Source organism: Myodes glareolus, chromosome 26, assembly GCF_982192425.1.
Source record: "Myodes glareolus chromosome 26, mMyoGla1.1, whole genome shotgun sequence".
Classification (NCBI taxonomy): Eukaryota; Metazoa; Chordata; class Mammalia; order Rodentia; family Cricetidae; genus Myodes; species Myodes glareolus.
Genome location: NC_142051.1, coordinates 13,714,912 through 13,787,000, shown reverse-complemented (window position 1 = coordinate 13,787,000; position 72,089 = coordinate 13,714,912). Strand labels below are relative to the sequence as shown.

Here is a 72,089-nt window from a genome sequence, read left to right as displayed (position 1 = left end):
CTACTTATATCAATATGACCTTCAGTCCTTGTTTATTCTTTTTTCTAACAGTTTATTAACTATTCATATAATTTTCACTCAACCTACTGAAATTGTTTTCCTCAAAATTTCTAACATTTTTCTCTTCTAATATTGGATTATAGTTATTTTTTTAAATATTATTAATTTTATGGATTTTATTACAGTGCCAGTTATAAAAATATTATTCCAGAAATGGGAGAGATATTTAAAAACATTTACATATATTTTTACTAAACATTAAAAATGACACTTTGTGGTTCCTAAAACTTTTGATTTTGAGATTTTAAAATTATTGCATAATTTCTTCCTTTCATATCCTCCCACCAAACTCAACCATATACTACACTTTTCTGTCTTTCAAATTAATGTCCTCTTTCACATAATATATGCAGATAATTCTAAACACATAAGAACAACCTGCTTAATGTGTATAATGTCATTTGTACCTATGCTTTCAAGGATGACCACTTCGTATTGAATAATCAATTGTTGAGTGCTAAAACTTTTCATAGACATTCCAAACCACCTCACCTTTGAGAAAGAGGTTTATATACCATATCAATGAGTAAGATATGTACGATTTTCCTATGTATCAATGAGTGAGATGTCCGATTTTTCTATGTATTAGCCAAGAGTTGTCAACCAAAGCTCGCTCTTGTAAGCCATACCCCAGTGATTGGTTTCTTGATAAGACAGCAGGGACCATTACTTGTTTAAACTTTAGGTATGTGTGCTAAATAAATATCTACATTTTCAAATTCCATAGGCACTCAACATATAAATAAATTAGCAACATTTTTATTAGCCTCATTTTCCGTAAGTGTAACTGATATCTATGAACAAATAGATAAAAACTGTAAACAATAACACACAACACACATGCAAAAAATAGTGAAGAAATGACTATTACCTAAAGGACACAAATTGCTTTCACAGATTCTATTAAGAGATAGAATATTTGTAAACAAATTTCTAAAATTTATTCTTATATATGTATGTATGCCTTGGTCAAACTGTGCTAGAATTTGTGTGTGTGTGTGTGTATACACAATATAAATATTACACACAATATATATATATATATATATATTACACACAAAGATATTAAGTATTAAAGTATCTAATATAAATACATATATTCATATATGTAAGTATATGGGTATAAGGTCAAAAAGTTTGAGCTATGCTATATTCAGGAGCCAAAGTGGTTAAGAGTAAAGTGCTTCCAGACGACTTGCGTTTGTTTCCCAGGACCCATGTTAGCATGACTCACCTGTAACCTGGTTCCAAAGGTATCTAACTATGGCACTCTGAACTCATGCACACATTCCCACAAAGAGACTCACACACACACACACATGAATGCATTTAAAAATGATAAATATATATATAAATAAATCTTCAAAGCATAAATATAGTGATTGTTGCAATTTTAACTAACATAGCATAACAGAACTCCCGTATATTATATATATAATGCAACAATTACTTTATATATAATATATAATAATAATCACTTTATTATTTATTGTTGTAATTTTAACATAACTAACATTTTCATATACTAAATGGTTGGTTTCATGATGGAGTTGTTATCAAGGACTGATTGGATCTTGAGGAAATATTCAGAAAATGGTTGGATATGGGGATATTTATAAATAAATAATTTACCAAAGCTGAATATGGACCAAGGATCATGGGGTCCCTTCTGCAGGTTCTTTATCTTATATTGAAAAGATTTTTAGAGGCCTCAGAAATGAGGACTTGAAAAAGAAGAGCAGAGCAGTGATGTGGAATTCCCCCCTCTATGCTGTGAATTGACCATTGGTTAATAAAGACAGTGCTCTGAGCCTATAGCAAAGCAGGGCATAAAAGAGGTAGGTGGGGAAAACCAAACTGAGTTCTGAGAGAAGAAGGAGGAGACAAGAGCCCCCATGTAGCCGCCAGAGGGGAAAGATGCAAGCTGCCAGCTGGAACCTTGCTGGTAGGCCACTAGCATTATGGTAATATATAAAATAATGGTAATGGGTGAAATTAAGATGAACGAGTTAGCCAATAAGAAGCTAGAGCTAATGGGCCACACAGTGATTTAATTAATACAGTTTCTGTGTGATTATTTTGAGGCTGAGCAGCCAGGAACAAACAAGCTGCTCTCCTATTACAGAGCAGGCTGAAAACTTGGCAGCTGCTAGGAGGAGGAGGATGGATCAGATGAAAAGAAAAAGTCGTGCCTTTTGGAAATAAAGAGGACCGGCTCGGCAATGAAAATCTCCAAGCTGCTAGGCTGGAAGTTCAAAAGGCTGGAATGAGCAGGGCTGGGTCAAGACAGCAGCAGACCAGAGCCCTGACAAAGATGAGTCAGTTCGCTAGAAAGGATCAGAGCTCAGGAAGCAGGTCTCAGGAAAACCACAACTTAAAGATGACCGTCAGCAAGCACCCCCCTCCCCAAAGGCCCTTCTGCTGGCTCAACAGGTCCTGAAAGTTTCTCTACTAGCTCAACACATGAACCCTGGACTTCTGCAAGCTAAAAATAACTTCCCCTACCCTGCACAGGAAAGAACTTAACTTAATTTAACTGGCTTCCCACCAGTCAGCTCTCACCAATCAGCTCCCTAACTAATCTTTCCTCCACCAATCAACCCAAGATTAATTCCTCCTCTTTTTATTTCCATTCAAAAATTTACACTTCCTCCCCTCCTTCTATTCCCTTCCCGCTGCCCAATCACCCTCCTCCCTCCCCTTGCTTCCTTAAGAGAGGGCAGGGAACCCTGCCCTGTGGGAAGTCCAAGGCCCTTTCCCCTACATCCAGGCCAGGAAGCTATGCATGTAAATAGACTAGGGTCCCAAAAAGCCAGTACATGCAGTAGAAACAAGTCCCAGTGTCTTTATCAATAGCTTCTCAGTCCGCCCCCATTGGTAGCCACATTCAAAGTCCAGTTAGATCACATGCTCATTCAATCCCAATCTAGCTGGATTTGGTGAGCTCCCATTAGAACAGGCACACTACCTCAGCAGGTGGACCAACCCCTGACGGGGTCCAGACTTCCATGCTCATCTTCTCTCTCCTTCTGCTCTTCAACTGGACCTTGGGAGCTCAGTCCATTGCTTTAATAAGGGTTTCTGTCTCTATCTCCATCCATCGCCGGACGAAGATTCTATGGTGATATTCAAAATAAGCATCAGTGTGATCGTGGAGCAAGGACAGTTCAGGCACCCTTTGCTCTGCTGCCCAAGGACCAGTTGGGGACATCCCCCATGTACACCGGGGAGCCCCTCTAGAGCCAAGTCTCTTGTCAACCCTAAAATGGCTCCCTTAATGTAGATATCTTCTTCCCTGCTCCTATATCTGCCCTTCCTCCATCTCCACCCTCCCACTCCCCCAAGCTCTCCCCAAACCTCCCCTTCTCCCTTCTCTCTCTCCATCTCCCCTTTCCCTCATCATACCCCCACCCTTGTGCTCCCAACTTTTGCCCGGCAATCTTGTTTGCTTCCAATTTCCAGGAGGATCTATATACGTTTTTCGTTGGGTACACCTTATTATTTAGCTTCTCTAGGCTTGAGAACTATAGGCTTAATGTCCTTTGTTTATGGCTAGAGTCCACTGATGAGTGAGTACATATCATATTCATCTTTTGGGGACTGGGTTATCTCACTCAGGATAGTGTTTTCTATTTCCATCCATTTTTCATGCAAAATTCAAGATGTCATTATTTTTTTTAACCACGGAGTATACTATAATGTGTATCTTTATCCATTCTTTGGTTGAGGGGCATCTAGGTTGTTTCCAGGTTCTGGCTATTACAAATAATGCTGCTATGAACATAGTTGAACAAATGCTTTTGTAGTATGATTGGGCATCTCTTGGGTATATTCTCAAGAGGGGTATTGCTGGATCCTGAGGTAGATTGATTCCCAATTTCCCGAGAAACCGCCATGCTGATTTCCAAAGTGGTTGAACAAGTTTGCATTCCCACCAACAATGGATGAGTGTTCCCCTTACACCACAACCTCTCCAGCATAGACTGTCATTGGTGGTTTTGATTTTAGCCATTCTGATAGGTGTAAGATGGTATCTCAAAGTTGTTTTGATTTGCATTTTGCTGATCGCTAAGGAGGTTGAACATGAGCTTAAGTGTCTTTTGGCCATTTGAACTTTGTCTGATAAGGATTCTCTTTTCAGTTCAGTACCCCATTTTTTTAATTGGGTTAATTAGAATTTTCATGTTCAGTTTCTTGAGTTTTTTATATATTTTGGAGATCAGACCTTTGTCTGATGTGGAGTTAGTGAAGATCTTCTCCCATTCAGTAGGATGCCTTTTTGTCTTAGTGACAGTGTACTTTGCTTTACAGTAGATTCTCAGTTTCAGGAGGTCCCATTTATTCAATATTGCTTTTGTAGTCTGTGCTACTGGGGTTATACATAGGAAGTGGTTTCCTGTGCTCATGTGTTGCAGTCTACTTCCCACTTTCTCTTCTATCAGGTTCAGTGTGGTCAGATTTATATTGAGATCTTTCATCCATTTGGACTTGAGTTTCGTGCATGATGATAGATAAGGAACTATTTTCATTTTTCTGCGGGTTGACATCCAGTTATTCCAGCACCATTTGTTGAAGATACTTTCTTTCTTCCATTGTATTCTTTTAGTTCCTTTGTCGAAAATCAGGTGTTCATAGGTTTGTGGGGTTAATATCCAGGTCCTCGATTCGATTCCATTGGACAACGACTCTGTTTTTATGCCAATACCAAGCTGTTTTCATTACTGTAGCTCTGTAATAGAGTTTGAAGTCAGGGATGGTAATGCCTCCGGAAGTTCCTTTATTGTATAGGATTGTCATGGCTATCCTGGTTTTTTTGTTTTTCCATATAAAGTTGATTATTGTTCTCTCAAGGTCTGTGAAGAACTTTATTGGGATTTTGATAGGGATTGCATTGAATTTATAGATTGCCTTTGGTAGAACTACCATTTTTACTATGTTGGTCCTACCCATCCAAGAGCATGGGAAATCCTTCCATTTTCTGGTGTCCTCTTCAATTTCTTTCTTCAATGCCTTAAAGTTCTTGTCAAATAGATATTTCACTTCCTTGGTTAGAGTAACCCCAAGATACTTTATGCTATTTGTGGCTATCATGAAAGGTGAAGTTTCTCTGATTTCCCTCTCTGCTTCTCTATCCTTTGTGTATAGAAGGGCTACTGATTTTTTGTGTGTGTGTTGATCTTGTATCCTGCCACATCACTGAAGGTGTTTATCAGCTGTAGGAGTTCTTTGAAAGAGTTTTTGGGATCACTGATGTACACAATCATATCATCTGCAAATAATAAAAGTTTGACTTCTTCCTTTCTGATTCAAATCTGCTTGCTCTTCTTATATTGTCTTATTGCTATTTCTTGAGCTTCAAGTACTGTGTTGAAGAGATATGGTAAGAGTGGACAGCCTTGTCTTGTTCCTGGTTTTAGTGGAATGGCTTTGAGTTTCTCTCCATTTAATTTGATGTTAGCTGTTGGTTTGCTGTATATTGCTTTTATTATATTTAGGTATGATCCTTGTATTCCTAACCTCTCCAAGACCTTTATCATAAAGGAGTGTTGAATTTTGTCAAATGCTTTTTCGGCATCTAATGAAATGATCATATGTTTTTTCCTTTCAGTTTATTTATATGTTGGATTACATTAATAGTGGTTATTAAAAACATAATAATGGTTTTGTATGTTGAACCAGCTTTGCATTGCTGGGATGAAGCCTACTTGATCGTAATGGATTATATTTTTGATGTGTTTTTTGATTAAGTTTTTTAGTTTTTTATTGAGAACTTTTGCATTGATGTTCATGAGTGAGATTGGTCTGCAATTCTTTATCTTGATTGAGTCTTTGTATGGTTTGGTATCAGGGTAACTGTAGCTTCATAAAAGGAGTTTGGGAATGACTCTTCTGTTTCTATTATGTGAAACACCTTAAGGAGTATAGGTATTAGCTCTTCTTTTTTTTTTTTTTAGTAAATTTTATTAAATTATAAAAGTTTCCATTTCTGCCCCCCCCTCCCAACACCCTCCCACTCCCCCCACTCCCCCCCTCCTTCCCCTCGGTCCCCCAGGGCAGTCAAGGTTTCCTGCCCTGTGGGAAGCTCTAGCTCCCTCCCCCTCCCTCCAGGTCCAGGAAGGCGAGCTTCCAAACAGACTGGATCCCCAAAATCCAGCATATGCGGAGGAAACAGGTCCCAGTGTCATAGTCAATGGCTTTTCAGAAAGACCCCGGGCCAGCCACAGTCAGAGAATCCGGCCAAATTCCGAGAATCTGGCTAGATCACGTCCTCGTTCAGTCCCAGTCCGACTGGCCCTGGTAAATTCTCATCAGATCCGTTCCCTTGTATCAGTGGGTGATAGCATCCCTCGCAGTACTGATTTCGTCTTTCATGTTCCTCCTCCTTCCGCTCCCCCTCCGGACCTCGGGGGGCTCAATCCGTTGCTCCAATGTGGGCCTCCGACTGCATAGCCGTCCTTCGCCAGACGAAGGATCTATGGTGATAAGCAAAATATACATCAGTATGGTCATGGGCCACGGCCGATTCAGGCACCCTCTCCTCTGTCCAGAGAGCAATCTGGGGGATTTCTCCTTGGACCTGGGATCCCATATATAATCAAGTCTCCTGTAAACCCTAAAATGGCTCCCTTAGTTGAAATATTTTGTTCCCTGATCCCATATTCATCCTACCTCCCTCCCCCCCCCATCCCCGGACACCAAGCTTTCCCCTTTCCTCCCCTACTCCCTTCTCTCTAGCCCTCTCCCCTTCCATCGACCCTCCCACCCCACCCCCATGCACCCGAGGTTACCTGGGACTCTTGTCTATTTCCTACCTCCTGGTGGATAGCTAAATAATCTTCATCAGGTTCATCTTCTTATTTAGCTTCTCTAGGATCACGAATAATAGGCTCAAAGACCTTTAATTATGGTTAGAATCCACTTATGAGTGAATACATACCGTGTTCCTCTTTTTGGGTCTGGCTTACCTCACTCAGTAAAGCGTTTTCTATTTCCATCCATTTGCATGCAAAATTCAAGATGTCATTGTTTTTAACCGCCTAGTAAAACTCTAATGTATATATGTTCCACACCTTTTTTAACCATTCTTCTATTGAGGGGCACCTAGGTTGTTTCCATGTTCTGGCTATTACAAATAGTGCAGCTATGAACATAGTTGAACAAATGCTTTTGTAATATGTTAGGGAATCTTTAGGGTATATTCCCAAGAGTGGTATTGCTGGGTCCTGAGGGAGGTTGACTCCCAGTTTCCTGAGAAACCGCCACACTGATTTCCACAGTGGCTGCACGAGTTTGCATTCCCACCAACAATGGATGAGTGTTCCCCTCACCCCACATCCTCTCCAGCATAGGCTATCGTTGGTGTTTTTGACTTTAGCTATTCTGACAGGTGTAAGATGGTATCTCAAAGTGGTTTTGATTTGCATTTCCCTGATCGCTAAGGATGTTGAGCATGACCTTAAGTGTCTTCTGGCCATTCGAAGTTCATCTGTTGTGAATTCTCTGTTAAGTTCAGTACCCCATTTTTTAATTGGGTTAATTAGAGTTTTAGTGCCTAGTTTCTTGAGTTCTTTGTATATTTTGGAGATCAGACCTTTGTCTGATGAGGGGTTGGTGAAAATCTTCTCCCAGTCAGCAGGCAGCCTTTTTGTCCTACTGACAGTGTCCTTTGCTTTACAGAAGCTTCCCAGTTTCAGTAGATCCCATTTATTCATTGTTTCTCTTATTGTCTGTGCTGCTGGGGTCCTACTTAGGAAGAGGCCTCCTGTGCCTAAATCTTGTAGACTACTTCCCACTTTCTCTTCTATCAGGTTCAAAGTGGACGGATTAATGTTGATGTCTTTAATCCATTTGGACTTGATTTTTGTGCATGGTGATAGATATGGATCTACTTTCATTTTTTTACAGGTTGACATCCAGTTATGCCAGCACCATTTGTTAAAGATGCTTTCCTTCTTCCATTGTATACCTTTAGCTCCCTTGTCGAAAATTAGGTGTTCATAAGTTTGTGGGTTAATATCTGGGTCTTCTATTCGATTCCATAGGCCGACTTCTCTGTTCTTATGCCAATACCAAGCTGTTTTCAATACTGTAGCTCTATAATAGAGTTTGAAGTCAGGGATGGTAATGCCTCCAGAAGTTCTTTTATTGTATAAGATTGTTTTGGCTATCCTGGGTTTTTTGTTTTGCCATATAAACTTGATTATTGTTCTCTCAAGGTCTGTTTCTATATTATGGAATACATTAAGGAGTATAGGAATTAGCTCTTCTTGGAATTTCTGGTAAAATTCTGCATTGAAACCATCTGGTCCTGGGCTTTTTTTGATTGGGAGGTTTTTAAGGACAACTTCTATTTCCTCACAACTTATAGGTCTACTCAAATTGTTCACTTGGTCTTGATTTAATTTTGGTATATGGTATTTATCTAAAAACAAGTCCATTTCTTTTACATTTTCCAAATTTGTGGATAATAGCCTTTGTAGTAAGACCTAATGATTCTCTGAATTTCCTCAGTGTCTGTTGTTATGTCTCCCTTTTATTTCTGATCTTGTTAATTTGCGTGTTCTCTCTCTGCCTTTTGATTAGTTTGGATAGGGGCTTGTCAATCTTGTTGATTTTCTCAAAGAACCAGCTCTTTGTTTCATTGATTCTTTGGGTTGTTTTCTGTGTTTCTGTTTTGTTGATTTCAGTCCTCAGTTTGATTATTTCCAGTCTTCTACTCCTCCTGGGTGAGTCTGCTTCTTTTTTTTTTTTCTGGAGCTTTCAGCTGTGCTGTTAAATCTCTAATGTGAGCTTTCTCTGTTTTTTTTTTCTTTTTTTTTTTAATGTGGGCACTTAGTGCTATGAACTTTCCTCTTAGCACTGCTTTCATAGTGTCCCATAGGTTTGGGTATGTTGTGTCTTTTTTTTAGTGAATTCAAGGAAGACTTTAATTTCTTTCCTTATTTCTTCCTTGATTTAGGGGTGGTTCAGTAGTTGACTATTCAGTTTCCATGAGTTTGTAGGCTTTCTGGGGCTAGAACTGTTGTTAAATTCTAACTTTATTCCATAGTGATCCAATAAGACACAGGTGGTTACTAAAATTTTTTTGTATCCGTGGAAGTTTGCTTTGTTACTGAGTATGTATCAATTGTCGAGAGGGTTCCATGAGATGCTGAGAAGAAAGTATATTTTTTCCTATTTGGGTGGAATGTTCTATAGATGTCTGTTAAGTCCATTGGATTCATTACCTCCATTAGTTCTCTTATTTCTCTGTTAAGTTTCTGTCTGGTTGACCTGTCCATTGGTGAAAGAGGAGTGTTGAAGTCTCCTACTATTAGTGTATGGGGTTTAATGTGTACTTTGAGTTCTAGTAATGCTTCTTTTACGTATGTGGGTGCTTTTATATTAGGGGCATAGATATTCAGGATTGAGACTTCATCCTGATGAATTGTTCCTGTTGTTAGTATAAAGGTCCATCTCCATCTCTTCTGATTGATTTTAGTTTGAAGTCAATTTTGTTAGATATTAGTATAGTCACACCTGCTTGTTTCTTAGGTCTGTTTGATTGAAAAACCTTTTCGCAACCCTTTACTCTGAACAAATGTCTGTCTTTGTGGTTGAGGTGTGTTTCTTGTAAACAGAAGAATGTTGGATCCTGATTTTGCATCTATTCTCTTAACCTGTGCCTTTTTATAGGTGAATTGAGACCATTGATAATAAGTGATATTAATGACCAGTGGTTGTTAACTCCAGTTATTTATTATTTTTTTGGTTTTTTGGCGATAGAGCTTGTATATTTCCCTTCTTGGGTTGTGCTTGTGGAGGGTTGTTAGATGTCTAAGTTATTGTGGGTGTTGTTGGGTTCCTTGGGTTGTGATTTTCCTTTTATTACTTTCTCTAAGGCTGGTTTTGTGGCTACGTATGGTTTAAATTTGTTTTTATCCTGGAATACCTTGTTTTCTATATTGATGGTGAATTAAAGTTTGGCTGGATATAGTAGTCTGGGCTTGCATTCCATGGTCTCTTACTTTCTGCAGCATATCTGTCCAAGACCTTCTGGCTTTCATGATTTCCATAGAGAAGTCAGATGTAATTCTGATAGGTTTCCCTTTATATGTTACTTGACCCTTTTCCTTTTCTCTCTTAATATTCTTTCTTTATTCTGTATGTTTTGTGTTTTGATTATTATATGGCGAGGGGATGTTATTTTTTTGATCCAGTCTATTCGGTGTTCTGTATGCATCTTATAACTTCATAGGAATATCCTTCTTAAGATTGGGTAAGTTTTCTTCTATAATTTTTAATATATTTTCTGGGTCTTTGAGCTGTAATTCTTTTCCTTCTTCTACCCTTATTATTTTTAGGTTTGGTCTTTTCATGGTGCCCCAGATTTCCTGGATGTTTTGTTTTAAGAATTTGTTGGATTTGCTGTTTTCTTTGATCAATGAGTTTATTTCCTCTATAGTATCTTCAGCATCTGAGGTTCTTTCTTCTATCTTTTGTATTCTGTTGCTTATACTTGTCTCTGTTGTCTCTGTTCATTTACACAGATTTTCCATATCCATCTGTCCCTCGGTTTGTGTTTTCTTTATTACCTCCATTTCAGTCTTGAACTGTTCGTTTCACCTGTTTGTTTTTTTTCTTGGTTTCTAGGGTTTCTCTGAGGAATTTGTTAATTTCTTCCATTTTTTGTTTGTCTTTTCCTCCATTTCTTTAAGGGAATTTTCATTTCTTTAAATGTCTCCATCATTTTCACAAAGTTATGTTTAAAGTTGTTTTCTTCTGCTTATTCTGGGTTAGGATGATCAAGTCTTCCTGCTGTATGACCACTGGTTTCTGGTGTTAACTATATTGTTTTTTAAATTGTTGGATGAATTTTTGCATTGGTGCCTACTCATCTCTTTTTTCCAATGAGGCCAGCAGTTTCTTTATATCTTGCTGTGGCTGTCTGAGTGTTTGGGAATTTTTCTTGGTCTGCTCTGTACTGTCAATGTCTGTGTCTCAGGAAGCCTCTGAGGTCTCTTTAAGCCTGCTCTCTTGGTCTTCTTTCCTGGTTCACTCCACTGGTCCTCTCTCTTGGTCTCTTCAGTGTTGTAGCAAGCTCTTAATCCCCTCATTACTTTAGCAAGCTCTTATGCTCCCTCAGTATTGGAGCAAGCTGTGTTTCAGAGGATAGGAAAGTTTGAAGTTGGGTGGGGTCTAGTAGCTTGGAGGGTCAGGTGGATGGGTTTGGATGTGGGGGGAGCCTACCTTCTTGAAGGTCTCCTGCAGGCTGGCTAGAAAATCAATGGAGTTGGGGGAGGGGCCAACTTTTGTCTCACTGTGGAGGTCCTAGAGAATGGGGTGTCCTGCTTTGTGGCTGTTTATTCACCTCTTAAGTCCCCTCAGTATTGGAACAAGTAGTGTTTTTCAGAGTTCCCCTGAGGTTGCAGGAGGAGAGACGAGTTTGGGAACAGGATGGGGCTAGTTGAAAAGTGGGTTTTCATATTACTTTTCAATAATATCTAAAGTGCAATACCAGTGCTACAATGATGATGAGTTAAGGGAAAAAATAAAAATATTTGGCAACTTGTTCTTTTTTATTCATATTTTCCTAGTTTTTTGCTTTTACATTAAGCATTGATTATTTCCTTTAATAAATATACAGAACTCTGAAATGTGAAAAATAAGCAATGCTCACCACTTTTAAAGAAAAATGCAAGTAACAGAAATAAATGGTATTATCTGAATTTTTAAAAGGTCTTCACTGTTAGTTATTCCTGCTCAATAATTATTTGGATAGTCATGTTTATTATATCACTATATAACTTGTGGAACGAGACTAAGTGACTGTTGACAAATGAAAGGATTGAGAAAATTTAGTATATGCACATCATGCAGTACCTTCATCAAAAAAGAAGAAAATCAGATAATTTTAATAAAAATGAATGGTACTAGAGGTCAGTTTACATAATAAATAAAACAAGAATCCAAAGGTAATTGGATGGGATTTCTCCTTATATGAAAAAGAAATAAAGATGTAATGTGAAAGTATAAAAGAGGGATATGACATAATTCTAAAAATATATAATATTATTTTGAATATTGAAAGAAAACACACTTAATTGTGAAGAATGGATGAAACAGGAGCACTTGTCCATTAATGTGGAACTGATTGAATCCAGATAGAGAATTTATTCAGTTTTGTTTAAATTACTGTTTATTTTTGATTCAGCAATCATTATGAGGAATTCATCCTAATGATCTCAACATATTTCTGAGCATTGAGACGTTGATGATCTTTGAAAGTACATAATAAAATGAACACAAACAATTTTAGGTCTTTGTACTCTTAATACTCTTAGTATTATACTGTTATTATAATTGGAAACTTGACTGATAAAATAAGTTAGGGCATAGTTTTACCAAGAACTTTGCATCTGCAGTCATGTTTAAAATGCCTCCATGAGTCGGCATGGTACTGTGAAAGACAGTATGCACTGTTAAGCAAACAAGCCAAGGGGAATCAGAGCTTTCGCAGGACACTGACTAACACATTTATCTTAGAGTTCATACATATACAACAAGTAGTAGTCTCCCATCTTACATTATCACTTTTCATATTCACTTGAAATATTATTTGTTTTCTCTGATTTTAAACCAAGAACTGTGCAGTTATATTTTCAAAAGACGGGTGCATTAGGGAATGAAATGAAAATCACTAGTAAATTTTCTGGAATTGTAATTAAAAGAAGTAAAAGTCTATGCATGGATGTTTGTTTTTATTAAGCAGCACTTTTGCATCATACAATTGGCCAATCCCTTAGGAAATGATGGTGTTAGGTCTAGTTACCCTGAGAATTGTTTGTTCTTATTAAATGTTTTCCTATAGGAAACAGGAGTGTAGATTCTTCATTATTTCAGAGATGATGAATTTCTACATTATGGTGCATGTAACATTTAGCAAGGTATTAAATACTTTAAGTAAAGGAACTGAATCTGTAGAAATACTGATTTCTGACCATGCATTAAATTAGTCAAAAATGATATCTCTAGGATAACATATAAATAAGCAAATCTGTCAAATATTTTGGGTAAAATGAGGAAGAAAGAAGGGTTCCACACTCTTTGTTCTCCAGGATAATAACGGACATACAAAAGGACAAACTTGGAAGAATTTACGTGTTCAACTGAAGAAAGCTCTTAAACTAATAAAGGGTCAGTGTTGTCATAACTTCTTATGTTGAAATATAGAGAGATAATTGTAAATGATTACAAAATATGTTTTAAAATTAGGAAATCTTTCAATTTTATATGGTATGCAAAAGATCTGACAAAACTAAATGCAATTTTATTTATTGGTCTGTGGGTCTTATAATACATAATGTGATTTGTGTTGTTTTCCCTTATAGTATGTGCTATGAAGATGTATGTTGCATGTAAATGTTAAAGCAAAACAAATCAATAAATTCAAATGAGGAAAATTTAGAGTAAGTATAATATAATTAAACATTTGTATCAATGTTACCAATTGAATACCAGTTATTCAATAACTGAGAATAATTTATGATATGTTGTTTTATAGATCTGCATGCCCTAAAGAACTTTGAAGACCATGGAACTATTCTTTACAATAGTTTATGGTTTTATGAGAGATGAATAAACATGAGAATACTGAGTATTTCTTTTCAAACAAATTCTGTGGCATACATTAGGTTTTCTTTATTGCACAATGCTTCATCTGCCTAAAATATCCTCTCTCAAATCTTTAGTTTTGGACTATTTAAATATTCATATGCTCATATATAGCCTTCTACATATTCATGCAAATAACAAAGGGAAGCATTGATTTTCAGTTCTCCTTTGCATTTATTTTTGCATTCTTTTTACTGTTTTCTATAGAAAATTTATACCTCAAAGGCTAGAAACAATTCTATTAGCATTAACAATGCAGAAAATATGATCTTATAATTTTTTTACCTTAAAGGACTTAAATGATCATATTATAGCTATTTTAAGATCTAATAAAAGTTTTTTTCTCTAGAGATGATGTCAGTAATTCTTTATTTAATAAATGTTCTATAAGTTGACTTTTGATTAGAATTGAATAAAATCCTTCAGGAAAGCTTTCATAATATAAAATAACTTTAAAATCTTGACTTCTGAAATCAGCCTAAGTCTCCCCTTTACTTTGGATGCGAGCCATAATACTTTATGTTTGCTAATATTCCTGTCATATTATTCCGTGTTTTCTTAGTATGTCCTAAAATATTTACATGTTTCTGCTTCTAGCTAGCTTACCAAACATTTCATAGCACTAGACCCTACATTGAATCAATACTACAGAAATGAGAAAAATATGATGTGTCACTCTTTACAACAGCATTACCAAACTGTTCATAGTGAAAGTCATACCTGGGATGTGTAACCAGAAATAACTCAGAAACCTTCAATTAAAAACACATAAATTCAACATCATTTGTTAAGTGGAAATACCTAAACAGCAGTATCATTGCCATAAAACAAAATCACTCAAGAATCAGTTATGCTAATCTTTGACTGACTAAATCAAAAGTACCAGTGAACTTCTAATTACTGACATTGACTCGGTTTGTTCCTGTGGATGTGTATGTTCATTGACAGATATAGATTGTTGTTCATGTGTCACTTGATTCTACTAAACAATCTCCAAACTAATCAATCATGTTATATAGGATATGTGCATTTTTAAGGCTTTAAGTATATTCTAATTACTCAAAATAAATATTTCATTTATTTTAAAATTATGCTTACATGACTATAAAAGTGGTAAAATATATATAGTTTTAATATTGAATGAAAATATTCTGTAATGTTAAGGGATTGGTTGGTCTTACACAATTGTTTGAAAATGAAAATCAGCCTTGCATTTTTACTTGAAACATTGTCTTTATATTTAGAGGTTAAACACTAGTTATTGCTATTTCTAAACAGATATTTTTTCTTTGTTCAAAACTGTCATAATACAGAAGATGGCAATCAGAAATCCCACAAAAGGCAGAGTTTATAGTAGTAGGTTCAACTGAAAACTCAGTTAGAAATTTCTGTGATTTCATGTCCTCAGTTCATCTCTAGGAACTGAATCCTGACTATCACCACACTCTCCCTCCTAGAATCTCCTACTACAGCCTCGTGTATTTCCTTCTTTAGGAGTTCTCTTTCTTAGAATGCCCTTTATATGTAGTCCTAACTTGGCAATTACTATAGCTACAGGGAACACCACCACTTACAAATACTGTATCACGCAAGTGGTAACTTACTCAAGAGTTTTAACTAAGAAACTTTCAAATACCACACTTGAACAGTTTATTTAAATAAATTGCTGGAATGACAGGCACAGATGAACAGTAATGAGATTAAAGGACTCTGTTTCACATGACTGAAATGCCTCATGTAAAACGGCCAAAAGACTCACTCAACTTTGAGTTAAAGGTTCTGAGTATTGTAAGCATGTTTTGCTGACTAGCATTATATCATATTGATATAAACCATAGTCATTTGGGAAGAGAGAACCTCAAATAAGATAACGTTTGCACCAGAATGACCTTTGGGAAAAATCTATATTGTATTGTCATGATAGATGGTTGATGTGGAAGGGGCATACTGGAAGCAATCTGAGGAAACCATAAAGAACAAGTCAGTCAGTAACAGTGCTCCTCCATGGCCTCTACATCAGTTTCTGCCTCTAGGTTCCTTCCCTGGGTCCTTTTTCTGAAGTCCCCCACTAGTGAACTTATAAGTTACAAGGTAAAGGAAACCCTTTAAAGCATTTCCTCCCCATGTTATTTTGGTCACTGTGTTTTAATGACAATAGTAAGGTTAACTAAGACACGTACCACTGAGATGTAAACTCTGTCCATGAAATGAACACTAAACTGATTAAGGTGTTTTTGCATGGGTCATAAAGAAAATGAACCTTGTTATGATTTCCAAGAAACAAATATTTTTTTCTTATATATGATGTGTGATATTAGCTATTTGGGGTGTTTTTCCTTTTTATTTTTTCCTTTTTATTTTATTATGTTTTCTGTAGCCTTATTAGGGGAAAAAAGAAATGAAGAACCAATCTGCGGAGATAGTGTTCATTTTGCTGGGACTGACAGATGACCCTCCACTTCAAATTATGATTTTCCTTTTTCTGTTTATCAATTACATCTTGAGCCTCATGGGGAACTTAGTGATCATCCTCCTAACCCTGTTGGATCCCCGCCTCAAGACTCCAATGTACTTCTTCCTCAGGAATTTCTCCTTCCTAGAAACGGCATTCACGTCTGCCTGTATTCCTCGGTTCTTAGTGAGCATTCTCACTGGTGACAAAACAATTTCCTACAATGCTTGTGCAGCTCAATTATTCTTCTTCTTTCTGTTACTAATTACAGAGTTCTATCTCCTGGCGGCCATGTCCTATGACCGCTATGTCGCCATCTGCAGACCACTGCATTACCCCATCATCATGAACAGCAAAGTGTGTCACCTGTTGGTCATCAGCTCCTGGGTGACTGGGTTCTTAGTCATCTTTCCCCCTTTGATGTTGGGACTCAAACTAGATTTCTGTGCTTCCAAAACCATAGACCACTTCCTATGTGACACTTCTCCTGTCCTCCAGCTGTCTTGCACAGACACACGCTTTATAGAATGGATGGCTTTTGCATTAGCTGTGATGACCCTCGTCATCACCTTGATCTTAGTGATCCTCTCCTACACACTCATCATCAAAACCATCCTAAAATTTCCTACAGCTCAACAACGGAGAAAGGCCTTTTCCACCTGCTCCTCACACATGGTTGTTGTCTCCATTACTTATGGCAGTTGTATCTTCATGTACATGAAAACATCAGCCAAGGAGAGGGTGACTTTAAACAAAGGTGTGGCTGTGCTCAACACTTCTGTGGCCCCTTTGCTGAACCCATTCATTTACACCCTAAGGAACCAGCAGGTGAAGGATGCTTTCAAACAGGTCCTTCACAGATTGTGTTCTTTTCAAAACAATGAGTTAATGGTTAGGCATAAATAGTATGCTACTGGAACATGAATGAAAGAAGTGGAATATAATTTGCAAGTATGTCAGATATGAACGATGCTTCAAGGTTCATGTTCTCCATTACCCTTTCTTTCCATGCCCTCTTAAAGTCCATCCTTCTTCCTTACAAACATTCCCCTGAAACCTCCTACATACATTTGAAATTAAATCAAATGTCTACAGGTGAATTTTTTTCAGCCATTGTTGAAAGTGTTATCTCTTCTGGAATTTTGTAACAAAGGAATCCCCCACTTTGTACTTTATTTCTGTATTTTTTTCTCCTCATAAATATTTGAAGTATCCATGCTATGGCTGGTTTAAGATGTTGATTTGATGTAGCAGCCTATCTGTTGGATTTTTCTGAAAACCACTATGAGAAAATGTACAAGAACCTTAGCAGTTAAGACTATTTGTTACTCTATCAGAGGACCTGGGTTTGGCACCCAGCACCCACATGCTGGCTCACATTAAAAATTACTTCTTCTGTACTTTGTAGTCATGACATGCACATGGAATACTGACATGCGTGCAGGCAAAACACTGACATACATAACATAAAATAAATATTTTTTTGAAAACTACTATGGATGTCCTATTTGTTCATCTCCCTTTGTGCAAAGAATTACAGTTATATTCCACTCTCACTTCAAAACTGCTTTTCGGAAACCTCTCACTGAGAAGCAGCAAACTGGAAATGATAGAGACAAATGGCTTCCTAGTTTCTCCTCTCTTACGGAGGGAGCATCATGTGGGATGCTGATGTGGCAGCAACAGTCCAATGCAGAGTCTGTGAAAATCACTTGGGAATGAATGATATCTCACACTACTGTCGCTGTCCTGACTAAGTGAGTGATGTCAGTTTGGGGAATAGACTTGTAGAAAATAACATAATCTGCCTCTGCTTGAGCTGTTTGCCCTCATTGTATAGGACTATTAGCAATAACTTGACAATTATAAATGTTAAATCTATAAGGTCCATTCATATTACTTCAAACATCTCTGATGAATTGATTAAAAATATGTCTATAGTCTAATAAAAGAAAAAATTAATAAAAAATAATAAACTTTAGAAAATGTATAATATCATAGTATTAATCTTTAATTTTCCTGAGATCTGTCAGTAACCAGAAGTAACAAGGCCTATACTTGAGTTCTGGGATAAAGTCTTTCTAATTAGCATATCTTTGACCCTGTGAGGAAATCTGTTCTTATTTGTTAATCTATTAATCAACCAAAAACGTTCTTAAAATTAGCAATACTTATAATAGCTGACATATAGACACACTCAAAAAAATTAAGGGTTCATAATTTTCTTTATTAAAAAATATGGTTTATACAAATAGTGTAACTCGAGGACTGAGCCAGTGACCCAAGCCAGAGTTGGCCTGAGATGGTGAGCTTCATGGGAGCTGGAATGGATTCACACCAGAGGCATTTTCAGAAGCATGACTGAACCAGCAACCTGGACCAGAGGATACCTGAGAGAGTGAACTCCACAAAAGCAAGGACGGGGGAACAACTGCTGAGTGAATGGGCCAGAGTCAGAGATTGCTGCAGGTTCTGGTGTGAATCTGGGACCAAGGGAGTAGACCTGAGCCAGGACCCCTATGGGTTTGGGCATGGACCTCTGAGATAATAGCCAGGAACCAGAGACCTCTGCAGGACGGACATGATTCTGGGACCTCTGAGGGCATAGGCCTGAGCCAGGTCCTTTGTGGATCTAGGCACACTTGAGACTGGGACCTCTGAGGGTGTAGATCAGAGTCAGAGACCTTTGCAGGACCAACCCCAAGCCAGGAAACTCTTCAGGAGCAGATCCAAACCAGGAACATTTACAGAAACAGATATGAACTGGTGACCTGGGCCAGAGGAAAACTGACACAGCAAACTCCACAGGATCTGAGCAAAGCCCAGGAGTGCTGAGCGACTTCCAGGAGCACAGAGTGAACAAAGGGGTAACTGAAACCTTGTCACTGAGTGTACCACAAGAGACAACAATATGAGCCTTGGATTAATCACCAGTCACTGACAGTCCCAACCACACCAATTAGAGGAAAAGATGAGTAGACAAGATAATAATGCATAGAACACCACAAAGAGCAACATGACACCAGTAAAATCTAATGACCCTACAACAGCAAAACTTGAACAAACAAATATAGATTAAGCAGAAAAAAATTATCTAAAAAATAACTTCAGGAGAATGTTTAAGACTCTTAAAGAGCAAATGAGAAATTTCCTCAAAGAAATGGAGGAAAAGATAAACAAAGAATTGAAAGACATTAACAAACCCCTTAATGAAAACCAAGAAAAAACAATGAAACATCTGAAAGAAACTATTCAAGACTTGAAAACTGAAATAGAGACAGTAAAGAAAACACAAGCTGAGGGAATTATAAAAACATAAATTATCAGAAAACAATCAGGAACCACAAAAGTAAACAGAAATAGCAGAATACAAAAGATGAAAGAAAGGATTTCAACTACTGAAGATACATTAGATAAAATAGAATCATCAGTCAAAGAAAACATTAAATCTAAGAAAAACTTAACACAAAATATCCAGGAAATATGAAACACCATGAAAAGACCAAATCAAATAATAATAGGTATAGAAAATGGAGAAGTTCAATTCAAAAGCAGAGAAAACATATTTAACAAAATCATAGAAGAAAACTTTTCCAACCTAAAGAGAAATATGCCTATGAAGATACAAGAAGCTTGCAGAGCACCAAACAGACTGGATCAAAAAAAGTCCTCCTACCACATAATAATCAAAACACTAAACATACAGAATAAAGAAAGAATATTAAGAGCTGCAAAGGAAAAAAGGCCAAGTAAGATGTAAAGACAGACCTATTAGAATTACATGTGGCATCTCATTGGAGACAATGAAAGCCAGAAGGTCACGGTAAAGCATTATTCAGACATTATGAGACCATGGATGCCAGCCCAGACTACTATATCCAGCAAAACTTTAATTCATCATAGAAGAACAAAGCAAGATACTCTGTCACAAAACCATATTTAAACAATACCTAGCCATAAACCCAGTCCTACACAAAGTACTAGGAGGAAAACTCCAAGTCAAGGAAAATGGCTACATCGACAAAAACACAGACAACTGATGGTCTCATAGCAGCAAATACCAAAGAAGGGAAAAACACACAAATTAATATCACCAACAATAAAAATAAATTAACAGGAGATAGTAATCATTGGTCATTAATATCCCTTCATATAAATGGACTCAGCTCACATATAAAAAGACACAGGCTAACAGATTGGATATGAAAACAGAATCCATCCTTCTGCTGCATACAAGAAACACACCTCAACCTCAAAGACAGACATCATCTCAGAGTAAAGATTTGGGAAAAAATTTCCAATCAAATGGACCTAAGAAACAAGCTGGTGTATCTATCCTAATATCTAACAAAATACACTTCAAACTAAAATCAATCAAAAGAGACAGAGAAGGACATTTCCTATTAGTCACAGGAAAAATCCATCAAGAGGAAATTTCAATACTCAACATCTATGCCCCAAATACAAGGGCACCCTCATATGTAAAACAAACACTTCTAAAGCTTAAATCATACATTAACCCACACACACTAATAGTGGGTGACTTCAACGCTTCACTCTCACCACTGGACAGGTTAATCAGACAAAAAATTAGCAGAGAAATAAGGGAACTAACAGATGTTATGACTCAAATGGATTTAACAGGCACCTATAGAATATTCCATCCAAACATAAAAAGATATACCATCTTCTCAGTACCTCATGGAACTTTCTCAAACATTGACCACATACTCAGTAACAAAATAAACCTCAACAGATACAAAAAAATGGAATAACCCCATATATCTTATCAGATCATCATGACTTAAAACTAGAATTTAACAGTAATACTAATTCCAGAAAGCCCACAAGCATATGGAAATTAAACAATTCTCATCTGAATCATTAAAGGATCAAGGAAGATATAAAGGGAAAAATTAAAGACTTCCTAAAATTCAATGAAAATGACCACACAACATATCCCAATTTATGGGACACAATGAAAGCAATGTTAAGAGGTAAGTTCAGAGCACTAAAAGCATACATAGAGAAACTGGGAAAATCCCACACTAGTGAATTCACATAACATTTGAAAACTTTAGAACAAAAAGAAGCAAACTCACCCAAGAGAACTAGACAGCAAGAAATAATCAAATTGAGAGCTGAAATCAACAAAATAGAAACAAAGTAAACAATACAAAGAATCGATGAAACAAAGTGTTGGTTCTTTGAGAAAATCAACAAAACAGACAAATCTTTATCCAAACTAATCAAAAGGCATAGAGAGAATATTCAAATTAGCAAAATCAGAAATGAAAAAGGGAACATAACAACAAACACTGAAGAAATCCAGAGAATCATGAGGTCATATTTCAAAAATCTATACTCCTCAAAATTGGAAAACTTAAAGGAAATGGACAATATTCTGAATAAATATCACTTACCATAATTAAATCAAGACCAGGTAAGTAAATTAAACAGCCCTATAACTGCTGAAGAAATAAAAATAGTCATCAAAATTCTTCCAACCAAAAATAGTCTGGGACCAGATGGCTTCAGCTCAGAAGTCTACAAGACTTTCAAAGAAGAACTAATACCAATACCTTTCATTGTTCCACACAATAGAAACAGAAGGAACATTGCCAAACTCTTTTTATGAGACTACAATTGTCCTGATAGACAAACCACATAAGACATTACTAGGAACAAGAATTACAGACAAATCTCACTCATGAACATTGATGCAAAGCTACTCAATAAAATCCTAGCAAATTGAATCCTAAAATACATCAGAACCATCATCCACCATGATCAATTCAGCTTCATCCCAGAGATTCAGGGATGGTTCAATATACAAAAATCTGTCAACGTAATCCACCATATAAGTAAAGTGAAAAATAAAAACCACATGATCACCTCATTAGGTGCCAAAAAAGCTTTCAACAAAATACAACATCCCTTCATGATAAAGGTATTGGAGAGAACCGGGGTACAAGGAACATATTTAAGCATAATAAAGGCATTATCCAGCAATCCAGCAGCCAACATCAAACTAAATGAAAGATACTCACAGTGAGCACACTGATATCAGGGAAAAGACAAGGTTGTCCATTCTCTCCATATCTTTTTAAAATAGTTCTTGAGGTCCTAGCTAGAGCAATAAGACAACAAAAGGAGATTAAGGGGATACAAATAGGAAAAGAAGTCACACTTTCACTGTTTGCTGATGATATGATAGTTACATAAATGACCCCCAAAATTCTACCAAGGAACTTCTACAACTCATAAACTCTTTCAGTAATGTAGCAGGATACAATATTAACTTTAAAAAAAAGTAGCCCTCTTTTACACAGAGGATAAATGGACTGAGAAGGAAATCAGAGAAACATCACACTTCACAATAGTCACAAAGAGCCTAAAACATCTCGGAGTAACTCTGACCAAACAAGTGTTAAGACTTTTAGGACAAGAACTTTAAATCTTTGAAGAAAAAAACTGAAGAAGAAAACAAAAAGTGGAAAGAGCTCCCATGTTCTTGGGTAGGTAGAGTTTACATAGTAAAAATGGCAGTCTTGCCAAAAGCAATCTACATTTCAATGCAATGCCCATCATAATCCTAGCAAAATTATTCACAGACCTCAAAAGAAAGGTATTCAACTTCGCATGGAAAAGCAAAATCCCCAGGATAGCCAAAACAATCCTTTACAATATAAAGGAACTTTGGGAGGCATCACAGTTCCCGACTTCAAACTCTACTACAGAGCTACAGTACTGAAAAGAGCATGGGACTGGCAAAAAAAATAAACAGGAGGAACAATAGAACTGAATTGAAGACCTGGATATTAATCCTCATACCTTCGAACACCTGATTTTTGACAAAGAAGGAAAAAAGAAAGAATATTTAACAAATGGTGCTGACATAACTGGATATCAACATGTAGAAGAATGAAAATCAATCCTTATCTATCACCATGCATATAACTCAAGTCCAAATGTATCAAAAACCTCAATATAAAGCCGGCCACATTGAACATCACAAAAGAGAAAGTGGAAAGCACACCTGCACACATTGGCACAGGAGACTACTTTCCTAAATATAACCCCAGTAGCATAGACACTGAGAGAAACAATTAATAAATGGGACCTCCTGAAATTGAAAAGCTTCTGTAAAGCAATGAACATGGTCAATAAGACACAATGGCAGCTTACAGAATGGGAAAAGATCTTCATCAACCCTACATCAGACAGAGGTTTGATCTCCAAAATATACAAAAAACTCAAGAAATTGGTCATCAAAAGAACAAATAATCCAATAAAAAATATGAAGTACACACCTAAACAGAGAATTCTCAACAGAGGAACCGAAAACGGCTGAAAGACACTTAGGGAAAAGCTCAACATTCTTAGTCATCAGAGAAATGCAAATCAAAACAACTTTGAGATTCCATCTTACACCTGTAAAAATGGCCAACATCAAAAACACTTATGACAACTTATGTTGGAGAGGATGTGAGGTAAAGGGAACACTCCTGCATTGCTGGTGGGAATGCAAGCTGGTACAAACCCTTTGGATGTCAGTGTGGTGATTTATCAGAAAATTATGAAACAACCATCTTCAAGAACTGGTAATACCACTTTTGGGTCTTTATCCAAAAGATGCTCATTCATGCCACAAGGACATGTGCTCAACTATGTTCATAACAGCATTGTTTGTCATAGACAGAACCTGGAAACAACCTAAATGCCCCTCAATCAAAGAATAAATAAGGAAAATGTGGTACATTTCCACAATGGAGTACTACACAGCAGAAAAAAATTAATGACATCTTAAAATTTTGAAATAAATAGATGGAGCTAGAAAACGTTATTTGACTGAAATAACCAAGACTTAGAAAGACAATTATTACATGTATTCACTCATAAGTGGTTTTTAAACATAAAGCAAAGTAAACCAACCTAAAAATCACAATTCCAGAGAACCTAGACAACAGGGAAGACGCTAAGAGAGACATACATGGATGTAATCCACATGGGAAGTAGCAAAAGACAAGATCTCCTGAGTAAATTGGGAGCATGGGGACCTTGGGAGAGGGTTGAATGGGGGGGGGGTGAGACAGGGAGGGGAGCAGAGATAAATGTAGAGCTCAATAAAAATCAATAAAAGATATCAAAAAAAAACAAATAGTGTAACTCTGCAATATACACTTGATATAAAATGTGTAGTGGTGTGCTAGAGATGACTCAGTGGGCAAAACATGTTACATAAGATCATATCTATTGAAATGGACAAGGAGGTTTATTTTTATACTATAACACTATTTTATTTACTTAATAGCTGTTCATAAATTTGTTCTTTGACAATTATAAGTATAGAGATAGCTTCTACTCAGATAGCCATAGGCACCCATCTTCTCTAAACTCCCTCCAGTTCCATATTCCTTCTTTAAAGCACTTCTCTTTATTTGTCTATCTCTGTTTCCCCCATCTCCTTCAGACTTACTGATTTTATCCAGACTGATCTGTTTGACCATGGTTTTGGAGTAAGTACAAAACTAAAACTAATGACTACTCCTTTTCCAGAATTTATCAGTAACCAATAGTCTATGAATAAGTGGTAGAGCTGAATGAAATTTTCAATGATCCATGATTGACTGTTGGCAGAGTTTGCTTGTTTATTCCCAGATTCCCAGACACAAAATAGTCACATTGAAGCTGTATTAATTAAATCACTGCTTGGCCTATCAACTTGTGTATATTTCTACCTAGCTATTACTTTTTAAATAAACGTATTTTGATTAATCTGTGCATCTTCATGAGGTCATGGCCTACAAGCAAGGTTCTGGCTTCTGTCTCCTCCAATGGTTAACTGACATTTCATTGACTTTCCTACTCTCTCCCAGCATTCAGTTTAGTTTTCCTGCCATTTTCTAGTCTGCCATGTCACAGGCCAAAACAGCTTCTTTAATCTTTAACAAAACACATTTACAGCATACAGAGGGGAATCCCATCTCACCTTCCTTTTCTGTCTATATAAAAAGGAAGGTTTTAGTTCTAGCGTAGTAAAAATTACATATAAAAAACCAGTATCAAGCAAGAATTACAGTTACAATACTTATATCTACTTTATCTTTTATCATAACTAAGAAAAATTATGACTATTCTTGAACTTCATCAAAAACTTCAGAAGGATATATTACCTAAGTAAACAGGAAGTGCATTGTAACCAACTGCCAAAACTCTAGAATTGTCAGACACATCTCGCTGCCTGGAACATCACCCAAAGTTCTTCTGTTACATTGGGGCACCCATCTTCAGCCCATAGGCCAGAGCTTCTGGCAAACTTTTCCATGAATCAGTAAATTTCGAGGACAGTTTTGCCTATATTGTCAGTTTGTCCGTCATTTTCTTCTGTGTCCTGCAGAATATCTGGCAGACTCTTTCATAAATCAGTAACCCTGAAAGACCATCTCCCCTTTAGGCAAGTTCAGCAGTCATTTTCCTGTGGGTCCTGCATGTTCAGTTCATACAGCTAACATCTAGCAGTCCAGGCAAGAGCAATTCCTTCCCACAATGGCCAATAAACTCCATAAGGAACCTCTTTGATGCCCATCTTCCTCTTGAAGTAGATTGGTGCTACCAGGAGCAGATGAGTCTCATTGTCATGGAAAATCCTAAGTTCTTAAGACATTTTAAATGCCATACTGTGTTAATCTTTGAAAGATTTGAAGAATATCTATATTTCTGAAAAATATCTCTGTACATCCAGCAAACCTAACTAACCTGACTATAAGCTTGACAAGTACAGATGTATCTCTTAATTATATGTTACATTTTAAATAAGCTGCATAAATACAATACCTTAATCAAGAGAAGAAATATACATACAACAAAACTGACCTTAAATTTGTATCAATAAACCAAGATGAAATTCATCTCTATGTCATATTTCTCTTTAAATGTAAACAAATATTTATAAACAATATTTGGGAATTTGGGTGTAGTTATTCCCAAAATACTTCCTGCATTTTGTTGGGCAATGTATTTAGGGATTCATAAAGACCTTTTAGGGGCTCTTGGTCCATCAAGTCACATTAGTCTGGAAGTAATTCACAGGTTCTCATCCTCTGTGGGAACAAAAGCAGAACCTCTTTCCCAAAGCCATAATCCTTAAACCCAAATTTTGAAGTCAAGATACCTTTTTTTTCAAAGTTTATTAAATTATAAAAGTTTCCATTTCTGCCCCTCCTCCCAACACCCTCTCATTCCCCCCACTCCCTCTTCTCCTCCCTCTCCTTCCCTAAAAGCAGTCAGGGTTTCCTGCCCTGTGGGAAGTTCAAGTTCCTCCCCCCTCCCTCCAGGTTCAGGAAGGTGAGTATCCAAACAGACTGGATCCCAAAAATCCAGTATATGCACAGGAAACAAGTCCCAGTGTAATTGTCAATGGCTTTTCAGAAAGACTCCAGGACAGCCACATTCAGAGAATCTGGCCACATTCAGAGAATCTGGTTGGATCACGTCCTCGTTCAGTCCCAGTCCAACTGGCCTTGGTGAACTCTCATTAGATCAGTCCCCTTGTATCAGTGGGTGATCGCACCACTCACGGTCTTGATTTCCTTTTTCATGTTCTTCCTCCTTCTGCTCCTCATTTGGACCTTGGGGGGGCTCAGTCCGGTGCTCCTATGTGGGTCTCCGTCTGTATCGCCATCCATCGTCGGATGAAGGTTCCCTCTGGTCTTCCCTTCTTTGCTCACGTTCTCCTTCCTTCTGCTTCTCGTTTGGACCTAGGGAGTTAAAACCAGTGTTCCAATGTGGGTTTCTGTCTCTATCTCCATCCATCGCCAGATGAAGGTTCTATAGTGATAAGCAAAATATTCATCAGTATGGTTATGGGCCAAGGCCGGTTCAGGTACCCTCTCCTCTGTCCAGAGAACAATCTGGGGTTCTCTCCTTGGACCTGGGATCCCATTTATAATCAAGTCTCTTGTAAACCCTAAAATGACGCCCTCAGTTGAGATATATTCTTCCCTGATCCCATATCCATCCTTCCTCCCTCCCCCCATCCCAGTCCCCTGAGCTTTCCCCATTCCTCCCCTACTCCCTCCTCTCTAACCCTCTCCCCGTCCAACAACCCTCCCACCCCCCATGCACCCGAAGTTACCTGGGATTATTGTCTATTTCCAATCTCCAGGAGGATAATTACATGTTTTTCTTCAGGTTCACCTTCTTATTTAGGTTCTCTAGGATCACGAATAATAGGCTCAAAGACCTTTAATTATGGCTAGAATCCACTTATGAGTGAATACATACCATATTCCTCTTTTTGGGTCTGGCTTACCTCACTCAGTAAAGCGTTTTCTATTTCCATCCATTTGCATGCAAAATTCAAGATGTCATTGTTTTTTACCGCTCAGTGAAACTCTAATGTATATATGTTCCACACCTTCTTTAACCATTCTTCTATTGAGGGGCACCTAGGTTGTTTCCAGGTTCTGGCTATTACAAATAGTGCTGCTATGAACATGGTTGAACAAATGCTTTTGTGGTATGATAGGGCATCTCTTGGGTATATTCCCAAGAGTGGAATTGCTGGGTCTTGAGGGAGGTTGACTCCCAGTTTCCTGAGAAACCGCCACACTGATTTCCACAGTGACTGCACAAATTTGCATTCCCACCAACAGTAGATGAGAGTTCCCCTCTCTCCACATCCTCTCCAGCATAGGCTATCATTGGTGTTTTTGACTTTAGTTAATCTGACCGTTGTAAAATAGTATCTCATAGTTGTTTTGATTTGCATTTCCCTGATCGCTAAGGATGTTGAGCATGACCTTAAGTGTCTTTTGGCCATTCGAAGTTCTTCTGTTGAGAATTCTCTGTTCAGATCAGCACCTCATTTTTTTAATTGGGTTAATTAGAGTTTTAGTGTCTAGTTTCTTGAGTTCTTTGTATATTTTGGAAATCAGGCCTTTATCTGATGAGGGGTTGGTGAAGATCTTCTCCCAGTCAGAAGGTAGCCTTTTTGTCTTACTGACGGTGTCCTTTGCTTTACAGAAGCTTCTCAGTTTCAGGAGGGCCCATTTATTCATTGATTCTCTTATTGTCTGTGCTACTGGGGTTCTACCTAGGAAGTGGTCTCCTGTGCCTATGTCTTGTAGACTACTTCCCACTTTCTCGTCTATCTGGTTCAAAGTGGTTAGATTAATGTTGAGGTCTTTAATCCATTTGGACTTGAGTTTTGTGCATGGTGATAGATATGGATCTACTTTCATTCTTCTACAGGTTGATATTCAGTTATGTCAGCACCATTTGTTAAAGATGCTTTCCTTCTTCCATTGCATACCTTTAGCCCTCTTGTCGAAAATCAAGTGTTCATAGGTTTGTGGGTTAATATCTGGGTCTTCTATTTGATTCCATAGGTCGACTTCTTTGTTCTTATGCCAGTACCAAGCTGTTTTCAATACTGTAGCTATGTAGTAGAGTTTGAAGTCAGGGATGGTTATACCTCCAGAAGTTCCTTTATTATATAAGATTGTTTTGGCTATCTTGGGTTCTTTGTTTTCTATATAAAATTAATTATTATTCTCTTAATGTCTGTGAAGAAGTTTGATGGGATTTTGATGGGGATTGCATTGAATCTATAGATATCTCTTGGTAGAATTGCCATTATGACTATGTTGATCCTCGCGATCCAAGAGCAGGAGAGATCTTTCCATTTTCTGGTATCCTTCTCAATTTCTTTCTTCAAAGACTTAAAGTTCTTGTCAAATAGGTCTTTCACTTCCTTGGTTAGAGTTATTCCAAGATATTTTATGCTATTTGTGGCTATCGTGAAAGGTGATGTTTCTCTGATTTCCATCCCTACTTCTTTATCCTTTGTGTATAGGAGGGCAAATGATTTTTTGGAGTTGATCTTGTATCCTGCCACATTACTAAAGGTGTTTATCAGCTGTAGGAGTTCTTTGGTAGAGTTTTTGGGGTCATTTATGTATACTATCATAATGTCTGCAAGTAACTAGAGTTTAACTTCTTCCTTTCCAATTCGAATCCCCTTGATCCACTTATTTTGTCGTATTGCTATTGCTAGAACTTCAAGCACTGTATTGAAGAGGTATGGGGAGAGTGGACAGCGTTGTCTTGTTCCTGATTTTAATGGGATGACTTTGAGTTTCTCTCCATTCAGTTTGATGTTAGCTGTCGGCTTGCTGTAAATAGCTTTTATTATATTTAGGTATGATCCTTGTATCCCCAGTCTCTCCAACACCTTTATCAATAAGGGATGTTGGATTTTGTCAAATGCTTTTTCAGCATCTAATGAGATGATCGTATGTTTTTTTTCTTTCAATTTATTTATATGATGGATTACATTGATGGATTTGCATATGTTGAACCAGCCCTGCATCTCTGGAATGAAGTCTACTTGATCATAATGGATAATTTTTCTAATGTGTTCTTGGAATAGGTTTGCCAGGATTTTGTTGAGAATTTTTGCGTCGATGTTCATGAGTGAGATTGGCCTGTAATTCTCTTCCTTGGTTGTGTCTTTATGTGGTTTTGGTATGAGGGTAACTGTAACTTCATAAAAAGAGTTTGGCAATTACTCTTCTGTTTCTATATTGTGAAATACCTTAAGGAGTATAGGTATCAGCTCTTCTTGGAAGTTCTGGTAGAATTCTGCATTGAAACCATCTGGCCCTGAGCTTTTTTTGGTCAGGAGGTTTTTGATAACAGCTTCTAATTCTTCGCGACTAACAGTTCTATTTAGATTGTTCACCTGGTCTTGATTTAACTTTGGTAAATGGTACTTATCTAAAAACCAATCCATTTCTTGTACATTTTCCAACTTTGTGGCATATAAACTCTCGTAGTAAGATCTAATGATTCTCTGAATTTCCACTGTGTCTGTTGTTATGTCCCCCTTTTCATTTCTGATCTTATTAATTTGAGTGTTCTCTCTCTGCCGTTTGATTAGTTTAGATAGGGGTTTGTTAATCTTGTTGATTTTCTCCAAGAACCAACTTTTTGTTTTGTTGATTTTTTGGATTGTTTTCTGTGTTTCTATTTTGTTGATTTCAGCCCTCAGTTTGATTATTTCCAATCTTCTACTCCTCCTGGTAGAGTCTGCTTCTTTTATTCTAGAGCTTTCAGGTGTGTTGCTAAGTCTCCAATATGTGCTTTCTCCATTTTCTTTAATTGTGCACTTAGTGCTATGAACTTTCCTCTTAGCACTGCTTTTATTGTGTCCCATAGGTTTGAGTATATTGTGTCTTTATTTTCATTAAATTCATGGAAGACTTTAATTTCTTTCTTTATTTCTTCCTTGACCCAGGGGTGATTCAGTAGTTGACTGTTCAACTTCCATGCGTTTGTGGGCTTTCTGGTGTTTGAATTGTTATTGAATTCTAACTTTATTCTGTAATGATCTGACAAGACACAGGTGGTTACTAATATTTTTTTGTATCTGTGGAAGTTTGCTTTGTTGCCGAGTATGTGGTCAATTTTCAAGAAGGTTCCATGAGCTGCAGAGAAGAAGGTATATTCTTTCCTTTTGCGTGGAATGTTCTATAGATATCTGTTAAGTCCATTTGATTCATTACCTCTAGCAATTCTCTTATTTCTCTGTTGAGTTTCTGTTTGATTGACCTGTCCATTGGTGAGAGAGGTGTGTTGAAGTCTCCTACTATTAGTGTGTGTGGTTTAATGACTGCCTTGAGTTCTAAAAGTTTTACTTTTACATAAGTGGGTGTTTTTATATTAGGGGCATAGATATTCAGGATTGAGACTTCCTCCTGATGAATTGTTCCTGTTATGAGTATGAAATGTCCATCTGCATCTCTTCTGATTGATTTTAGTTTGAAGTCAATTTTGTTAGATATTAGTATGCCACACCCACTTGTTTCTTAGGTCCATTTTCTTGGAAAACGTTTTCCCAACCCTTTACTCTGAGTTGATGTCTATCTTTGTGGTTGAGGTGTGTTTCTTGTAAACAGAACAATGTTGGATCCTGTTTTCTTATCCAATCTCTTAGTCTGTGCCTTTTTATAGGTGAGTTGAGTCCATTAATATTAATGACCAGTGGTTGTTGATTCCAGTTATTATTTTTTTGTGTGTGTGTGTAGTAGAGTTTGTGTGTTTCTCTTCTTTGAGTTGTGGTTGTGAAGGGTCGCTAGATGTCTGGGTTATTGTAGGCAGTGATGGCAATGTTGGATTCCTTGGGTTACAATTTTCCTTCTATTACTTTCTGTAAGGCTGGATTTGTTTCTACGAATTGTTTAAATTTATTTTTATCCTGGAATATTTTATTTTCTCCGTTGATAGTGAACAATAGCTTGGCTGGGTATAGTAGTCTGGGTTTGCATCCATGGTCTCTTAGTTTCTGCAGTACCTCTATCCAGGATCTTCTGGCTTTCATGGTTTCCATAGAGAAGTCTGATGTAAGTCTGATAGGTTTACCTTTATAAGTCACTTGACCTTTTTCCTTTGCAGCTCTTAATATTCTTTCTTTAATCTGTATGTTTTGTGTTTTGATTATTATATGGCAAGGGGATTTTTTTTGATCCAGTCTATTCGGTGTTCTGTATGCTTCTTGAACCTTCATAGGAATATCGTTCTTTAGATTGGGAAAGTTTTCTTCTATAATTTTGTTGAATATATTTTCTGGGCCTTTGATCTGCAGTTCTTCTCCTTCTTCAATCCCTATTATTCTTAGATCTGGTTTTTTTTTATTGTGTCCCAGATTTCCTGAATGTTTTTGAAGAGAATTTGTTGTATTTGCCGTTTTCTTTGACCAGAGCATTTATTTTCTCTATGGTATCTTCAGAATCTGAGATTTGTTCTTCTATCTCCTGTATTCTATTGGTTATGCTTGATTCTGTAGTCTCCGTTCATTTACCTGGGTTTTCCATATCCAGCCAGTTCTCGGTTTGTGTTTTCTTCATTGCCTCCATTTCAGTTTTCAATTCTTGAACTGTTTCCTTTACCTGTTTGATTGTTTTTTCTTGGTTTCTCAGGGTATCATTCACGGATTTACTTATTTCTTCAAACTTTTTGTTATATTTCTCATCCATTCCTATACTCATTTCTTCAAACTTTTTGTTATACTTCTCATCCAGTTCTTTAAGGGAGTTATTCATATCCTGTTTAAGGGACTCTATTGCTTTCATAATGGCAGTTTTTTCTACTTCTTCTGGGTTAAGGTGTTCAAGTCCTTCTATTGTAGGGTCGTTGGGATCTGGTGTTTTCATGTTGTTTTTCAGAATGTTGGATGAGGTCTTGCCTTGGCGTCTGCCCATCTCTTTCTTCAAATGCTCTCTATTGGAACTTCTGGTACCGGGTCAGGTTCCCTTGTTGGGCAGGGACTTCACTGACAGAATGCCCACCTTTCCTCAGGCAGGCTATTGAAGCACAGGCACTCCCTCTTTCCAGGATGTGCCTACAGCTCAGGCTCAGCATGTAAGGCAGCTGGGCTGGAGAAATTTTATGGCCCCAGTTGGAAGGGAGAAATACAGGAATTTGTACCTGGATAGAAGCTGGGATGACAGGCGGGAGAGCTTAGCAGGGTGGGGCCAGCACTGCAGGGTGACCTGGGAGTCTATGGGGTTGGGGAAAGTCCGAACTCCTCCTCTCTGGGCCCCTGCTGGGGGCCCGAAGCAAACTCACCCCTCCGATGGCCCTCTGGATGGAAGCTGGGATGGCAGGCGGGAGAGCTTAGCAGGGTGGAGCCAGCACTGCAGGGTGACTTTGGAGTCTATGGGGTCAGGGAAAGTCCGAGCTCCTCCTCGCCAGGCCCCTGCTAGGTGCCCGAAGCAAACTCACCCCTCTGATGGCCCTATGGTTGGAAGCTGGGGAAGATACCTTTAAAATATATGTGTTGGTTTAGCTTAGCAGCCCATACAGTCAATAATTCAAAGAAAACACAATAATAAACATAATACAGACTCTTTGTTTATTTTCTATCTTTAAAAGGCTTATTTTTCTTACTCCTTTTAATCTATGACTATTTGTACTCTGTCTCTTTAAAGACTTTGTTTGATTTTTTTAAACTGTTTCTATTTATAACTGTCTTTTTCTTCTCTCTTTCAAGCCTATGCCCAATTTTTAAACACACTGTGACCCATTCATAGGTTTATTTCTGCCTGAATCTGTGTTTATTGCATATTTGTAATAATTTTCTGACCAGTAGTACTTTTTTTTAAATGCTAAGTGGACATGGCTAGGACCAACTCCACAATCTTGCCTGCTGGTTCCATGAAGTCCAACATGTTGGAGGCATGTTCACAGCCTCTGACACTCATGCACATTGCCCCATTTTCAGGAATACAATGAGTCTATGTTACTATTAAGCAAGTTGTAGCACTCTGCTCGCAAACCCCATTTACATGCTCCCTAGCTGGACCTCCCAAAAGAGAGAGTCAGAGTCATTTGTGCTGGCAAACCAGGAAGCTGCTGTTTTGAAATTACACAATTTTTTTTGCTGCTAATGTTGAATCAGGAAGACCACTCTTAAAGGAGTCACAGCGCTTCTGCTCGACATCAGAAAACAGAGTGCATCCAAAAACCAAATGCTAGCTACAAGAAGCTGTGTTTATTTCTATTATTTTGTGCCTAGAATTTCTTTCCAAGCACTCTCAGATTTTAGAGAAGTAATCACCCATGCTGGGGCCAATCTGTAGGCTCTATACTGTCACTGACTATTTTTCAGAGGGCCATTGAGGACTCTCTTGGACTTCTCTCTTGGCCTGCTCTCTTGGTCTGATATCTTGATTTGTTCTCTTTGTCTACTCTGTGCAGTCACAACTTGTGTTGTGAGATCCTCTCTTGATCATCTCTTTTAGGCCTCTCTTTGTCGTTGGAGCTTGTGTTTCAGTGTTCCTCTGAGGTAATGGGGGTAGGATAGTGTTTAGGATAGGAGGGTTTGGGGCAGAGTGGGATTTATTTGCTTTCAGGGTCCAATGGGTGGAATGATGGTATTGGAGAATCCTGCCTGCCATAAATAATCTTTTTTAAAAAAAATCTAAGCCATATTCTGCCAGGATAAGACAAATGTACATTCTAAAAAATAAGTTAAACACATTAGTTACATGCTTGGAGATGGTATTCATTCTAATATCAAATACAGTCTTAGAACAATTTAAGGCTCTGTGAATATAAGGGTGCTTACAATTAACACCAAGCAATTTTTCTGTTGATAAATGAATATAATTTATTGAATTTCTATAAACAGTTTTATAGAAAATAGCATAAGATACCTAAAGCTGAGTATTGGACCATCTACTTGAAGAAATTCATACAGCACTTCCTTTTATTCTGTTTTTCTGGTATTAGAAAACTGGCCAGAGAATGTTGCTTAGGAAGATGCTCTCAGGAACTCATTGAACATATTTTATGACATTTTTTACATCTCTTCCAACGTTCCTTTGCAGCTTTATTTGTATGAAAAAGCCAAAAGCAATTGTATTATTTTCCATAAAAAATTCAGAGTGAAGTAACCCAGACACAGAAAGGCAAACATGGTATGTACTCACCCATAGGTTGATATTAGATAAAAAGCAAAGGAAACTAGTCTGTAGTCCACAATCTCAGAAAAGCTAGGTAACAAGAAAACCTTTAAGAGAAACATTCATGGATCAACCTGTGAGGGAGAAATCCTTCTCCTGATCGTTTGACAAAGTTGGGAGTATGGGGGTACAGAGAGAAGAAGGACAGGAGGGAAGGAGGAGAGAAGAGAAGGGGAGAGGAGAACTTGAGGGAAAATGGTCAACATGGGGAAATAATAGAGAGGGAAAGCAAAGAAGAGATATCTTGAATGATAAGGACATTACAGGGCTAACAAGAAGTATGGCACTAGAGAAATTCCCAGAAATTCACATTGATAACTCCAGCTAAGCAATTGTGGAGAGGATGCCTGAACTGGCCTTGCACTGTGGTCAGATAGATGACTATCTGAAATGTCATCATAGAACCTTCATTCAGCAACAGATGGAAGCAGATGGAGAGATTCACAGTGGAAGTCTGGGCTGAGCTCCCAAAGTCCAGTGGAACAGAGGGTGGAGCAACAATATGAGCAAAGAAGTCAAGTCCATAACAGGGATACCCACAGAAACAGCTTCCATGAACTAATGGGAGCTCACTAACACTGGCTGGATAGTGGGGGAACCAGCACATAACCAAAGTAGGTTTTCTGAATGTGGGTGACAGTTTTCTGGCTGGGGCAAACTGAGGAATCACCAACAGTAAGACAAGGATTTATTCCTACTGCTTGTACTGGCTTTTTAAAACTTGTTCTCTTGCAGGGATATTTTGCTCAACCTAGATATAGTGGGAATGGCCTTGGTCCTTCCTGAAAGCAATGTACTAAACTTTGTTGGTTTCCCATGTAAAGTCTTACCCTCTCTGAGGAGCAGACAGAGGGAGTGGAAGGAGGGCCTGCATTAGAAACTGATTGAAACGTAAAATGAGAAAAAAAAGAGAGAGAGGAAAGACCTAAAAATTAAAATAAGTTTAAGATTAAAACAATATATATAATTAAGTCATAATGATGACAAAATTTAATATATTGATACATTTTCAGTACCAAATACTAATAATGCAGTGCCTATGTTTAAAATAAAAGCCTACTAGGACTCAAGTCTACATATAGATTTGTATACAACTGAAAAATTTGTGAACAAGAGAAGTGATCATCCCTGTTCACTGTCAACTGGTCAGTCTTGAAAACAAACATACATTCTGACAGGTGAAAGATGGTACTCAAGTTGTTTTGATTTGCATTTCCCTGGTCGCTAAGGAAGTTGAACATGATTTTAAGTATCTTTTGGACATTTGAATTTCTACTGTTGAAAATTCTCTGTTCAGTTCAGTACCCCATTTTTTAATTGGGTTATTTAGAATTTTAATGTCCAGTTTCTTGAATTCTTTATATAGTTTAGAGATCAGACCTTTGTCTGATGTGGGGTGGGTGAAGATATTCTCCCATTCAGTAGGTTGCCTTTTAGCCTTAATGACTGTGTACTTTGCTTTACAGAAGCTTCTCAGTTTCAGGAGGTCCCATTTGTTCATTGTTGCTCTTATTGTCTGTGCTACTGGGGTTATACATAGGGACTGATCTCCTGTGCCAATACATTGAAGTCTACTTTCCACTTTCTCCTCTATCAGGCTCATGTGGTCAGATTTATATTAAGGTCTTTAAGCCATTTGGACTTGAGTTTTGTGCATGGTGATAGATATGGATCTATTTTCATTCTTCTATATGTTGGCATCGAGTTATTCCAGCATCATTTGTTGAAGATTCTCTCTGTCTTTCATTGTATACTTTTAGCTCCTTTGTTGAAAATCAGATGTTCATAATTTTGTGGATTAATATACAGGTATTTGATTCAATTCAATTGGTCATTGATTCTGTTTTTATGCCAAAACCAAGCTGTTTTCATTACTGTAGCTCTGTAATTAGTTACTCAGCAATTAATTACTCAGTAATTAGTAAGTAATTAGCTCAGTAATCTAATTACTGTAGATTTTGAAGTCAGGGATGGTAATGCCTGTGGAAGTTCCTTTATTGTATAGGATTGTTTTGGCTATCCTGGGTTTTTGTTTTTCCATATAAATTGATTATTGTTCTCTCAAAGTCTGTGAAGAATTTTGTTGAGATTTTGATAGGGATTGCATTGATCTATAGATTGCTTTTGATAGAATTGCCATTTTTACTATGTTGATCCTCCCAATCCAAGAGCATGGGAGATCCTTCCATTTTCTGGTGTCCTCTTCAATTTATTTCTTCAAAGTCTTAAAGTTCTTGTCAAATAGATCTTTCATTTCATTGTTTAGTGTTACCCCAAGATACTTTATGCTATTTGTGGCTATCATGACAGGTGATGTTTCTCTGATTTCCCTCTCCACTTCTTTATCCTTTGTGTATAGAAGGGCTACTGAATTTTTGAGTTGATCTTGTATCCTGCCACATTACTGAAGGTGTTTATAAACTGTAGGAGTTCTTTGGAAGAGTTTTTGGGGTCACTTATGTACACTATCATATCATCAGCAACTAACAAATGTTTGACTTCTTTCTTTCCAATTTGAATACCCTTGATCTTTTTGCTACTGCTAGAACTTCAAGCACTATATTGAAAAGATATAGAGAGAGTGGACAGCCTTGTTTTGTTCCTGATTTTAGTGGAATGGCTTTGAGTTTCCCTTCATTTAATTTGATGTTAGCTGCTGGCTTGCTGTTTATTGATTTTATTTTATTTAGGTATGATCCTTGTATCCATAATTTCTCCAAGACTTTTATCTTAAAGGAGTGTTGAATTTTGTCAAATGCTTTTTCAGCATCTAATAAAATGATCATAAGGTTTTTTTCTTTCAGTTTATTTATATGATGTATTACATTGATATATTTTCATATGTTGAACCAGCCTTGCATCTTTGGGATGAAGTCTATTGATAATAATCAATGATTTTTTTATTTGTTCTTGGATTTGGTTTGCCAGTATTTTATTGAGAGTTTTTGCATAGAAGTTCATGAGTGATATTAGTATGTAATTCTCTATCTTGGTTGAGATTTTGTGTGGTTTTTGTATCAGGGTAATTGTAGCTTCATAAAAATGACTCTTCTGTATCTATTATGTGAAACACATTAAGGAGTATAGGCATTAGCTCTTCTTAGAAGTTCTGGTAAAATTCTGCACTAAAACTATCTGGTCCTTGGCTTTTTTTATTGGGAGGTTTTTGATGACAGCTTCTATTTGCTTGTGAATTATAGGTCTATTTATATTGTTTAGCTGGTCTTGATTTAATTTTGGTATATGGTACTTATCTAAAAATGTCCATTTCTTTTACATTTTGCAATTTTGTGGCATTCAGGCTTTTGTAGTAAGACGTAATGATTCTTTCAATTTCCTCAGTGTCTGTGGTTATGTCCCCCTTTCATTTCTGTTCATGTTGATTTGTGCTTTCTTTCTCTGTCTTTTGATTCCTTTGGATAGGGGTTTGTAAATCTTGTGGATTTTCTCAAAGAATCATTTGTTTCATTAATTCTTTGGAGTGTTTTCTATGTTTCTATTTTGTTGATTTCAGCCCTCAGTTTGATTATTTCCAGTATTCTACTCCTCCTAGGTGAGTCTGCGTCTTTTTTCTACAGCTTTCAGGTGTGCTGTTAAGTCTCTAATGTGAGCTTTCTCCATTTTATTTATGTGGTCACTATGTACTATTAACTTTCCTCTTAGCACTGCTTTCATAATGTCCCATAGGTTTGGGTATGTTGTGTCTTTAATTTTGTTGAATTCAAGGAAGACTTTAATTTCTTTCTTTATTTCTTCCTTGACTCAGGAGTGGTTCAGTAGTTGACTGTTCAGTTTCCATGAGTTTGTAGGCTTTCTGAGGTTGGAATTTTTGTTAAATTCTAACTTTATTCCATGGTGATCAAATAAGACATAGGTGGTTACTAAAATTTTTTGTACCTGTGGATGCTTACTTTGTTACCGAGTATGTAATCAGTTTTCGAGAAGGTTCCATCAATTGCTGAGAAGAAGGTATATTCTTTCCTGTTTGGGTGGAATGTTCTATAGATGTCTGTTAAGCCCATTTGATTCATTACATCTGTCTGTTCTCTTATTTCTCTGTTAAGTTTCTGTCTGGTTGACCTGTCTATTGGTGAGAGAGGAGTGTTGAAGTCTCCTACTATTAGTGTATGGGGTTTGATGAGTGATTTGAGTTCTAGTAATGCTTCTTTTACATAAGTGGGTGCCTTTATATTAGGGGCATAGATATTCAGGATTGAGTCTTCATCCAGATGAATTGTTCCTGTTATGAGTATAAAGTGTTCTTCTCTGTTCTTCTGATTGATTTTAGTTTGAAGTCAATTTTCTAAGATATTAGTATAGCCACACCCACTTGTTTCTTAGGTCCATTTGTTTGAAAAACCTTTTCCCAACCCTTTGCTCTAAGGTAGTGTCTGTCTTTGAGGTTGAGGTGTGTTTCTTGTAAACAGCAGAATGTTGGATCCTTTTTTCATAACCATTCTCTTAACTGGTACCTATTTATAGGTGAATTGAGTCCATTGATACAAGTGAAATTAATGACCAGTGGTTGTTAACGCCGGTTAGTTTTTTGGTGGTAGTGTTTGTGTGTTTTCTTTCTTTGAATTGGGCTAGTGAAGGGTTGTCAGATGTCTGTGTTATTTTGGTTGGTATTGGTTTCCTTGGGTTGAGGCTTCTTCTAGTATTTTCTGTAAGGCTGGGTTTGTGGATACGTATTGTTTAAAACTATTTTTGTCATGGAATATCTTGTTTTCTCCATCGATAGTAAAAGAAAGCTTTGCTGAGTATAGTAGTCTGTGCTTGCATCCATGGTCTCCTAGTTTCCGCAGCACATCTACCTTCTGGCTTTCATGGTTTCCATTGAGAAGTCAGGTGTAATTCTAATAAGTTTCCCTTTATATGTTACTTGACTTTTTTCCCTTGCAGCTCTTAATATTCATTCTTTATTCTGTATGTTTTGAGTTTTGATTATTATATGGCAAGGGGATTTTTTTTTTGATCAAATCTATTTGGTGTTCTGTAAGCTTCTTTTACCTTCATAGGAATATTCTTCTTGAGATTGGGAAAGTTTTCTTCTATAATTTTGTTGAATATATTTTCTGGGCCTTTGAGCTGTAATTATTCTTCTCCTCCTTCTACCCCTGTTATTCTTACATTTGGTTTTTTCATGGTGTCCCAGATTTCCTGGATGTTTTGTGTTAAGAATTTGTTGGGTTTGCTATTTTCTTTGATCAATGAGTTTATTTCTTCTATAGTATCTTCAGTGTCTGAGATTCTTTCTTCTATCTTTTGTATTCTGTTGGTTATACTTGTCTCTGTAGTCCCTGTTCATTTACCCAGATTTTCCATATCCAGTCGTCCCTCAGTTTGTGTTTTCTTTTTTACTTCCATTTTGGTCTTTAAGTCTTGAACTGTTTTCATTACCTGTTTGATTGCTTTTTTGGGGGGTTCTTGTGTATCTTTGAAGCATTTATTAATTTCTTCTAACTTTTTGTTTGTTTTATCTTTCATTTCTTTAAGGGAGTTTTTCACTTCCTGTTCAACGTTCTCCATCATTTTCATAAGGTTACATTTAAAGTCGATTATTACTTCTTCTGGATTACGGTGTTCAAGTCTTCCTGTTGCGTTTTCTCTGGACTCTGGTGTTATCATGTTGCTTTTTTGGTTGTTGGAGAAATTCTTGCATTGGGGCCTGCCCATCTCGTCCTTCAAATATGGCAGGAAGAGTCTTGGCATCTCGGTCCAATCTTTGCTGTGGCTGTATACTTGGGGATTTTTCTTGGTCTGCCATCTCTTAGGACCCCTCAGCACTGGAGCTGGCTCTCAGATCTCCTCCACCCTGAAGCAGGCTGAGTTGGGGAATCCAAGGACCCTGAAGCTCGAAGGGAGTATTGGGGGCAAGATGGGATGGGGTAAATCAAGAAAGCCAGTAGCCAGGGAGACGCCCTGGTGGATGGCCAGAAACATTTCAGTTTCTTTTTCTTAATTAAACTGAATAGCATCTTTTGTCTAGTTCTTCATTTTGTATTTATACAGCAACATAAAAGAAAAATATTTAAGCACCAATCTGATATCTACAGTGATTTTCCAAACAGTATCTTTTCTTCTGTAAAGTGTACTTACCTTAGACTCAGTGTTCTCTATACCATACTTAATCTAATCATTAAAGCTACATGGTAAATCAGAATGGTTTTTTTGTGATCATAAATAGACTAATGCTAAACTTTTTAATGGCATTGCATTTGAAAAATTAAGATTAGCATGGAGAACAGTTGCATTCTTAGCTCTGTTATATTCTGTATGCTTCCCTGACCAGTGTTTATTACCACAGTGCCAATTTGCAGAAGATTCAGAATCTGAAAAGCATAGCATATTAGCAGATGTTCACATTGAGAATCATTAGGGGACAGAAGACTGCAAGAATCAGAGGGCATCTGCGCTATGGCTCACAGCAATTCCGACAACATACACACCCTGTGCCAAATCAAGTCAGCCCAAATATCAGCAGAGAGAGGGGAGGTGAGCAGGTAGTCCCAAACCTAGCAGAGGAACTCATGGCAATTAATAGTTTCTGAGAGAAGAAGCTTTCTCTAATAGGATTACCCTTGCTAATTTGTCAATGTTCCCATTGAAGAGCACACATCCAAGAATATATGGGCTGCACAAATTAGGTCTGATGAGGAAAAAAAAAGGTGAGAGATACAGTTTGGTGGACAGGGAAGGGGGAGTGACTTTGGAAAGTATTGGAGGACAAGGTGAATATGACCAAAACTGTATGAAACTCTCAAAAAATAGTAAAAATTAGTATTATCTATTCATTCTTTTACAGTTGTTTCAAAAATTATGCCAAGGAAAAAGCACCTTTGCATGTTTTATTTTCTATTTTGTGTTACTAGACACTGTCCCCAAAGGCTCCTTATCCAATTTCAGTGCAATGCCTCTCTTAGTTTATATTCCTCTGTGCTTTATGTGCATTCCACTTCCAGCAATTATGATTGTCTGAATTAGTCCCTTGAGCTGGTTACATCGACAGTAGGTAAAACATTTAGTAATGGATGCTATCTTATCATTTTAATAATTTTCAATACATAATAATTTTCTACTTTATGTTGCTGATCCTCCCTCTTTGTAGTCAGCGTGATATATCCTCTTTTGATAAAATGGGAGAATTAAGACAGAACTTTTACAATATAATATAGAAGTTAGTTCAGAAAAGGGATAAAGAAGTATTTGTAAAATTCTGATTTCCCTGGACTACATAGCATTCACTTATGTCTTCAATATTACAGCCATTACCAGTGTCTGAAACTCTGTGAGAATCAGAGGCAAGGAAACATAAAGACAGGGTAGGAATTCCTAGTTTCCAACTCTGATTTGTTACTTAACTGCTTGAGTATTAAAATGCTTCTTTTTGTAACAATTTATTCATTTTCTACTGATTTAAAACAAGGAAATACATGTGTCTTACTTTAATCAGGGAATTTTTTTCAGGGAATGTGTTTCAGGGAATGTTTTTACTAGAGGAAGTCAGAGATTATGTTAATTGTGCTGATATGTGGGAATTAATATGTGTTGAAGAAATTTTCTGAATTATTGTTTTAAATTAAGAGAGATTCAACATGGAAGTATTTTTTTCCTACTTAAATAGTGCTTGTAATAATTCACAAGTACTTTGACAATCTAAATGTGTCCATTATCCTGAAGCTGGTTAATATTACTTGTTCATATTTTTCTAGACAGTGCCATCTAAATTCATTGATAATATAAAGGAACTCAGTGCTATTTTTTATACTGCATACCCCCTGCACTTTGCAGTGGTCTAAATAAGCCTGTTTTAATGACAAATGATTTATAATGTTATAATTCTAATAAATTTTAATGACTTCTTCTGAGAAGCCATTGCTTCACAAAGGGTAATAATCAAATAGGAAACCTATATTGTGAATTAGCCCCCAAAACACTAAAGGAAGCTGAATTTTTTTAAATTAGAGTCTGAAACAGATATGATCTACATCTTGACTTAGGTAATTATTCTTTTGTGCAGTGTGTTGACCTGGACTCTAAATAAATCTCTAAATTCGTGAACTTGAAAGAAAGCTTGTGACATGATCACTAAAGTATACTTTTCAGGAGATGTGTTCTATAACATAATTGAAAAACAGGAACCTGAGTGAACACAAACAGTGGAAAAGTACAGTACTATTACTAAAGGAAACATATCCAGGTGACAATATAGCATTATTTAACATAAAGCATATGTTTAAGAATTAAAATGGATTCTTCAAAGTCTGTTCATCAGTTTTCCAAAGAAACCGACAAATGAGCATGATGCTTCCTTCAATACATAGTCTCTTTCCCTGAGAATTTGCCTGGATTAGCTGGAGGATTGATTCCTACAAGTGCTTCCTTGGTGTCAGGGATTGAAGGGGGACAAGATACGAGGCTTTCCCCCAGAATAAAAGTCTTAAAAGAGCTTTACAGCCATCATGCATAACAAATTTTAGTGATGTTTCTTTTTATTTCCATGGCAAAAATGTATCTCAAATATTGTAGATATAGTATAATAGTAATTTTGATTAAATGCAGGGAAGGAAATGAGAGATAAGTTACCTAAGCCAAGCCCTCTCAAGAAAAAAATAAGGATCTGAATTCATATATAAAAGCTCAAATAAGGAGGTGAATGCACTAAGATATTCTTCATACCTTGTACAAGAGCATCCTCACAGCAGTTGAAGGCTTCAGGAATCATGTGCACATTTATTAATATTGAAATTAGATTATTTGAAAGGACTATAACTACCTACAATCCTCATTAAATTTATTGTATGTTAAGGTATGTATAATCCATTTATTTTTCATTAATATTTTTACATAAAAGTATATTTTGCTACTTCTGGTTCTGGATAGTGTGTCTCCTGCTGCCAAATTCTTTAGTAACGTTTTTCTGGGTTTTAAAAACTGTCTTTAGAAATGATCCTTTTTGACATGCCTCTAATAAGCCCTCTGTTGCCCACTCATGCCTTTCCAAACAGATCTTTCTATGTCACTTAATAGGTTTACTCAACAACAAAAGAGTAATGAACTGTGGCATTTTCATTTAGAAAATATTAAAATTAACAAGAAATTTAAGAAAGTAGATACATGCTAACCCTGAAACAAGGTTAAAATAATCTGATATCTCTTCAGTAAGAAATTATTCTCTGTTTGTTAATAAGATTATTGTGACTTTAAAATGTTATAGAAAACTCATACTATTAATCAATAACACACTGATGAAGTGAATGATGCTGCAAACCAAGAGAAGAGAGAATTTAAGAAATGACGTGCAGAGCTGGGAAGAGAACATAGAAATAGTGTTTTATTATTTATACATATGTATATATAATTGCACATATATAATTGTAACCGGTATTATTACATGTTCTTTCATTTACATTTGATAATCTGAGGGTGTTTGAAACAAGTATGTAACATATCTGATGAAGAACATAATCATGGAAATACATCACGTAAAACAGAAAGGCTCCTAAGTCATTCCATGCTATCACCCAACATAGAATAGAGAGCTATGGCGAATGGCAGCAGGTGATTAACCAGCATATATAATGAAAATTAACTGAGATACAGTATCATTTAAGCTAAATAAATTATATTGAACACTAAACTGTTTACATTAATTGGCAGTATGATGTTATCCCAGCTACCAGAAGACTTGACAGGCAGAAGTGGTATATTTTAAATGTGGTGAGCTTGGGGAGTTTGGCATAACCTTGCAGAATTTGTGCAACAGGTATTATTTATGCCATGGAAATTTTTTTGAAGTGACCCAGAGTTAATATAAAGTTTTATGAGCAATGCCTGCTGTGAGTGTGTGTGCCTGTGTTCTACTACAGTTGGCAGTCACTTTCAGAAACATTGTTGCTAAGTAACATCAGGATTGGTCATGGGTGGCAATGTAACTACCTTAAATACAGTTAACAAGCCACAGTGAAGATGAGAGAAGTGTGTGGTTGAGGCAGAGGCTCTGGTGGCAGTGGTGGTTGTGGGGAAGACATTAAGTACCACAAGCATCACAAAGGGGAAGTCAACCCCATATAGACAAGGTAAAAGAATAATATGCCTAAATTTAAATAGTGCCATAGAATTTATAGTGTCTGCTTTTCTTTGTTCTTATTTCTCTTAGGTAACTCACTTCACATTAGATACGTTTACGATTGTCTGGAATAGTCATTGTCACAGACCACCATCCTAGCCCTGATGATTCACTTCTCAGTTGATAAGAACTCTTTTCTCACTCCACATACCCAGATGACTTCTGTTAAATTTTAAGCGTTTTCCTAAAGTTTCACATTTATTAAATTATTTACTAAAAGGAGTCAACTTCTTTGCTAAAAAAGTATTATAGATTAGACACTGACCATGGGATAGTAAGTAATTACCAGAACAAGGAAATGGATTGCATCCAAATCTAAAGATATTTCTTCTTTCTGTGTCTATGGCATTAACAACAAAATTTATTTTTTACTGAAACGTTAAGCTTAGTTTTTAAGTAGAAGTAAATAAAGCTATTAAGGGACAGGATTGAATATAGGTAATTGTGATAAAATTTATTTTAAATAGAAAAAAATTAAAGTGTGCAGGAAGAAATCTTTCAAAATATCAATAGGCCAGCTGAAACACTGAGAATTTATGGGACTCACATGCACTATGCCTGAGAGTTTAAGCCTTGCTGTTTGTTTCCTTTTGTTTCTCATTAAACCTTATCACTCTCATGCTCAAGATTAGTGTGAGAAAAATGGTCTTGTCCCATCTAACATTTGAAAAGGTTGATACAGGAATTTGAAAAGTGATGTTTTCAACATTGACGTCTGACTAAGGACAAACTAATCAGTAATTCAAAATAAGATGTCTTATGGATTTTTTAAAAAATTTAATACAATTAAACTTTTGCACAAAGGGAAATTGCAAAGATACTGGAACAATGACACAAAGACCATGATATTTGTGATAATATTTTGGGGACATCTCTAAAGATAAGAGTTATCAGCCTTAGGAGTCTGTCTACAAACGCTTGTCTTGCCATTCTAGCCTGTGTAACACCTATCAATTTGGTGTTCTTAGTTTTATTTCCTTTATCATTTATTTTTCATTCATATTTATTCTACACATTAGTGGAATTACATGATGTTTCTACATAAATACACGAGCATTCATCATATCCAAATATCCTTCCTCTATATTTCTTCTCAATCAAACCCCATACCCATTGAATTTTCCAGTAACAATTTGTTCTTTGTGGTGAGCATTACAAACTTTACAAATATGCTTGAAATATAAAGTATTTGCTGTTATGTGTTTGTCTTATTTTGCTCAACATAATTTTAACCCATTCCAGATACTTTGTTGTCAGTTATAGGATTTCATTCTTCTTTGACCGAGAAAATCATTTTTGTAACACATTGTTTGTTGATGTGCCACAAAATTGATTCCATGTCTAAGGCATTAGAGAGTGACACTCTAAACATGGAAATGTTAGCATTTCCTTTGTATTTGAATATAATTTACCTTGTATATATACACAGGGGTGAGATCATAGGATCAGATAGTAATTCCATGATGAACATCAGAGAGCTGCCATATTATCCTCCATAGTGGTGGTACTAATTTATATGCCCAGCAACACTTCCTGTAATTTTCTTTCTCTCCACAGACACTCAGAATATTTTTCCACAATAGACGCTAAACTTGTGTTGATGATATTGTTATCTCATTTTATTTTTACCAATTAATTTACTTTTAAAATCTACTTCCAATAAAATGGTTTTTCCAAAAAAATGAAAGGAATTAACAGACATTGTTACTACTGTGTGGCTTCCAATGTCCCTGAATGTAAAGAAAGTGTATTGTTACAAAACTATAGTTCTACATAGTAAGATTTATTATCGTGTAGTTCAAGTTGGTTATTTGCTCTTTTTTTTTTCTTAATAGGTCTAACTAAAAAATTTTTTAATGTGAGTGCAGAATGAGAAACCATACAGAAACCACAGAGTTTATTCTTCAGGGGTTATCAGATGACCCTAAGATCCAGGTTGTGATCTTCATCTTTCTCTTCATCACCTACACACTTAGCATCACAGGGAACTTGACCATCATCACGCTCACCCTGCTGGATTCCCAGCTCCAGACACCCATGTATTTCTTCCTCAGAAATTTCTCTATATTGGAAGTGTCCTTCACAACTGTCACTATACCCAAGTTCTTGGGCACCATAATCTCAGGGGATAAAACCATTTCCTTCAACAACTGCATAGCTCAGTTATTTTTTGTCATTCTCTTTGGAGTCACTGAATTTTACCTTCTGGCTGCCATGTCCTATGATCGTTACGTTGCCATCTGCAAGCCCCTGCATTACCTGACCATCATGAGTCACAAAGTCTGCACAATTCTTGTCTTTGTCTGCTGGCTGGTCTCTTTCCTGATCATCTTTCCTGCACTCATGTTGGTCATACAACTTGATTACTGCGGATCCAATATCATTGATCACTATATTTGTGATTATTTCCCTCTGCTACAACTTTCCTGTTCAGATACAAATTTCCTGGAGAAGATGGGGTTTTTTTGTGCTGTCTTTACCCTAATGTTCACTTTGGTCCTAATATTTCTGTCCTACACATATATCATCAGAGCCATTGTGAAGATTCCTTCTGCTAGTCAGAGGACCAAGGCCTTTTCCACATGTTCTTCCCACATGATTGTCATCTCCATCTCTTATGGAAGCTGCATTTTTATGTACATTAAGCCTTCGGCATCAGACAGAGCATCTTTGACCAAGGGAGTTGCCGTGTTAAATACTTCAGTAGCTCCCATGCTAAACCCCTTCATTTATAGCCTAAGGAATCAGCAAGTCAAGCAAGCCTTTATGAAGATGGCAAAGAAGATGGTATTTTTCACAAGTACATGATATGATGTGGCACATTGAAGGTCAATTCCTAAAGGCCAGTAGCCCAGTCATATCCCCGTGACACTCCTTACTTCCTTGGTTATTTTTTAATTTTTTAACAGTTTTCTAGCCTCTTTGGTGTGGGACAGTTGTCTATATTCTGTCAATTATGTTTTAAATAAACACTGATTGGCCAGTAGCCAGGCAGGTAGTATAGGCGGGAATTCCAGACAACAAATGGCCCCCACATGGACAACTGCATTCACATAAAGCCTGATAGAGCTTGGGAAGTAATTTTAGACAGAAAAAAATAGAGTTAAGCATGGCTTATTGATAGCAGCAATTTCTTAGATGGGCTCTGCTCGCAAGAGGCAAGCGCTCTATCTAGGAGAAGCTTCCTGGCTCAGCTTTAGCTGTTAAACCTTGCAGCTCTTTAAAGAGGTCCTTTCATAAAACACTTAAATGGTGTTGATTAAAATCTGACCACATGCTTTTTGGCTTCCAGCTGCAGCAGTAAAAAATTTGTACCATTTTAAAATACCGGCTTTCTGGGCTGTCCTGCCAGGGCAAACTCAGACTTTTTCAGGCAGGTGGTCCAACTACGGAGCGTTTGAATGTGGTTTGTGAGCCGACTGCTGCAGCTTGCTTGCTGGCGGAGACCCGGAAATAGAGTTGTGGCAATAAACGTGGCTCTGGCTGGTACCTCTGCCATGAGCCTGGAATCTCAGAAAGCTAAGAAATGGGCTGGATCTAGCCATCAAAGCCACGGCTTTAATCCTCTCCATATTGCTTAGCAAATTAAAGACTCAGGTGGTCAGAGAAAGAGATATATACAGTAAAGAGAAATTCAAAGATGAAGAAAACCTCTGAGGGGTTTACATTGTGTTAAAAAATATATGCAAGCTTGGGAGAGTAAATAAAGAGGTTAACATCCTTAAGATAAAAAATAAAGACTGTAGTTGGGTTTGGTGGTACACACCTTTAATACCAACACTTGAGAGACAGAGGCATACAGACTTCTGTGAGTTCATGGTGTGGTAGCACACACCTTTAATGCAAACACTTGGGAGACAGAGACAGATGGACTTCTGCGAGTTCAAGGTTTGGTGGCACATGCCTTTAATCCCAACACTTGGGAGGCAAAGGCAGCCAGAACTCTCTGAATTCAAGTTGTGGTGGCACACACATTTAATCACAGCACTTGGGAAGCAGAGGTAAGTGGATCTCTGTGTGTTCAAGGACAGCCTAGTCTACAGAGGGAGTTCCAGGACAAAGATACAAATAAATCCTGTCTCAAAAAGCCAAAGATTAAAAGAAATTGATGTTAAAATAAAGTGGCATAAAGATGAAAATTCACAGAGAATCTTGATACTGTTTGTTATTATGCTCTCTTTGAATTGTTTTAATGCTGAGGAAGGAGCAACAGCTGCTAAAAGATATTTGTTTATAAATGCTGCTAAATTAATTCAAGAAAGGTATTTTGAAAATATCTTGACTTCAAAATTGAAGTCAAAAGTATGTTACTTTGGAGAAAAGATTTTACTTTTCTTTCCACAGGAAATGAGAAGCTGTGGATTCATTCTGAGTTAAGAAGAATCAGGTTTGATCAAGGAAGATCACCTGAGAAATCTCTGGTAGGAACAGATGGTGCAGATATCAGAGTTCTACATCCATAACAGATACAACACTGCTGCCTGAGATGATCAAGATTCACAGGATACTCCCGTCAGGACTTGATCATAATTCTAAATTTTCTTTAGGTGCCCAAAAGATTATCAGTGTCCCCAACCAGCAGGAAGTAGCCTGCAAAACTATTCCCACATTCCCCAAAAAGTGGACTATGGATGTTCTTGTTTTTTTTTTTTTATAAAAAAGAGGAAGTGGTGCAGGACAATTGTCTATATTCTGTTAATTATGTTTTAAATAAATGCTTATTGGCCATTAGCCAGGAAGGAAGTATAGGAGGGACAACCAGACAGGAAGTAGAGGTGGGTCAATGAAAACAGGAGAATTCTGGGAAGAAAGAAGCTCATTGATCCCCAGTCCTGTCCCAATCACAGAAGAAGAAAGATGTGATTGTCCCACTGAAAAAGGTACTGAGCTTTGTGGCTAACATAGATGAGAATAATGGGTTAGTATAAGTTATAAGAGTTAATAGGAAACCTGAGCTAATGGGTCAATCAGTTTATCATTAATATAGACCTCTGTGTGATTTCTTTGAGGCTAAATGGCTGTGGAACCTGGTGGTAGGACAGAAACCAGGCAGGACAGAAACCTCAGACAACACCTATCTTGCTATTGTATGTCCTTTCCAACTATTATCTTCTTATATCTTTCTGATACAATATTCTTCTGATGCTTTATAATTCATAATTCATCCACTTATGCCTCAGTAATGCATAAGCATGTATGGGCTGCTTGGTTATAATGGTTCTCCAGTTGTTCCTATCCTGAGCAGTCCTGGATGCTTGTTTTATTGTCATGCACAAGGTTCCACAACCTTCCTTCATGCCATCTATCCAGCACTTTTTGGGCTTTCCTCTTTGCCTTATCCCATGCACTCCTACAAGCAGTGCTATCTTTGGGTATCTGCCATCATTCTTTTTTATTGATTTTATTGAGTTCTACATTTTTTTCTGTCACCTCCCTGTCTCTCCCCTCCCCTTCAACCCTCTCCCAAGGTTCCCATGATCCTAATTTACTTAGGAGATCTTGTCTTTTTCTATTTCCCATGTAGATTAGATCAATGTATATCTCTGTTAGGGTCTTCATTGTTGTCTAGGTTCTCTGGGATTGTGATTTGTGGGCTGGTTTTCTTTGTTTTTGTTTAAAAACTTCTTATGAGTTAATACATGTGATGATTGCTTTTCTGGGTCTTGTTACCTCACTCAAAATGATGTTTTCTAGCTCCATCCATTTGTCTACAAAATTCAAGATGCCATTTTTTTCTGTTGTGTACTACTCCATACAATGCTGCTATGAACATAGTTGAGCATGTGCCTTTGTCACATGATTGAGCATCCTTTGGATATATACCCAAAAGTAGTACTGCTGGGTCTTGAGGAAGGTTGTTTCCTAATTTTCTGAGAAATCACCACACTGACATCCAAATGGGCTGTACCAGCTTGCATTACCACCAGCAATGCAGAAGTATTCCTTTTACCGCACAACCTCTCCAGCATAAGTTGTCATCAATATTTTTGATCTTGACCATTCTTACAGGTGTAAGATGAAATCTCAGCATTGTTTTGATTTGCATTGCTCTGATGACTAAGGATGTTGCACATTTTTTAAGTGTTTTTCAGCCATTTTACATTCCTCTATTGAGAGTTCTCTGCTTAGGTCTGTACTACATTTTTTATTGGATTATTTGTTCTTTTGGTAACCAATTTCTTGAGTTCTTTTTATATTTTGAAGATCAGACCTGTCTGTTAGTGATGATCTTTTCTCATTCTGTTGACTGCAGTTTTGTCTTGTTGATGGTGTCCTTTGCTTTACAGAAACTTTTCAGTTTCAGGAGGTCCCATTTATTAATTGTTTCTCTCAGTGTCTTGCTACTGGGGCTATTCTTAGGAAGTGGTTTCTGTGCTAATGCATTCTAATGTACCTCTCACTTTCTCTTCTAGGAGGTTCGGTGTGACTGGCTTTATATTGAGGTCTTTGATCCATTTGGACTTTAGTTTTGTGCATAGTGATAGATAGGGATCCATTTTCATTCTTCTACATGTGAATATCCAGTTATACCTACACCATTTGTTAAATATTATTTCTTTTTTACATTTGATATTTTTTGCTTCTTTGTCAAAATCAGGTGTTCAAAGGTGTGTGGATTAATATCCAGGTCTTTGATTCATTTCCATTGGTACTCCTGTCTGTTTTTATGCCAATACCAGGTTGTTTTAGTACTGTAACTCTGCAGTAGAGTTTGAAGTAAGGGATTGTGATGTCTCCAAAAGTTCTTTTATTGTACAGAATTGTTTTGGCTATCCTGGGATTTTTACTTTTCCATATGAAGTAGAGTACCATTCTTTTGAGGTCTGTGAAGAATTTTGCTGAGATTTTGATGGGCATGCATTGAATCTGTAGACTGCTTTTGGTAATGTTGCCATTTTTACTATGTTAGCTCTACCTATCCAAGAGCATGGGAGATTTTTCCACTTTCTTGTGTCTTCTTCAATTTCATCATTCTTTCTTATAATATGGCCAGAGTATCTCAAGCGCCATTGCGGTATGCTGTAACATACTTCCTTCTATAAATGGAGATGTTTCTTAATGTCATTGTTACACAGCCTCTCTTCTTGTGAAGCCTGGAATCCTCCAGACACATGCCATCTCAAACTACATTTAGTCGCTGTTCTGAGGAATGTTTCATTGTCTAGGTTTTGGGGTTTTAAGAAGGAAACTCAAGACAAGTGTCTCATATACTTGTAATTTTGTTGTTGTAATTTTGTTGTTATTATGTCTCTTTATTTTTAATTGATTTTATTGAGCTATATATTTTTTCTGCTTCCCTCCCTTCCTCTCTCCTATCCTTCAACTCTCTCCCATGGTTTCCATACTCCCAATTTACTCAGAAGGTCTTGTCTTTTTCAACTCCCCATATAGATTAGAACTTGCTGACAAAAGTTTTCCTATCACCTGGAATGCAGTCCTTGCTATCCCTATCTGTCTCTTGAGTCTGAAATAGTTCCCTCCTTTGAACTAAGGTTTCCTCCCAGATAAACAAAGTTGACTGATTGCTTAAGGTTCTGATTCTTTATTTACATTTACAGTGTTAAAATCCTTGTGTACTGCTCCCAAGTGTTGCATCTCAAACTTCTCATTGTTTACTTTTATACAAAGTTTTTCACTTACTTCTCCAACTTTATTTACCATGGTCTGCAGCTCATTTGGACTTTACATTGACCCTAAGAACACTTTGCAATGACCCTAATGCTGTCATTGTAGACTAAAATGAAAAACACTTCAGCAGTTAGTTGAACACCAGAGACAATGAGGTGTATTAAATATTGACAGGAGTGAGATAAGGAAGATATCAAGACAGCAAAATGCAGGAAGGCCCAAGGTGGCTACAATAGACTCAGGGGGCTGAGGTTTTTCTCAGACTCTTCAGAGAGATGTGGAAACATGAAGTGATTCCCATGGAATGGAAGCACTCAGTCATAAGGCCCAATCAAAAGAAGGACAAGCAGGTCTGCTCATATTACAGGGGTATTAGTTTGTTGTGCCATAGCAGCAAGATCTTCTCCTTTGTTATCCTGCAATGGATCAAGGACAGAACAGAGGAAATCCTAGCAGAGGCCCAGTATGAATCAGTGCTCACAGGAGCACAATAGATCAGATCTTCACTTTGAGACAACTGGCAGAAAATTACAAAGAATTTGGAAAATACTTATGTCTGTTACATTTGACTTCAAGAAAACATTTGATAGCATTTAAAAGAAAGGACATTTGGGACAATGAAATTCTACAGGTACCCAGAGAAAATTCTAAGGTTACTAGAAAATGCCAATAAAGTCACCTTTGCATCAGTCAAAGTCTGTGGAGAACTAAGTGACCAGTTTACGATAATTGTAGGGGTATCGCAGGGATGCATCCTCTCACCACTGCTCTTTAATATATTCCTGGAATTAGTAATAGCAACAGCCCTAAAGGATGAGAATATAGGCATGCCAATAGGCAAGCAAATCAATACTTTGTATCATCGATGTTGTAGCACTACTTGATAGTATTTTAAAATAACAGCTTCTTAAGTTGAAATTTATTATACATATAAATTTATAGTTTAAGATATATGCTGGAAAATTTATTTTCAGAAATAGGAAAGACAATTGTAAACATTAATGTATTTTACTCTATATATACTTGAAATACATTTGAAAATTTTTGCACTACTTTTGTATACTTATCATTATGATTGGGTAGTCCCTCTAGTATATATACTTAAATGCTATAAAATTAAATAACACATTGCATTTCATTTAATTTTATTTAAAGGCACAAACAATATTACTTCTTATTCACTATAATATGATATATTCATGTAATGTATTTATCAATAAAGAATGACAATCACTCAAAACATACACATGAGTTATGTGTCTAATACAACTTTTATAAACAAATCCCATGATTTCCCTTTGTGTGTCTGTATGTGTGTATATATACACATATATATATATATATATATGTGGAGAGAGACTGTATATATACATATATGTGTGAATATGCATATATATACATGTAAGCATATCATTGTTAGCCTTAAATCTAACACACACACACAAACACACACACACACATAGCATAGGGATAGATGAGAAGATAGATAGTTTATTTATATACAGACACCATAATTCTGCAGAAAATAGTGATGGAATAAACAAAAATTGCTCGAGATTATTTTGCACTTCACAATTTCATCAATAACACAGTCAAACAACATACATTTAATATGTATGTTTATAGTTGGAACTGTACTCCATTGACACTTTCCAAACTTGAGTAGTACATTTATATGTACATATAATATATAGTCATATATACAATATTTCTTAGTATACATGTTTGCTAAAAAGATAAATATATTTACACACATTTCTTCTCACAATTTGAACAATTTTGAAATAAAGCAAAAACTGATTTATTATATAGATAATGTATTTCCTATGAAATATAAGTTTGAAACAAAGAAAGATCTGCTATAGTGTGGGAATGAAATTTTCAAAACGGTGCATATGCTGAAAGGTTTGTTCTCTGAACAGAGTTGCTGTCTGTCAACTGCGTCATTTGGCTCTGACTTCATGGAATAAAAGTGTAGCATGGACCTATGAAGTAGAACACCAGGGCTGTGATTTCTGAGAAGTCACTGGACACATCCAGCTCCCAAAACATAGTAGTGGAGCCAACAGACAAAAGCTTTAACCAAAATAAATCCTTCTTCCATTAAGCTGTTTCCTCAAGTATTTTGTCATAGTTATAGAAAGCTAACAAGGTTTTAATTTTTTAAATTTCCATTCAACATATTATACTTAAAACATTAAGAATATCTAAAACCATAACTAAACAAGGTCTTCATGCATATTTATGAGTATGTGTATATAACCTAAATAAGAATTGTACAATAAAATTTTCCTCAATTATATTAACTGATTTCTTTATAATAAAAATTCTGTAATCGTGATCTATCTTGCATTTTTAATGGTTGTCATACTGAGAGAGAAAATATGATAAATCTTGCTAAAAATAAATGCAATAGAATTTGAAGGGATTCAAAATTATGAAGGAAGTCATTTATTATTCCCTAATTTCCTACCTCCCAATGTGTGTGACAAATCTTATATTTGATAGAGAATTGACAGAACTGTGAGTTCTGTCATTTCAGAGCACATGCTGTTCAATCTACAAATAAAGGAAAATATGAGGTAAATTAAGACTAAATAACTTGCTTGGGGGCAAAAATACAGGTCCGTAAAATATGTAGGCCAAAGGCCTATAATATTAAAAATATTAGCAATTATTAGTTTTTGTTTAAATCTAATGATACTCAATTAAAATTGTTATTGTGGTGGCTCAGGGGAAAGCTCAACAAATAAAGGCAATTGTCACCAGGCCTGTCAGCCTGAGTTCAACCTCACACCCACGTGGTGGAAGAATAGATGTCTACAAATTGTCCTCTTATCGCCACATAAATCATGTCATATGTATGACCACATACAATATATACACAGGCACACAAAATAAATACCATAAAGTGTTCACTGATACACTGTCTACATGATGCCAAGACATCTGAGTGCAAGATTTGGTATTGACTATCCAGATCCTTTACCTTCCTGACGTCATCTGCATATAAGGACTTTTTCTTCTAAACTTTCTGGTTTTGTTGATCTACTTTCTACTTTTCTTTTTTTTTCTTAGTTTTTTGAGACATGGTTTATCTGTTTCTGTCTTGCTGTCCTGAAACTCACTCTGTATTCAAGGCTAGCCTCAAACTCACAGAGATACACCTGCCTCTACCTCCCTGGGATTAAAGGCATGCACCACTATCACCTGACACAACTTTTGTAATATATTTGGATTAAAATATAATTATATCACTTGTTTCTTCTCTTTTCTTTGACCAACATCTCTAGTGTTTCCTGTGCTCCCTCTCAAACTGGTGGGCTCTTTGTCTTTGACTATTATTCTTACATTGAAGAGAAGTTATGATGTATAACTAAGACCAACTGAGTCCATATTTTGTAATTTGTGTGAATACTATTTCAGAGCTAACCAGATCATATTGCATTGTCAGTAGGGAGACTCATCTCTGACACTCTGTCAACAATTGTTAATTCCTGTAGGTCTTTGACTAGGCTTGGGAACCTATGATACTTTTCCTTCACCTTTTAGTATGTCTACTGATACTGTCATTCTTCAGGTTTGTTTCTGCAGCCATTTCTAGGAGACATGGTGTCACGGAAGCCATTCTGATCCTTTGGCTCCTACAATCGTTCTGTCACCTCTGACCAAAGAAAACAGCAAATCCAACAAATTCTCATCAGAAAACATTCAGGAAATGTGGGACACAATAATAAAACCAAATCTAAGAACAATAGGGGAAAAGAAGGAGAAGAATTGCAGATCAAAGGTCCAGAAAATATATTCAACAAAATTATAGAAGAAAACTTCCCCAACCTAAAGAACGATATCCCTATGAAGGTTTAAGAAGCATTCAGAACACCGAATAGACTGGATCAAAAAAAAAAACATCCCCTCGCCATATCAAAACACAAAACATTCAGATTAAAGAAAGAATATTAAGAGCTGCAAAGGAAAAAGATCAAGTAACTTATAAAGGTAAACCTATCAGACTTACACTGGACTTCTCTATGGAAACCATGAAAGCCAGAAGGTCCTGGATAGAGGTACTGCAGAAACTAAGAGACCATGAATGCAAGCCCAGACTACTATACCCAGCCAAGCTATCATTCACTATCAACAGATAAAACAAAATATTTCAGGATAAAAACAAATTTAAACAATACGTAGCTACAAATCCAGCCTTACAGAAAGTATTACAAGGAAAATCACAACACAAGGAATCCAACATTCCTAACACCGCCTACAATAACTCAGACATCTAGCGACCCTTCACAAGCACAACTTAAAGAAAGGAAACACATACACTCCACTACCCCTCAAAAAAAAGAAAGAAAAAAATAACCAGAGTCAACAACCACTGGTCATTAATATCACTTAATATCAATGGACTCAATTCACCTATAAAGAGGCACAGACTTAGAGATTGGATACGAAAACAGGATCCAACATTCTGCTGTTTACAAGAAACACACCTCAACCACAAAGACAGACATCTACTCAGAGTAAATGGCTGGGAAAAGGTTTTCCAGGCAAACAGACCTAAGAAACAAGCTGGCGTGGCCATTCTAATATCTAACAAAATTGATTTCAAACTAAAATCTATCAGAAGAGATAGAGATGGACATTTCACACTCATAACAGGAACAATTCATCAGAAGAAAGTCTCAATCCTGAATATCTATGCTCCTAATATAAAGGCACCCACTTATGTAAAAGAAACACTTCTAGAACTCAAGGCAGTCATCAAACCACACACACTAATAGTAGGAGACTTCAACACACCTCTCTCACAAATGGACAGGTCAATTGAATCAAATGGACTTAACAGATATCTATAGAACATTCCACCCAAATAGGAAAGAATATACCTTCTTCTCTGCAGCCCATGGAACCTTCTCAAAAATTGAACACATACTCGGTAACAAAGCAAACTTCCATAGATACAAAAAAAATTAGTAACCACCTGTGTCTTGTCAGATCACCATGGATTAAAGTTAGAATTCAACAACAATGCTACCCCCAGGAAGCCAACAAACTCATGGAAGTTGAACTGTCAACTATTAAATCACCCCTGGGTCAAGGAAGAAATAAAGAAAGAAATTAAAGTCTTTCTTGAATTTAATGAAAATAAAGACACAACATAATCTAACCTATGGGACACTATGAAAGCAGTGCTAAGAGGAAAGTTCATAGCACTAAGTGCCCAATTAAAGAAAATGGAGAAAGCACACATTGGAGACTTAACAGCACACTTGAAAGCTCTAGAAAAAAAAAGGAAGCAGATTCACCCAGGAGGAGTAGAAGACTGGAAATAATGAAACTGAGGACTGAAATCAACAAAATAGAAACACAGAAAACAATTCAAAGAATCAATGAAACAAAAAGCTGGTTCTTGGAGAAAATCAACAAGATTGACAAACCCCTAGCCAAACTAATCAAACAGCAGAAAGAGAACATGCAAATTAATAAGATCAGAAATGAAAAGGGGGAGATAACCACAGACACAGAGGAAATTCAGAGAATCATTAGATCTTTCTACAGAAGCCTATATGCCACAAAATTGGAAAATGTAAAAGAAATGGACATTTTTTTAGATAAGTACCATATACCAAAGTTGAACCAAGACCAGGTGAACAATCTAAATAGACCTGTCACTCATGAAGAATTAGAAGCTGTTATCAAAAAACTCCCTACCAAAAAAGCCCAGGACCAGATGGTTTCAATGCAGAATTCTACCAGAACTTCCAGGAAGAGCTAATACTACACTCCTTAAGGTATTTCACAATATAGAAACAGAAGAATCATTGCAAAACTCTTTCTATGAAGCTACAGTTACCCTAATACGAAAACCACACAAAGACACAATCAAGAAAGAGAATTACAAACCAATCTCACTCATGAACATCGACGCAAAAATTCTCAACAAAATCCTGGCAAACCGAATCCAAGAACACATTAGAAAAATCATCCATTATGATCAGTTGGGCTTCATTCCAGAAATGCAGGACTGGTTCAACATATGCAAATCTATCAATGTAATCCATCATATAAATAAACTGAAAGAAAAAAACCACATGATCATTTCATTGGATGCTGAAAAAGCATTTGACAAAATTCAACACCCCTTTATGATAAAGGTGTTGGAGAGATTAGGGATACAAGGATCATACCTAAATATAATAAAAGCAATATACAGCAAACCATTAGCTAACATTAAACTGAATGGAGTGAAACTCAAAGCCATTTCTCAAAAATCAGGAACACAAAAAGGCTGCCCACTTTCTCCATACCTCTTCAATATAGTTCTTGAAGTTCTAGCAATAACAATAAGACAACATAAGGGGATCAAGGGGATTCAAATTGGAAAGGATGAAGTTAAACTTTCGGTATTTGCAGACGATATGATAGTATACATAAGCAACCACAAAAACTCTACCAAAGAACTCCTACAGCTGATAAACACCTTTAGTAATGTGGCAGGATACAAGATCAACTCCAAAAAATCCGTTGCCCTCCTCTACACAAAGGATAAAGAAGCAGAGAGGGAAATCAGAGAAACATCACCTTTCACGATAGCCACAAATAGCATAAAATATCTTGGGGTAGCTCTAACCAAGGAGGTGAAAGACCTATTTGACAAAAACTTTAAGTCATTGAAGAAAGAAATTGAGGCGGATACCAGAAAATGGAAAGATCTCCCCTGCTCTTGGATTGGGAGAATCAACATAGTAAAAATGGCAATTCTACAAAAAGCAATCTATAGATTCAATGCAATTCCCATCAAAATCCCATCAAACTTCTTCACAGACCTTGAGAGAACAATAATCAAGTTTATATGGCAAAACAAAAAACCCAGGTTAGCCAAAACAATCTTATACAATAAAGGAACTTCTGGAGGCATTACCATCCCTGACCTCAAACTCTATTACAGAGCGACAGTATTGAAAATAGCTTGGTATTGGCATAACAACAGAGAAGTCGACCTATGGAATCGAATAGAAGACCCGGATATTAACCCACAAACCTATGAACACCTAATTTTCGACAATAGAGCTAAAGGTATACAATGGAAGAAGGAAAGCATCTTTAACAAATGGTGATGGCATAACTGGATATCAACCTGTAGAAGAATGAAAGTAGATCCATATCTATCACCATGCATAAAACTCAAGTCCAAATGAATTAAAGACCTCAACATTAATCTGACCACTTTGAACCTGATAGAAGAGAAAGTGGGAAGTAGTCTACAAGACATAGGCACAGGAGACCACTTCCTAAGTAGAACCCCAGTAGCACAGACAATAAGAGAATCAATGAATAAATGGGACCTCCTGAAACTGAGAAGCTTCTGTAAAGCAAAGGACACTGTCAGTTAGACAAAAAGACTACCTTCTGACTGGGAGAAGATCTTCACCAACCCCTCAACAGACAAAGGTCTGGTCTCCAAAATATACAACGAACTCAAGAAGCTAGAAACTAAAACTCTAATTAACCCAATTAAAAAATGGGGTACTGAACTGAACAGAGAATTCACAACAGATGAACTTTGAATGGCCAAAAGACACTTGAGGTCATGCTCAACCTCCTTAGCGATCAGGGAAATGCAAATCAAAACAACTTTGAGATACCATCTTACACATGTCAGAATAGCTAAACTTAAAAACACCAATGATAGCCTATGCTGGAGAGGATGTGGAGTGAGGGGAACACTCATCCATTGTTGGTGGGAATGCAAACTTGTGCAGCCACTGTGGAATTCAGTGTGGCGGTTTCTCAGGAAACTGGGAGTCAACCTACCTCAGGACCCAGCAATTCCACTCTTGGGAATATACCTAAGAGATGCCCTATCATACTACAAAAACATTTGTTCAACTATGTTCATAGCTGCGCTATTTGTAATAGCCAGAACCTGGAAACAACCTAGGTGCCCCTCAATAGAAGAATGGTTAAAGAAGGTGTGGAACATATACACATTAGAGTTTTACTCAGCGATAAAAAACAATGACATCTTGAATTTTGCATGCAAATGGATGGAAATAGAAAACGCATACTGAGTGAGGTAACCCAGACCCAAAATGAGGAATATTGTATGTACTCACTCATAAGTGGATTCTAGCCATAGTTAAAGGTCTTTGAGCCTATAATTCGTGATCCTAGAGAAGCTAAATAAGAAGGTGAACCTGAAGAAAATCATATAGTTATCCTCCTGGATATAGGAAGTAGTCAAGATTGCAAGGCAAACTTGGGTGTGGGGGGGCGTGGAAGTAAGGGGAGATGGTAAGAGAAAAGTGAGAGGGAGAGGATTGGGGATGGCGTGGGGGAATGAGATGGGAGGGAGGAAGGATGGATATGGGAGCAGGCAAGTATATATCTCAAATAAGGGAGCCATTTTAGGATTGGAAAGAGACTTGTTTCTGGAGGGGTTCTCAGGCCCAAAGAGAGGTCCCCAGTCTTCCCTGGACAGCAGCGGAGAGGGCGCCTGAACTTGCCTTGGCCCGTAACCATACTGATGAATATTTTGCATATCACCATAGAACCTTCATCTGGCGATGAATGGAGATAGAGACAGAGACACATATTGGAACACTGGACTTAACTCCCTAGATCCAAATGGGAAGCAGAATAAGGGAAAATGTGAGCAAGATAGGCAGCACCAGAGGGAACCTTCATCCGACGATAGATGGCGATACAGATGGAGACCCACATTGGAGTACCGGACTGAGCCCCCCAAGGTCCAAATGAGGAACAGAAGGAGGAAGAACATGAAAAAGGAAATCAGGACCGTGAGGGGTGCATTCACCCACTGATACAAGGGGACTGATCGAATGAGAGCTCACCAAGGCCAGCTGGACTGGGACTGAACGAGCATGTGATCAAACCGGATTCTCTGAATGTGGCTGACTTGGGGGCTGACTGAGAAGCCATTGACATTGGCACTGGGTCTTGTTTTGTCAGCATGTACTGGCTGTTTGGGATCCTAGTCTGTTTGGATGCTCACCTTCCTAATCCTGGAGGGGAGGAATTTGAACTTCCCACAGGGCAGGAAACCCTGACTGCTGTTTGGACTGGAGAGGGAGGAGGAGAGGGAGTGGGGGAGGAGAGGGAGTGGGGGGAATGGGAGGGTATGGGGAGGAGGGGAGGAAGTGGAAATTTTTATAAACAAATAAAAAAACTAATTAATAAATTGAACTTCCTGATACTAAAAAGTTTCTGTAAGGCAAAGGACATTGCCAAAAAGACAAAACAGCAACCTATAGAATGGGAAAAAAAAACGTCACCATCTGACAGAGAACTGAGGTCCAAAATATATAAAGAACTCAAGAAACTAGCCTTCTAAATACCAAATAATTCCATTAAAAAGTGGGGTACAGATTCAAAAAGAGAATTCTCAACAGAAGAACCTCAAATTGGTCAAGACACACTTAAAGAAGTATTCAACATCCTTAGCTATCAGGGAAATGCAAGTCAAAACAATTCTGAAATACCATCTCACATCAACTGCATTTTTGTTAGCTGTAACTTTCTGTAAGGGTCACTATGTGTTGCAAAGAGAAGTTTCCATGATGAGGAGTGAGCACTACACTTATCCGAGGGTATAAGGGCAGCTACATAAAATATAATTAGGGATTATGCTGGTTTCATAAAGTGATGGTTATAGGATCCCCTTCAGTATTTATGAATTCAGTAAGTGCTGGCTACTAGTCTAGGTTTCCAGTACCATTCATGATTCTGCTATTGTTGATCAAGCCTTAAGTCCATCCAGAAAAATGTTGATTAGTGCCAAATATGTGTATCCCCTACTGGATTCTTGGAGTTATCATGCCATGCTTGTCATTGCTGGTGTTCACAGGCATCACAAAGGGATAGGACAATTGACTGCTTTCTTCCTTTGGAAACTTTCATGGTGCTTTGTGGTACATGAAAGCTAGTCTTCAGGGAGGAAGCATTCAGTTCAGATCCAGCTCAGGGCCTCTGGACTCTTCATTCAAAATACATGACTTCTTCAGCAACAGGGACTTGGCTTCCTCTAGTGGAGCCACCCAGGCACAAAAGCAATGGCCTGTAATGATTTGGGGATCTCTAGGATCATCCTGACCAACAACTCAAAAAGTCTTCTCATGTGTTGGGGCTTTTGTTAGACAGTTTGTGGTTCATCCCAGATGAGAAAATTTCATTTAAATTATAAATGTGTATGTATACACAGACTTACACATATTGCAAATACTGTTAAAGAGTTAGCATGGTTTTCAACCTTACTGTTATCCTGCTCCGTCCTTCAACTCTCCCTCTTCCTTCCCCAATTAGATTCTCTGTTTTGCCAAATTCCCCTCTCATATCATGCATATCCTGTTATTCTCTTATCTATTACCCCACTCCAGTGATCTCTTGTCATTTTCCTGTTTCTTCAAACACTTACATGGAAATGTTTGGAATTCCATTATTTGCTAGCTAGCACTTAGGAAATAAGAACAACCCTATGATGAGACTTTTGCATGTTGTTTTGTTTAATGTTTTCAAAATCCTATTTTATAACTGCAAGATTTTTTTTAGAAATGTCAAATACATTTTGCTACTTTGGAGCAAAATTCAATTTCTAGATATCAAACAAATGACATATGTTATCTGAATGAGGCCATCTTTCTAATTAAATGAATTAGGATATTATTTTGTTTATTGACTGATAAAAGTTTTAAGCATTTCCCATTTTGATTAGTGTGTAAGACCAAGGACTTACAATTTGTAGGAGGGAAATAAAATATCTATCAAAAGTTAGCTTATACATACATTAGACCAATAGTTGCCACATGTATGCAAAAAGACAGTATGCAATACAGCACTATAAACAGTGAGAGAAATTAGTAATGTCCAAATTCCATGTTCTTAAACAAAATTAAATTAAAAAATTCCATATAAGACTTCTTGAGTATCCCACATAACAATTACATAAGAATGGAGTTTGCCTAGATAATGTGACAAGAATAAAATTCAGTAGTATGTACTAAAAATAGCAGAACAAGAGAATTACAGAATATATAATGTGACATAGTTGTGTAATCACTGCCTTTGTGAAATTTGTAATGTGTATTAAATAAAATATACCTTAATACAGAAAAGTATTTGGTAGAACATTCTGTTTTTATGCTGGTAAATTTGAAGCCTTGTGGATAATGAAAACCTGGTAGGAAACATATTGATAGGTTTCTATATACTAACATAATAGTGGATTCTCATATATTAATTATAAAATTCTAAATAAAATACAACTGAAGTACAATTCTAATTTAAAAATTATTATTGTGATTTTTGGCACTTTTTCTCTGTGCTGGAGAGACTTACTAATGAATAAAGTAAGTGTACTACATTCAAAGAAGAGTCATTGTAGGATTGGATTTAGTTAATCCCAGAGGCATCTAGAATAAATTACTTTCACTGTATATACTGAATCTGTCTGTTTATTGGGAAAATTTAGTTTGGACAAAGAGAAGCAAGGTTGGTTTTTATCAGCTGATTGGTAAAGTTTTTCCACTGTCTCCTTATATTGTTTGGTTTCCAGAAAGATGTGCTGTGACGTCACAGCATTTTATGAACACCCTGTGCTTGGATTCTTCCTTTCATCAATCCGCAGTGGCCAGAGCAGGTAAAGTTCTGCTCTCTCTGTGCAGGACAAGCTAACCTAACCAAGGTATTTTGAAATGTTTTGCCTTCCAGTTTCATTGCTAAATTTGCTTGAAGAATTTTCAATGGTTACAGCAGCAAGCTTTGGAACTTGAGTCAGATAGGTCTGTCTCTGTTTCCGTGAGACAATAAAAAGTGTTAAAGAAAAATATGCTTTGTATGAGACTGTCAGAAATCTCACAATAATTCAGCTTCTGATTTTTTTCTATGGGAGATATTTTGTGTAATAGAGACAAGTTTGAGCTGGACTACAAACATTTATTTCAAGTATACTATGGATATATTTCATTTTGATTTTAAGTAAATAAACACAAATTTAGAATTCCATGTTTGATGGTTTCATCAGGCATACCAAGTGTATGCTTCATACTTTGGAATAAATACATATTTTTTTGAGATCTGAAGAATTTTTTACTAAAAAGGTACAAGAATTTTAGAATACTGCTTCATTACTGCTAATTTGTACATTTTTCAGTATATATCATTCATTGTTGAAACCATCTCTGTCTTTAATCTGTAGTTTTATGACATATTATCTACATATTATTTCCTAAATAGAAACAGTGCTGAGAGCCAGAAACATAAAATAGTAAGAGTTAAATAATACCAATCATTAACTTTAATATCCACCATCTGATGTGTTGCCCCATAAAGAAAATTAAAGGATGAATATGGTTGAAAATGTAATTCATAGATTCTCAGACATTATGATCATTGCCAAGTACAAGGAGAAAAAGAAGGAATTGAAGTCAGGATTGTAGAGTGTAGGGTTTTGTGGTTTGGATAGGTAAATCTTATAGAAAATTTTATATATTCTGCTCAGTCCTTGGAAAGAAAGGCAATAGTATACTTTGAGATTTGGGGAAAAGAACCTTAAAATTTTACGTACTCAGAAAAATTTTAAAGGAAAAGTTTAAAGTGATCATAGTAAAAAAATATTAAAATAACATAAATATATCCCTCTCCCATAGGTGCATTACCTATCTCTATCTGTATTGTAATTAATCTCTCTAACCCGTGCTTTCTTTCCTACAGATTAAAAACCTTATAAGAACCGATGCTGCACTTGATCTTAGCCAGCACATTTTTATAAGCAAACCTCATCTGGCTCTGTATTTCCATTGTGCCAAAGATGGGATTATGTGATTATTTTCTACCAAAAATTATAAAAATTTGAAAATGGCATAAGATGTTAAATTAACATTTTTATTAAGCACAATTAAACAAAATATAGGAAATTTGAAAACAATGTATTAATGTAAAAATTACTATACAGTTGAGATACATTGCAAGAGTCTGTGATTTGAAGGTAAGGTATATACAATTTCTGACCCGACATAGATATTTCATGTAAAAATAAGGAAGGTGATCTTAATCAAAATTCATTGATACATGTTTTTTCAATTTAGTATATATTATATATTTATTATATTTAATATATTATTTATTATATTTAATATATTATTAAAATATAATATATTTTATATGATTGTGTGATTTCAGTAGGAATAAAGAGACTTGATTAAAATTTTATAGAAAGACTACTATTGGTTTAGCTCATTGCATACATCAATACCAATATTTAACTCTTCAATTCTTTCATATTAAATTAATAATTTGATTTCTTTTTCATCAATAGATTCCCTTAACAGTAAATCAGTATGAGAAACCACTCTGTGATTACCGAGTTTGTGCTCTTGGGCATAACAGATGACCCAGAGCTTCAGATTGTAATTTTTTTCTTTTTATTCATTGCTTACATATTAAGTGTGTGTGGAAACCTAACCATCATCACCCTCACCTTGCTTGACTCTCGCCTAAAGACCCCTATGTATTTCTTCCTCCAGAATTTCTCCTTCTTAGAAATTATGTTCACCAGTGTTTCTGTCCCTAGATTTCTGGGGTCAATAATTACGAAAGTTAAGAGCATTTCCTACAACAACTGTTTGGCTCAGTTATTTTTCTTCATCTCCATGGGAGTGTCTGAGTTCTTTCTTCTAACCGCTATGTCTTATGATCGCTATGTCGCCATCTGCAAGCCACTGCATTACACGGTCATCATGAGTCAGAAAGTCTGTGCCCTTCTTGTCCTCACCTCGTGGCTGGCAGGATTTCTGACCATCTTCCCACCACTCATGCTGGTCCTTAAGTTAGATTTCTGTGCTTCTAATGTCATCGATCACTTCTCCTGTGACTACTTCCCCATTTTACAACTCTCCTGCTCAGACACAAGAAGTCTAGAGATGATTGGCTTTTATTTCGCCTTTGTCACTTTGTTGTTCACGCTGGCGCTAGTGATCTTGTCATACATCTGCATCATCAACACCATTCTGAGGTTCCCATCTGCCAGCCAGAGGAAAAAGGCTTTCTCCACCTGCTCCTCTCACATGATTGTCATCTCCATCTCGTACGGAAGCTGCATCTTCATGTACGTCAAACCTTCTGCCAATGAAAGGGCATCGCTGACCAAAGGGGTGGCTGTTCTCAACACTTCAATTGCTCCCATGTTGAACCCCTTTATTTACACGTTGAGAAATCAACAAGTAAAACAAGCCTTCAAGGATTTAGTTCATAAAGTAATACTTTACAGAAGCAAGTGATAGTGCCTGTTAACAGGTATAAATGTTGTAATGACATAAAGACAAAATGAACTTTATTAGGATCTCTCATCCTGTTCCTTCCTGTGCTAGGGAGTACATTGTGTTGGTTTACCAATAATCTGAACGTTACTACAGCATGACTTGTTTGACTCATGTGTATGCTAAATGCAATTGATCTTTTACAAACTGGTATTTATTTATCCTTTCTTGGCTTGCTTAACTGTTAAGTTTTTCTGTAAGATGGCAGTCTGGGCTATGTACCAGACTGCCCTAAAACACCCAATGCTCTTGGATTCTTCAGAGCAACTGGAGTTCCTAAGCTTGAGCCACAGATTATTTTACAATTCTGTATAGAAAATAATTTGCTGGAGTACATATATCAGTGTGTTTATTCTTGATAATAAAAATATTTTATATCATTTTGATTTGGAGGATTAAGCACTGTCTTTCCAAGCTTACATTGAAATTATTTCTTATACTAATATAAAACTATAGAAAGATTTTTACAAAATGAGTATATTAAAGACATTTCTCTACTAGTTCCACTTATCTATTATATTTTTTATTACCTAGAAATAATTTGAAGTCTGTGATATTCTTTATTTCCTAATTATTCTGAAAGCATATGTTGTAGGCAATGTTTTATGTTGTCTGTGTTTATCTGTATTTGGCTTTAGAATATGTAAAAGGGTAGTCACAATTATTCTAACAAAACTTCCAAATCTGATGAGAATTTCCCCCACAATACAATGCTTTTATAAAGCACTTATTCTCTGTCATCTCTTGTTTGAGTATATTTTATTTCATATTTTACTTAATATTCACAGCTCCCTAGGGAATTTTCCGTAGTGTTTTTGTTACTGCTGTCGTTTAGTTTGGGTTTTATTTTTGATAAGTGAGTAGACTAATGCTCAGGAATGTTGATTAACAAGACGTGTAGATCAGGCCACAATTATCTGGTGTAAAGGAAAATAGCATAATTTCAGAGCAATAAAACCATTATGGTAGCCTGGTTTTAAAGTGAAACAAAATTTAATGATTTCTCTGTTTTTATATTTTCATAACTTTTACCAAGGGTTTGCACTATTATAGCAATTTTCAGTAACATTGCCTTATTTGAGTGTGCCTATGTAACTATGGTCCCTAAAAGGAAGATACTAATATCTCATATTTCACCATGTCAAAATAAAGAATAGGCCAGTAAAAATAAGGAACTCATAAACTGTCGTTGCTGTGGAGTAACAGGCTGAGTAGGAAAACATAAAACCATGAACAGTAGTAAAATAAATAAATAAATAAATAAATAAATAAATAAATAAATGAACCTCTTAAAGAAAGAAAATCTAAAAGAATGGAGATGTTGATTTTTTTTTTTTTTAGTACAATGTTGTAGCGTCCTAAGTCAAAAACCACTGTGGAGCCTTGAGTATGAATTCAGATTCTGTCTCAAAAAATAATGCCTGTGGTGAAATACGTTCTCACTTGGTATTCTAAGCCCATTATTATTTCCTAATCTCACTGGTCACTCTCTCTGAAGTTTTTATCTCTAATTTCAATACTAATGTGTATTATGCTTTATATTCCTTGCATTTTGTGTGTATTCCCTTTATGAACATTCTAATGCTTTATATTAGTCCCTTTAAAAGCCCACAGAGACAGTATAAAATGTATGTAGAAATAAGCCAAAAAATGTTAAAAAGCCTTCTGTTTGATTGTTTCCTGTTTTGCCTCGTTACTCATTCCTTTCTTTAGTAAAAAGAAACATGTCCACTCTTAATAAAATAAGAAAACTAGGCAGAAATGTTTACAATAACAGCAAACCAGTTTAGAGAAAATGAACTAAAATGCCTTTTAGATTGGTTTCTTTTAATTGAATAACTGGCATTAGTTAAATCTCATTATTTCAGTCATTCTGAATGTAAAACTGTGAAAACTGGAGAAATATCAAACAAGCAGAAGAACGTGGATTGGGACTTCAATATCAACCCACCAACTGAAAGCTCAATATTTAATCAAACTAAATATATCACATCAGACTTTATTTTGGACCTTGATATATTTAGAAGTTTATAGAATCATATATCAATGTGGTGCTTTCTGTTAATTAAAAAGCAGGACTTATTTTGTGTCTATGTTTTGTTGAATTTCTGGCAAGAACTGTGTTTAAGGGATTATCCGGGAGGATATTTGACAATGGCTAGTTATGTGATATATTATATTTATGTGAATTAATATATATCATGAGGTCTCTGAATCCTAATGCTTCCTTTATAAAAACCATACATTGTAAGGGCCAAATGAGATTTAAAGTTTCGATTTGGCTGAATCCCAGCTGCAGCTAAAATGGTTCTGTTCCTTTGTGACTTTCCTGTTCTCTTTTGCTTCTGGAAATATGACTTCAGGTGTGGTGGTCACTGATGGTGCCATCAGCCTGAGGATGCTCAAGTTGTTAGCACAGAGAAAGTGAGAAGATGCCAGACGTTAGTGGTTTTCTTCCCGAGTTAGTTCAAAGAATTGTCATCAAGGAAGAAGACAAGGACACCCCACCAAAATGCTCAAGGCCAAACTATGGAAGACCCTACATCTGCTTTGACCAGATGCTGCTTGACCAGGAACACACACACACAAACACACTCTCAAACGCAAGCTATGAGACTAACAGGAACAAGACAAAAGAACTTAGTGTTGATCTTCCAGGCCCCTGGAGGCACAATCCTTAAAAGCAAGATTAAATATTCCAGCTCCAATGATACCATCAAGAAGAAACAGACAGGAATCAAGCACAAATTTCAAGAAGTTAGGAGAAAGTGAATCAGGTAGAGAAACTAGATAATGCCATCACTCTTCTGGAGGGCAAAACTTTCCATCTCCTCCAGCTCTATGACTAAAGTACCCAGGGGTCTCAGAGTTGTTCCTGTGTTTTGCAAGCTGCCCTCTTCCTGACAGACCAGAGGCACTGAGGGGATCCAAGCACATGGAGGATAATTAACCCCAATTGTAAATGTCTCTACCACTCCCTGAACAAACCATCTCCCTCCATCAAATATTTTTGACCTTTTGTTCCTCTTTAATTAAAAGAGACCAAAATAGCCCCAAGTTCACACTTTGTGGATAGATAGGATTGACTGTATCTTTTTAATGACTCCCGACTCTCCTTTGGTATTCTCCACTCCCATAGCGCCAATGTCTCAGTTCAATAGCGACTCTGCCTGTCTAGTTCTCTGTGGAAATGACCCCTCATGGCACCAGCTGGTTGACTTTCTTTTTCTTGACCAATAACATAAGCAGGAGCAGTTAAGGGACCATCGACTAAAACAGTATAATAAAAAGTTTAATTAAATTTTTTAACACTTATACTAACTAGAAAAATAATGCTTTCAATAAATCATAGAGCTGTGAATAACCTTTATAACATTGAGAATTAATTCCAGCTAAAATTAAAAGAAAATAATTAGTTATTCTTGGAGCCTAAGAGCCACACATTTATGAAGAACAATTATTGTTTAATACAACTTTAAAATATCTCTTGTAATTGCAACTCAATTTTAAACAGAGAAACTGAACATTAAAATAATTAAACCATTCATCCACTCTCACAAGTCTCTACAATGCTTGTTTGTGTCTCACTCTAGCTCTCTCTAATGGCAAAGCCCAGATACTTTTTGTGAACTCGAAATAAGATTCTAAACAGGAAATTAACAACATTTCAATATAGCAATCTTGATATTTATTTTTCACCTCTGTTTAATTTTAGAAACTAGTTAATGAACTGAAAGTGTGAGATTTTAAACAAGCATTTGTCATAAACCATTACAGTAATGACTGCTACTATTTGTTCATTTGCTATTAATAGGGATGTAATGGTCACAATTGAAGTCACCCCTCACTACTGAAATAAATAATATAAGACTAATATTTTTCTAGAAAATGGTGTAGGATTTCCTTCTGTTTGTTTGTTACTTTCATTGGTTAATGAATAAAGAAACTGCCTTGGAATAGTTGATAGGGTTGAACTTAGGTAGGCAGGGAAGACAGAACTGAATGCTGGGAAGAAGAGAGGCAGAGTAGGAGAGTGATGCCATGGGGTCGCCAGAGACAGACATTCTGAATCTTTCCTAGTAAGCCACTGCCACGTGGCAATATACATATTAATAGGTATGGCATAAATCAAGATGTGAAGGTTAGCCAATAAGAGGCTAGAGATAATGGGCCAAGAAGTGATTTAATTAATACAATTTCTGTGTGGTTATTTCGGGGCTAAGCTAGCCGGGCAGCCAAGTAGACCCTCTCCCAACAACAAGAAAAGGTTATGTAAATTAATTGCAGGAGTAGTATAAAGCAAATTCTAAAAAAGTTAAGTCTTCTAAACACTCGGTGGCCTCTCATGAGGAATCTTTGTCTCATTCAAGTCAACAGAAATTCCCAAAGGAATTCTTGTGTCATGACCCAGATCCTGGGGTCCTTGAACTCTGATAGGCATGTTATAATGTAATCATGAATGGAGCTAGTTCCTACACCCTGAGGTAAAAAATCATTGCTGTTTATATGCTTTATTTTTAGCTTTGAAAACTGCTCCAAATGTATACATAGAATGAAAAATATGGCATGAATGAAATGCATTTGTTGAGATAAGCTTATAATTTTTTAAAAAATTATTTCTAATGAGGTTTAATTGAAAAAAAACAAGTAAATATAGAAAAAGTTGAAAATACAATTCTGATAAAGTTATTAATGTACCAAGGAATATTCTGACTGTATGCAACAAAACCATTACTTAAAACTGAGTACACAACAAGGAAATAAAATGGAATCATTTAGAAATTTTTATCTCTGTTTTTAATAGCAACATCCTATGACCCTTCAAGCCTTATCCTGGGCCATTAAATAATTCTTCCTCCCTAGTTCTCTTGAAGGGTTCTTATTGATATTTACTTGATTTGATAAAGACAGAACATGAGGATGGTTCCAGAATGTAAGTCCTGAAAATGTTATATAAACGTTTTTGCTTGAAAGTATAATATCACATAAATGCAGAGGGCCTAGGTCAGTACTACACAGGCTCCCTGGTTGTCATCTCAGTCTCTGGGCTGAGTCTATGAGCCTATGAGCTCATGAGTTAATGCTGTGAGTTTTCTTGTGATATCCTTGACCCCTCTGGCTCCTAGACCTTCTGCATATATGTGACAGTTGTCTAGCTTGGTCTTCTTTTGGGATCCCTAACATTGGGAGCAGGAGCTGTCTCTATCTCCATGGGGACCCTGTTCCTCATACTGGGTTGCCTTCCCCAGACTTAATACAAAGTGAGGTGCTTAGTCTTATTACAAATTTATAAACCC

The 72,089-nt window shown here is 36.6% G+C and overlaps 3 protein-coding genes across 3 annotated transcripts; all 3 read left to right on the top strand.

The window, feature by feature from the left end:
• The first annotated feature begins 16,108 nt into the window (after positions 1 to 16,108).
• On the top strand, positions 16,109 to 17,071 carry LOC125389772 (olfactory receptor 6C6-like). The gene has a single exon (XM_048418436.2). It carries the CDS (start codon positions 16,112 to 16,114, stop codon positions 17,069 to 17,071), a length of 960 nt encoding a protein of 319 aa, XP_048274393.1. The 5' UTR covers positions 16,109 to 16,111.
• Positions 17,072 to 46,693: 29,622 nt separating this feature from the next.
• Positions 46,694 to 47,632, top strand: LOC125389814 (olfactory receptor 6C1-like). Its single transcript, XM_048418485.3, has one exon. It carries the CDS (start codon positions 46,694 to 46,696, stop codon positions 47,630 to 47,632), a length of 939 nt encoding a protein of 312 aa, XP_048274442.3.
• An 18,182-nt stretch (positions 47,633 to 65,814) lies between these two features.
• Positions 65,815 to 66,753, top strand: LOC125389805 (olfactory receptor 6C3-like). The gene has a single exon (XM_048418479.3). The coding sequence runs from the start codon at positions 65,815 to 65,817 to the stop codon at positions 66,751 to 66,753; it is 939 nt and encodes a 312-aa protein (XP_048274436.3).
• The last annotated feature ends 5,336 nt before the right edge of the window (positions 66,754 to 72,089 follow it).

Excerpts from the sequence above, each read along its gene's own strand:
- LOC125389814 (XM_048418485.3), top strand. The coding sequence starts at position 46,694 with ATGAGAAACCATACAGAAACCACAGAGTTTATTCTTCAGGGGTTATCA.
- LOC125389772 (XM_048418436.2), top strand. The coding sequence starts at position 16,112 with ATGAAGAACCAATCTGCGGAGATAGTGTTCATTTTGCTGGGACTGACA.
- LOC125389805 (XM_048418479.3), top strand. The coding sequence starts at position 65,815 with ATGAGAAACCACTCTGTGATTACCGAGTTTGTGCTCTTGGGCATAACA.